This window comes from Panthera tigris, chromosome D3, assembly GCF_018350195.1.
Source record: "Panthera tigris isolate Pti1 chromosome D3, P.tigris_Pti1_mat1.1, whole genome shotgun sequence".
Taxonomy (NCBI): domain Eukaryota; kingdom Metazoa; phylum Chordata; class Mammalia; order Carnivora; family Felidae; genus Panthera; species Panthera tigris.
In genome coordinates, this window is record NC_056671.1 from 4,117,492 (window position 1) to 4,189,580 (window position 72,089).

Consider the following 72,089-nt stretch of genomic DNA (forward strand, 5'->3'; position numbering starts at 1 on the left):
AAGCAAATGTCAGTACTGCAGACTCAGAAAATATTGGCAACGAAAAAGCAAGTCACATTATAAAACTAAATGAAGTAAGGACAAATGCTTCTATTTGCAAGCAAAGGGATTAAGCAACAAGAAAGCACAAATTTGACTGAATTCCCACACAGGTGGCCGGAGTGCATGTTGACGAGCCAGTATTTCTGTATAAATCAGTGCAAAACGTACAGTAAGACATACAGTTGAAGAAACCCCAAGGTCATTCTCATACATGCAGGAAAAGCCAATATTTGTCTGGCTCTTCACACACAAACAAGTGCCCAGGGAGAAAAACGAATTCTTTTTTTTAAAGTTTATTTACTTGTTTTTGGAGAGAGGGAGAGAGAGGGAGAGAGAGAGAGCATGCGTGCGAGCAGGGGAGGGGCAGAGGGAGAGGGAGAGAGAGAATCCCAAGCAGGCTCCAAATCGTCAGCTACAGCCTGATGCGGGTCTCGAACTCAGAACCTTGAGATCATGATGTGAGCCGGAATCAAGAGGCAGACGCCTAATTGACTGAGCCCCCCAGGAGCCCCAGAAAAATGAATTCTAATAGAAACTAGTTTACGCTCTTCTTTCTAGAATTTCCTGGAAATTCCGTTCCTCTCTGAGCCGTAGCTTGTGGCAGTAAGAAATTTAAATCTACTAAGGAAACAACCCGGTCCAACTACCTCTCATCATTTGCTTGGTTAATGCCTTGTTACTTCTGCAGAAAAAGCATGCTGGGATGGGAATCTCCAATCCGTTCTGTAGTGTTTGATTTTCAGTTTTCTGCCACTAGGAGGGAAGGACATTAGCATAGTCTGTAAGTTCTCTCTCCTCCCCTGCTGGGTTTTCCACATGTTATCTCGGTGCACTGGACAAGGGGTAAATATGTCGCCTTGGGGTAAGGATGAGTCTTGCTTACTGTCAGATATGATAGCTGTTTAGAAAGTGAGCAGTAAATACACTATTAAAATGGCGATCGGAGACCGAGGATAAGTATGTTGGGCAATAGATTGTGGTAAACTAGCCCAAATTTCTTTGGGTCGGCCTTGGTTAAACATTAAAGATAATACTGGGGGCTCTTTCTTCTTCTTCTTCTTCTTCTTCTTCTTCTTCTTCTTCTTCTTCTTTTCTGATTGGTGAGCAGCAAACTTGACAGCAACTTGAAGAACCCAATGCCACAGATGGTTTCAAGAATGAGTTGACAATTAGCTGTTGATGTGCGTTTCCTGTTCCCAGGAAATTTATGTCATACTTATGTTGGTCTGTATTTTGGCATCATAACTTTGAGTTTTTCTCTATTAAGGAAAGGAAAGAGGGGCTCCCGGGTGGCTCAGTCATTTGAGTGTCCGACTTTGGCTCAGGTCATGATCTCACAGTTCGTGAGTTCAAGCCCCACGTCGGGCTCTGTGCTGACAGCTCGGAGCCTGGAGCCTGCTTCAGATTCTGTGTCTCCCTCTCTCTGCCCCTCCCCTGCTCATGCTCTGTCTCTCTCTGTCTCTCAAAGATGAATAAACTTTAAAAAAAAATTTTTTTTAATCTTTAAATCTTCTTTAAAAGAAAATCTTTAAATCTTCTTTAAAAGAAAAGATTCTCCATCATTTTGAAAAGCTTGTTATAATTGTTTAAATAAATGTGGGTCTTTATTATTGAGACTCTGAATGTGTGTTATAGGAATCCACTCTTGGAACTTTCCAACTGTAAAGTTGGAAACCAGGTTCATCATACTAGGTTGGTTTAAACCCAGCAACTATTTAGTTAAACCACTGACTCAGATCAGCTCAGATAACAGACATGGAACAGAATTATCTTCCTTGACCTACAGCCATGAGTGATCTGCACAGGTAGGAAGCAAAGGTCTTGTTCTAGAATGTAAATATTCAGTCTATCTCCCCCAGGAGCCTCAGTGACTTCAGAATACTTTGGACCTCCTCCTCACTCTTCAAGAAGAGATGATGAGGTTAACCTTCAATTTTTACCTGGTCTTCTGCTGTTCACCCTTTCAGCTGCTTCCCTGACGCTATTACTGGGAGGTTCTTATTGAACGGTAGAGGTAAGGAATCTGTTTCTACCTTGTGTTCCTATTATCCGTGTCTCATTTCCCCTTCTGTGTTCTGTTGGCACAGAATCCATGGCAAGGTCCTCTTGGCATGTTGGTCCTCTTCAACATTCTTAGGACAGTGTTCTAGACATAGTCAGTACCCAAACACCACAACTTAAATGAATGGATTTCCTGCTACAAATTACTCTCTAGCGCCCATCTTCTATGGAATATTCTGTGGAATATCTATTATTTAATGAAATATCAGGATGACTCATCATGTAAAATGGAACTCATCGTAAACCGTCCCCCCCCCCAAACCTACTCATTCTCTAGGGTCTTTTGTATCAATGAATGACTCTCCCCTATATCCAAGTGCTAAGAATCTAGAATTCTCCAGTGGGTGTGTGCTCTTCTCAGAACCAGGCAATCATGGCCTGCTCCTTCATGGCCTGCTCCCTAAAATCCAGCCCTTCTGTGTAATTCCCAGTCCAAGCTAACCAAAGTCCCAAACCCTGGGTTCCCTAATTGGTTTTCTTCACAGCACCCAGATCTTACCTGCCATTCTCCTGTAGCTCATGATTTACTTTAAGGAAAATGGCTCTCATTCCTCAAGTGGCCAAAAGTATGTCCTTCATTTGCTCTGGTCCCTGTTGACCCCCCCTAACCTCAGCTCAGGCCATACTCCTTCTTATGGTTCGCATGGCAACCACGTAAGCTATTTTTCAGTTCTCAAGAAGCACTTGACTGTTTATCTGAGGTCTCTGCATCTGCTACCCCTTCTTTCTGGAATGTTCTGAGTCCTCACTTATCCAGTTAATCCCACTCATCAAAAGCTCACCCCAAATGTCACTTGCTAAATGGAATCATCATGATTACATAAACTTGTTCAGGCTCTCTTGTCATATGTTTCCATCCTAATACCTCTCCTGCATATTCTTATGAGATCTGTGATTAAATAGTTACTTTTGCAGACAGTTTTGTTTTGTTTTGTTTTTGGTGATTTTCTTCCCCACAAGCCTCAATGCGGCTAGAACATCCATTAAAAAGCACAGTTAGACTTATTCGTTGCTGTTTGTATTCCCTTTGAGGTCCCCCCCCACCCCCACCCCCTCCAGATACACACACATCCCGGTTATTTATTTTTTATTTATTTCCTGGATATGTGAGACATTACCATGGTTTTACAGTCAGAACTGTACAAAAAGCTACCGTCAGAGAAGTGCCCTGCGCCTCCCTGCCCCCCTGGCCCCAGGCCCCCTCTCCCGCCACCACTTCCCCGCCACCCTGGGTTGTTAGCGGGTGACATTAGTTCCCGAGTTATCCTTCCTGTATGTCCTTTTACGCAGACGTATGGAAACACGTGCATTTTCTTAGGTCCTCTTTCTTCTTCTGTGAAAGGCAGCACACCACAGCTGGCTGCTGGGTGGACAGGGGCTGGAGGGGCCAAGCAGAGGTGGGGAAAATAGCCAGGATGCTGCCAGCTGGTCCCAGGGTGGGGGTGGGGCAGCAGGGGCACAGGTGCAGCCCTGGGGGGGGGCCTGAAAGGAAGAAAGGGGGACGGGCTTGAGGACATCTGGAGGTGACGGTGCCATGACTTGGTAACTAAGGAGGGGGCACGGGGTCTTGTCGTGGATGGTGTTCTGGTTTCTGCTTTATAGACTTAGGCAAATGCCAGCACCACTCACTGAGACAAAGAACACTGTAGAAAAAGAAAAATCCGATTTGCGGGGGGTGGGGGGGGCCAGATGGTCTGGTCTGGACAAGTTGAGTTTAAGGTGTTTTTGCGACGTGGCTCTGGAAGTGGATGGGAGAACAGGCAAGACAAGGCACAGAGGGGAGGTTGGAGGAGGAATTCCTAAGGCAGCAGATTCAGCCCTGGTCATCTGGACACTTCCAGCAGGAGAGGGGAGCATATACAACGTTTTATGTGCTATTGTTGAGAAGGAGACCACACATATATATGGTTTTTAATGTTTGTTTGTTTATTTGTTTTTGAGAGAGAGAGAGAGAAAACACAGACGAGGGAGGGGCAGACACACACACACACACACACACACACACACAGAATCGGAAACACGCTCCAGGCTCCACACTGTCAGCTCAGAGCCCAATGCGAGGCTTGAACCCATCAACCGTGAGATCATGACCTGAGCCGAAGTCAGATATTCAACCCACTGAGCCACCCAGACGTCCCGGAGGCCATATTTTTAACCTTGCTCGCTCTCGTTAAGTCAATACCCAACTCTGAGGTCCGAGGGCCGTGTGAACAGGATCCTTTGCCTGCCCTGCACATCTTTACTTCCAGGAAAGAATGAGGGTATATTCTATAATATAATTAGGGTGATTTTTTTGTCACTGAGTGATTAAAAAGAATCTACTGAAATTAGTGAATGGGAAAAAAAATGCCTGAATCTAGAATAATAGAACAAACATGAGTGAAGTTGGCTTTTTTGGAAATTAATTATGGTTTAGGACAGGAATAGCACACACATAGCTCTCGCTAAGCCACAGCCGCTCCATCCTTCTTACCCACAGAAGACTTTATTAGTGGAGCTTGATACTTTCCCTTCTCAGAAAAATCTCAGCACAGCCCTGGGCAGTGAGACCATTCTTCCCGATTTGATAAATGCACTAACATGCCATCATTCCTCATGGAAAGGGTTTGGACCTGAGAGTCGCAATCCTAAGTTCTACACCTGTCACTTGCTCTCCGGGTGAATGGACACAGGTGCAACTATCGTAAACCTTGAATTTTGTCGTTTGGAAAATAGGGAAAATAAACCGTATCTCTGAAGACCAGGTGAATATAAATAGCTAAGTTCATAACCCACACAGGGCAACTAAATACATGCTATTCTGAAAGGAGTCCTATGTGCCCTGAGTAGGACTCGCTTTGGGAAAGTACAGTCGAACCGACCCTTGCCCACGAGGCAACCTAAGTTTGAGGGTTTCAACACATCCAAATCTACTTACCCCAGACAAACAAGTCTTCAGACACGTGTTATTCTTGGAGGAGCCAATGTGGTTTGGGAGACTCAATCCACGACTGGAAAAGTGCTGGCCAACTCAGTCCAGAATAGCCACAGAATTGCAGTTGGAAATTCTAGACGTGCAATTTATGACTCTGCACGGTACTATCTCGGGAGCCAGCCCTGCCCCTGGTACATTTGCAGTGAATCAATTGCTCCTTGGTGAGTTTCTCTTTTAGAGCCTATTTGAACCTTTTACCTCTGAAGACATACAATCAATCAAACACGAGCGATTGCTGGAGCGCGAACTGGGTATTTGTTTCTCATACATCAGAAGTTTGGAGGAATAATTTCAGTTCCAAGAAGAGCTCTCCCTGGCTCGTTCGCTTAGAAGGTGTCCTTGGGTCAAAACGCAGGAGGCACTGGAATTCCGGAACGACGTTCGGTGTTGACGAGGAGTGCGAAATGACCTTTCTCGACTCATCCAGCTTTTAGGTGACAGGTGTTTTCTGAGGCCCAACTATTTTGTCAGGCCCTCCCTTACGTGTTTGGGGACCAGACACTTGGTTCCTGCCCCCTTGTGGAATCTCCTGTCAAGTCAGGAAGCAGATCTTAAACAACACATTTCCTAATGCATCCTTCCATCCCATTGGAGATAGACTTATCCAGTAGACGTGCGTGGTGTTTTTCTTACATGTAACCGGGGAATGTGTTTTAGTTTTAATGTGCATTTAAATTCTTTTTTTCATTGTGCTAAAATGTATGTTTTTGTTACAATAACGAACAAAGCTGCAGTTTGCAGAATATCTCCTCCTAAGATAACAAAACTCCGAAATAAAAACAACAGAGATGAGGGAGGGTGGAGAAGGCCAGCGCCCTGACTGTTCAGGGGCTGATGGTTCAGCCCCTCCCCTGCTCATGCTCTGTCTCTCTTTCTCTCGCGCTCTCTCAAGAATGGATAACATTAAAAAAACCGAGCAGACTGTTGGCCTTGATTTCCTCCCATAGGAACATCTTCAGGACCGTGGGTGCTAATGTGTAGTTCAAAGGCAGTCCCTCTTCCCTGCAGTGTCAAGGAGGAAAGCTTCAGTGTCAAGCTGAAGCCAGTGTCACTGCCCCTCACGGCCACACGGTGTCAGTGTTGAGGAGCCCGTCTGTGCAGATTCGCGAACGGAGCTTGTCAGCGGCTGCTTAGGTGTCAAAGTGCAGGATACGGTTGAGTGCCAAAACACGGTTCTTTATTCGTATTTATTTTTATTTTTTTCAATGTTTATTCATTTTTGAGAGAGAGAGAGACAGAGCATGAGCGGGGGAGGGGCAGAGAGAGAGGGAGACACAGAATCCGAAGCGGGCTCCAGGCTCTGAGATGTCAGCACAGAGCCCGACGCGGGGCTCGAACTCACGAACCGTGAGATCGTGACCTGAGCTGAACTGGTTTAACTGATGGAGCCACTCAGGCACCTCCAAATTACCGATCTTTAGAGTTCATGGACATTTTGGGCCATTTTCTCCAGATCACCACCTCAGTTCCATGGATACTGCCAGAGTCAACCTCACGTTGGTCTGAAAGGAGTCCTCGGACCTTGGATGACCTTTAGCTGAGCCAGGACACTAACCGGGTGTGCTTTTTCCAAAAGAGGTGATTTTGTTTCAGGTAAATGTTCCTCAGGGTAGAGGAAGGGGTGTATTCAGCTCTACCCCACCAGGAGGTCCTGGACTTTGTATGAAAATTGAGCCCTTTACTTTCCAGAGTTAATTCTGCATACCAAGGTTAGAGATTTTGCTAAGCCACTGGTGGGTACAAACTTTATGAGGGAGACACTCTATCCGTCCTTTTTTAGCCCAATCTTCTGATGACGTAAATGAAGGATGAGTGAAGCTAGACGTTTCTTATGTGAGTATTTTAAGAAAATAGACATTTACATCAATAACCAAGAGAGATGGCCGACTGACTCTTCTCTAAACACTGGTTAAGTCGGTGCCTTGCAAATGTGCATCTAAATCATCCTCGGCAATACTTTAAGCAACCCCAACCTCCACCCTCCATCCTTGTGTTTACAGCCTTAAGTAAAACTTATTACCTGGTTTCTCTCCCTGGATCTCAGGGGTCAAACTCCACTAGAGAAAGTCGCAGACGAGGGTACGTTGACATCGTGTTACATGAACAAGTCCTCAGTGAGGTGTAGAAACCCTGCCACATTTTCTTCTCTCTCTCTCTCTCTCTCTCAATTAAGCCCTTCAGAATGTTCTCCAGTTTCCTTCTACGGAACTTAGAGTTCTGCCTGTAGATGTTCCCAAACCCCGTCCCTCCTGGTAACGCAAAGGGACTGTCCTTTCTAAAGTCAGTCCCTCTGCCGTGACTGGCTCCCATCCCTCTCTGGAGCCTTCGACTGGGATCCAAATCTTCCTCTCCTGTGTCGCCAGCCTCTCAACCCTATTCTCCCCTCTGGGCGCACACACGAGCACACGCAGGTGTCTCTATTGCAACAAACTATCGAGGAAAACAAGGCTTCCTCAACTCTGTACTGCCCTCCCAGTGCCTGGTCGTCACTCTTCCCCTTCAAAGCAAGACTCCTTCGGATGACCATTCCCACCATCGGTCTGCATTGTCCGACCTGGCCCCCATTTTTTCAGCCCTCATTCAAACCTCCCCGCTGGACTTTGTACCCACTTCCTCAATCAAAGAGGCGCATTTCCAAAGCACAGCTCCCAACCTACCTGTTCCTCCTTGAAACACTCCCTCCACCGACTTTCTGGATTCCATACTTGGTTGGCTTTTCTACCTCCCTTTGGTTTATGACGTAGGTCTCAGCTGCAGACCGTGGGTTCCTGCCCTCAGCAATTCGACGTTGGAATCCAATTCAATGGAATAAATTCAATGCTGGAATTCTCTGCGTGGCCCCAGGATAACATCACCATAATTTCATGCTATATTCCCTGTTTCACCCCCTCGTGGGGCTCTCAGCACAGAGCCCGACGTGGGGCTCGAATCCACGAACCGTGAGATCATGACCTGAGCCGAAGTTGGACACTGAACCGGCTGAGCCACCCAGGTGCCCCTTAACACAGGACATCAGTAGCATGATTACTTTCTTTTTTAATTGGAGAAATTTGCTTTCTTGGGCAAAATATAAGCTTTTCCCAAAGACTGATTTCTACACTAGGATACAGAAGTTATCACTATTAAAAAATAGTTTTTGATCTTAATTATACCTTGAAAAGCTTTCTCTATCTTGAGATTATACACACACACACACACACACACATTTTTGTAGTATTTTGTTGCTGCTGCTGATGAAGGTAATTAGCATGAATCTCTCTCCCCATGTGTTAGATACAGTGGTTCACTGAGTTATCACAATATTGTCACCTCCTATGTAGGGTTACTGTCACTGCTATATAAAAAACAAATGAGGGGCACCTGGGTGGCTCAGTCGGTTAAGCATCTGACTTCAGCTCTGGTCATGATCTCACAGTCCGGGAGCTCAAGCCCCATGTCAGGCTCTATGCTGACAGCTCAGAGCCTGGAGTCTGCTTCCAATTCTGTGTCTCCCTCTCTCTCTACCCCTCCCACACTCATGCTCTCTCTCTCTCTCTCTCTCTCTCTCTCAAAACTAAATAAATATTCAAAAAAATTTTTTAAATAATGAAAAAAAGAAAACAAATGAAACATGAAAGCTTTGAAAATGTAAGGCCCGTTCTCAAGTTTACATGGTCACAAAAGCCGGGAGCCAGAATTCAGAGGCTATTTGACTCCAAAACTGGACTGGTTAATCCAGAGAGTACTCACTGGTCATTTGTCTGACCATCTCTCAAAAAATAAGATATAACATCCATAATGAAGGGGCTATGTCCCTGCGTTGCCTTGACCGCAGATCTTCTCCTGGGTCACTGTCCAAAGAGAAGATTCTCTGACAAGCACTCGCAATGACCCCAAGTGAGATCTGCAGAAGGTGGTCCCACAGAGCACAGAGCCCTAAACACTTCACTTGTGGCCACACGGTAATGAGTCCCACCGTTACAGGCTGAATTGTGCGTCCCAGACTTTGACATCCTTCTCTATGCTTTGAAGAGCCCTGTCCTTACTTCTATGCACTCTCATACATTCTTTGAGTAACCAATACGAAAACATTCAGCGAAGGCTTACCCCCTTCCTTTGGTTCTCACAGCCAAAACCCTGGACCGTGGATAGAGGCTTGGGCTGCATAGAGTCCCTGAAGATTGTGGCCGTGGCCATAACCACAGAGGAGAACCCACATTTTTGCCAGATGGATCCACCATTTCCAGAATCTTACCAACAGCTATATTATTAAAGTAAAGAGTTAAGGGGCACCTGGGTGGTTCAGTCGGTTAAGTGTCCGACTTTGGCTCAGGTCGTGATCTCACGGTTCGTGGGTTTGAGCCCCACCTCGGGCTCCGTGCTGACAGCTCAGGGCCTGGAGCCTGCTTCAGATTCTGTGTCTCCCTCTCTCTCTCTCTCTCTCTCTCTCTGCCCCTACCCTGCTCACACTCTGTCTTTCTCTCTCTCTCTCTCAAAAATAAATAAACATTAAAAAAAGTAAAGAGTGAGAATTAATGACAATGGAAGATATTGTAACAGAACGCAAAGCTGTTTTGTTATTCCTTTACGAAGGCTTCTGCAAACTATACCCATGGAAAAGACTCGTGCCCTTTGATGACCATAGACACACTGTATCTCCCACCTGCTGCCTCTCTCTCTCCCTCCCTCTCTCTCTCTCTCTCTCTCCCATTTATGTATTTGTTTATTTCTTTATTTTTGCAATGAGGCACCTGTCTGGTGTTGATTAGACTACATTCAAATGAGGGCTGTAATGAACACATTGCTGATACAAACAAGGATTTCTCAGGCAAGTCATGAAACATGCAAGCCTCGTACTGCTCATGCTGATAGGATTCTTCTCTTATTGATCATCTTGTAGGAAGGACCCAGGTTAATGAGGGATGGGGCTGAAGAGGGGGAATCGAGTAGAAGAGACAAGAGAAAAATGCGGAGCGTATATTACGGTCCTAACTGCCAACCAGGTCACACAGCTGGAGAGTCAGAGGACTGGGCTGCAGTGACTGCTTCGGGTCAAAGTCCCCAGTGTTCTTTCTGAACCCAAGTGCCAGGGAGTGGCCCTGGCAAGAATGAGCAGCCCTGTCTCCTCCGGCCCCTCTCCGTCTCCCTGAGCCCTGGAAGCATGCCGTGCTGGCATAGGCTTTGCTCTGCATCACACAGGTTAAAAATAGAGAGAGCTTCCCGCCTCCACAACTGCTCTCTGGCCTTCCATCTCCCAGAGTGCACCAAATTGTTTTATAATTTCTCACTAGACAACAGTGAAATAAAGACACACAATGAGGACCAGCTTTCATAAGAAGCTGTCCTCCCAAAGAAGGCTTAAATTACAGTTAAAACATACGCAATCGAATAAAACCTGGGGAAACAACAAGGAGCAAAGAGAAAAGAGAGCTGAAAGGTCTTGTACAGAGAGCAGTGGCTCCCTTCTAAGAAGCTGATGCTTATTTAAAAATGTGAGCCTGGGGATGCCCGGGTGGCTCAATCGGTTAAGTGTCGGCCTTCAGCTCAGGTCATGATCTCACGGTTTGTGGGTTCGAACCCCGCATCAGGCTCTGTGCTGATGGCTCAGAGCCTGGAGCCTGCTTTGGATTCTGTGTCTCCCTCTCTATCTGCCCCTCCCCTGCTCACGTTCTGTCTCTCTGTCTCTCTCAAAAATAAAATAAACTTAAAAAATATGTACGTCTGATTTTTTTAAAGAATCAATAAATCATATTAATGGGAAAACATTAAAATAATAACTTCTACTTAAATATCAGAAATGTAAAACATAGCCTCCGGCCGACAAAAAAGAACGTATGATAGTGACATTTACATGCAGGTATGAATCTTCCAGACCTGCTATCAAAAACCCTCCCTATCATAACAGAACTCCATTAATTTTAACGTTATGAAACAGGCAATATTATAATAATGTAAAAAAAAAAGAGGAAGAAAGGGAGCTCAGGAATCCAACATTTGCATATAGATAGAAAAGAACTCAGATTCAGATTACTACTGAAAAATAATGATTTTCAATATTTCCATCTAATTTTCACTAAATCATTTAGGAATGTCATTGTCATGTTATTTAAATATGTAGATTGATTCTTTTTTAACTTATCGTGTAAAAACTAAAACGGAAATTGCTTTTTCCAAGAAGTAGCAACACGGTACAGTTGAGCCCCAAGAGAACGTCTTGGGTTTACCAAGTTTCAGCCAAGCCCAGACAAAGTCTGTAAGCTATGTGTTTTCCTTCCATTTATTTCACTACTGTTGACCCAAGTTCATAGGCTTCTGCTCTGGTCCCCTTCAAAATCTCAACACGGGCTCAGGTGACGAAGAGTCCCACTCTGGGTTTCCACTCTGGTCATGATCCCAGGGTCGTGAGATTGAGCCCCACATCAGGCTCTGTGCTGACAGCGTGGAGCCTGCTTGGGAGTCTCTTTCTCCATTGCTCAAAATAAATGAATGAACTTAAAAAAAAAAAAACCTCAACCCAAAATGAAAGGTTCTAATGATAGACACGTCCTTCCTGGAGGGATGCTCATGGTCGGTGCTATTTTGAAAGCTCTCGGAGGTCAGGCCACCCCTCTTGTCTCCGTGTTCAGACACCATGTCAAGAAACGGTGCATCCTTGTTCATCAAACACCCTTTCGGGATGGCTTGCTCCTTTCTTCTCCTTTCCGGGACCACTGGTAGGGCTTGACTACACCCACTTGTGCAAATCCATGAAGGTACAAAGTAAAACCGTGAGTGCACAGAGCACTCGAGGTAAAGCAAAGCCCATTCCTCATGTTTCTACGTGTAATTCAGTCTGGCAAAGCGCCCAGCACCTGCAGTGGCTGGAAAGGTGGCCAGATAGTTTTGTTGGAAAATCCCCCTCACCGTCTGCCATTCCCAGGAACACAGAGACTTGCAGAATCTGGAAGAATCTAGGAAGCCTCCGGTCTCCAGTTCATCCTGGCTGCTGCCCTGGGGTCTCCTGCCCGGGGTCCACAGGGTCCCCTCAGAGACAGCAGGCTCCTGGTGCTTCTGCAGAAGGTCCTGATGCCTGGTTTCCTGAGCGGATTTGAAGCCTCCCCCGCTGGACGATCTTTCGTCTTCAACGTGCCGGGTATGTGAGCTGTCAGCACAGAGCCCGACATGGGGCTCAGGACCAGGGCTGAAGTCAGATGCTTAACCGACTGAGCCACCCGGACACCCCACTGGTTTTGAGAATGAAAGTCTCTATCCCATCCTCTGGAGAATGTGTCAGGAGTGTGGCTGTTATGCAGGTGAGGGGGCCACAGACGGAGAGGCCTCTGATTCTCTGTAGCAGTGAGCACAGTCACGGCTCTTTGCTCCCGGGCTGTGTGAGCTTTTGGAATCTTCTCCGGGGTCATGCCATCTCCTGGCTGCTGACGCTCGAGGTCCTATCGCCAAAATATCCCCCACCTCTTACACAGGTGCGTCAATGGGAAGACGTTGGGACTAATGAGCAGTGACACTTCTGGCAGGTGAGAGAGGGAGGGATGTCCTCATTGCTTACCAGCCTATTTCACATATTTTCTCTTATCGTGATGATGTATTGCTTACATAAAAACTTGGGAAACAAAAATCCTGTTGGCAGAGACATCTTAATGGTCACGCAAATGTTAACGGTGCTCTACTAAGGGGGAGCAAAGACACAAATTATGTTTATGGTCTCCCCTTATACATATGCATATGGAAATAATATTGGAACTTAATACTGCCTCTCAGTGGGAGGTGGGGCTACGGGGACTTCTCTTTTCTTCTCTACTTATAACGACAATTTTAAATTTAAACTCGGAAACCACAGTTCTTTGACGATGGGGTTCACGTGCTCTTTTCGTGACACGCTCCACGTTTTAAGCAAGAGGGCGTCACCGACGTCACTTACGGCTCAGACAGCTGGCACCGGCGTGAGGTCTGTGAGGTCAGAACCTGCTGAGAACTCCATGTAGCCCCAGAGCCGTCGGCCCCTTTCTTGCCTTCGATCACCGAGTTTCCTGTCCTTGACGTTCTCTGGACATTCTACCGCGCGTGCCGGCAAAAAAGCCCACAGAACTCCCGCTATTTTCTCCTCGAGAGAAGAGGTGAGAAGCGCAGCACCTGGGTGTTTTCCAAATGTCATCAATGGCACAGCTCAAGCTTTGCACACGAGCCTTCCAGGGATCCGCCCAGCGGGCCCCGGGGTGGGGGTGAGGGTGTTGGGACGCGTCTGATGTGGAGCCGTGTTTAACGTGTGTGTGTGTGTCTGGCTCTGGGCTGAGGGCTGGTGGCTGGCCGGGGCTCCCGCAAGGGTTGCTCGTGGTCAGACAGAAGGTTCGGGTGAGACCATGACTCTCGCACTCCCCTGTCCCTCTGTCCGTGATCCAAGCATGTGGCCACCGGGTGCGAGCCCCTGTCTTTAGACAGAGGCTAGCATTCCCCCCTAAAGCGATGCAGCGAGGAACGTGGGTGTTATTATGGTGCCCCCGGAATAAACCTGGCTCTTGCCCTCTGGCTTGTGGAACGTTCTTACCTCTCCTGAATCCCGCACGCAGGGCATTTCGCAGCCCTGTAAGCAGGCATTTCAATACAGCGAGAGAAGGGCAGACTGGGAACCGGAACGACCACCCGAAGGCAACGCGTGAGGGAGCTTGGCCACGTCACATCTCACCCGCTTCCCAGGCGCGCATCCCCACGGCCGGCGTGCGAACCCGAAGCGGCCCTAGGCGGATGGATTACATTTCTTTCCGCTGAGCGCATGACTTCTGTTCCACAGGATGCGCTAACTACCTGCAGAATCAACTAAGTCCAGGAATAAAATGACTGTGCCCCTGCCTCTTCCCGAAAGAGCACTTCTAGTTTGGATAGAAACAATATGACTATTTTTTTTTGTATTCCAAAGAAAGCAAAACACCTCTCTCCTCCCCACCCCTTCCTCCTCCTCTGCCTCCTTTTCCTCCTTCTCTACTCGTTTCGCCTAGACATTGGCCACGTTGTTGTGCCCCAATGTATTGGGAAAGAGACAGTTATCTTAAGTAGGTACCACATAAACTAGACCAGCAGATCCTTTAATCTCAGGATTATGGAGTGAGAAGGGGCTCCCCACCACCCTGCTCCCCAGAATCCATTTAGACTTCAATTATCACCATGTATATATTTTTTAAACTCGCCAATTTCCCCCAAGCCCTTGCTTCTCCAACAATGCTTGTCTTCTCTGAGGGATTCTCAGAATTGGATTTGGCTTCATCGACCGCAGGCAGCTCAGGGGACCGTGTATACTTAGCCATAAATTAATGTATTTACAACTGCTTTAGAGCGATCACTGTGGACTCAATCTCGAACGCCTCAAGTTAGATTGTTCTCACCCACTCGTAATTACCTGGAAAGGCTCTTTAGCTGGCTTGCACTTCCGATGGGCTGCAAAACCCTGATGCCGCCTAAATTTTATCTACCACATCTCATGCATTTCCATCGCGCATGCAAAATGTCAGAGTCTTCTCAGTTCTTAAGCAAAGAGGGAGAAAAGTAAAAGAAAAAAAAAAGGAGAATGGCCTGATTTCTGCCTTTTTTATTCTCGCTCAGTGACATCCACATAGCGAGCACACACCCCATAATCCCTGCAACGTGAGAAAAACACAAGAACGTTTATTGTTAAAGCCCGAAGCAGGGGAGTAAGAATGTAAACAGGGTTGCATTGATCTGGCTGGGATTACACGTGACCGCCGAGGAGGCCGGCCTCCAGGGAAGGCGGCTTTGGACACGCCAAGGGAGGCAGTTAGCGATCCGGCCGCTGGGAGTATAGACAATGCCCTCACAGCGCACCGCCTTCAGGACTCGGGAGAGCATCACCACCTCGGCTCCCGTGTGACCCCCCACACACCCTGCGGGGAGCTGTGGGGACTGGAGAGCTGACCTGTGGTCACACAGCTGGCTGGAGACCTCGCATTTCCACGTGGGACAAGTCAAAGACGTGAGGGGCTTGCCAGGAGGGCCAGCTAAGAGGTGATGGGAGGCTCTAACCTGCCTCTTCCATCGGGCTCTCCGGGGGCGGGGGGGGGGGGGGGAGGGCGTGAGAGGGATGTGGGGTTTGAGTCCCGCCCCTGCCTCTTCCCAGCTCTGTGACCTTGGCGACTGTGTTCCACTGCCCTGTGCCCGGGTCCCCTGAGTAAGAGCTCCTATAATTTAGGTGTGCGTGGACTCGGTGTAACGGCAGGACACAGACAAGGGGTCCCGCTCACCGTGGGCTCTCCATGCGGGGCGCGTGGAAGAAAGTTGTCCCAGCGGATCTGAGATCATTGTCCTTGGAATGGGATAACGGCCTGCAGGCGGGGCCTCCACGGGCGTCTGCTGACCTGCTGTGAGTGTCAGTAGCTCACTGACAAGAGGGGGTCTCTGTGTCTGCATTATCTGGGCAAAGGTTTCTCCCGAACGCCTGCTTGCCTTATGGTCCGTGCCAGGCAGAGGGTGCCCAAGTGGCCGGGCCCCAGTAAGAGCCCTGGGTGCGGAGTCACTAATGGGCATCGCTGGACAGAAACTGGCATGCGTGTGGCTGCATTTTCCTAGCTGGGGGAGAGTGTGCTCTGTGGGACCCTCACGGGGGGAGGGGACAGCATGGGGACCCTGCATGTGGACTCCCACAGCTCCGCCAGTGTCTTTGTTGAAAATCATACCTATGCCAATAATAATAAAAATGATAATAATAATAATAATAATAATAATAAATGTAATAGGGACAGCTCGGGGGCTCAGTTGGTTGAGCGTCTGATTCTTGATTTAGGCTCAGGTCATGATCTCACTGTTTGTGGGATCGAGCCCCCCATCAGGCTCTGCCCTCTTGGGACTCTTTGTCTCTCCCTCTCTCTCTGTTCCTCCCTCGCTCATGCTCTCCCCCCCCCTCTCTCTCTCTCTCTCTGTCTCACAAAATAAGTAAACTTAAAAAAATAATAAATGTAATATACCTTACCTGGGAGTACCTCTCCATGCTGATTCCTGTGAGTCTTTCTAGAGAATCTCTAAAGCTGGGGGTGGTCATGGGAACTCTTAAAACACCTGGGGATCAGTACTATTCCCCTGTGACCTTCATAAGGTTGTGACCTTACTTTATTCTTTTCTGGATCTCTCTGAGTTTTCTCTCACATGTGCATGTACAACGTTATCAGGAACGCAGCTTTCATGGCCAATGGTATATGTTCTAAAATACAAACCCAGGGGTTGGGGGGGGGAGCTGCCTCCTATTATAGGTTATGAGTTTGAGGCAACACACTTTGTGAGTCTGGTTCCTGCAAGCCTTCCGTGAGCTATGTCTTGTGGGGTTCCGAGTGGAGAAATTGAGATGCGTTATATTTATCCTTACGCACAGGACGTGTCTTTGAAACTTGTATACAGGTGGTGATATTTTCCCCCATCACGTTTATATACATACACTTGGGTTGAGCAGAACACAGGCTGTGTTTTGAAAGGGCGTCAGGAGGATCCAGGGTTACCAAACTCAGGGTAGGAGCCCTGGAGGAGAGACAGTCTTCTAGAAGCCGAGATCCTGGAGAGACACAACTGCGTCCAACGTCTTGGCCCCAACTCAAAGAAGAGGCGGGGAAGAGACGCCCTGTTTGTCTCTCCTCCTGCTCTCCAGGGACTGCTTGGTACTTCCCATTGGCAAATCCAGTTGGAAGCCAGAAGATAAAGGCTTTATAAGGCTCGGAACGGAGCCCAAAGGCCAGGAAATAGATCCCGCTGTCAGTGTCAGGCAAATGGGGATTGGACGTCCCCTGGGGGTCTGCCATTTGATGGTAGGGAGGCTGGTTCCGAAAACCTTCTCTCTCTTCTGCTTCCTGCTTTCTGCTGGCTGAGGGTCCCCACGGCTGTTCAGCTTCTTACAGCCCCGCCTTCCTTGCCCGAATCATGGGGACTCTGACCCCAGCTTTGCTCACGACTCAGTGAGTGTGAAGATGCCTTGGACAGTGTGCAGAGCTGTTGGTACTGAGAAAAAAGAACACCACCTTCACAGGGGCCATTTTTCCCCGGGTCCAAATCAGTCAGATGCAGAAATTTGCAAGTTGCTCCTAGCATGGATTGTACATTTCTGATCTCTTACATGTGGTTTAATGAGTTGATTTAACTTTAACTGGAAATTCATTAGGATGCATTTGCTCTAAGTAAATATTTAAATGAATACAACACACGCTAGGGAAAGGAAGGGGCTTGTTTAATTTTGTCTTCTCTCTGGGCACAATCTTGGTTTTCTCCATATAAGCTGATTCTTCCGGTGAGCACAGTATCTCCTGCTCTGAGGAAGCCACACAGCAAGTCAACCAAACCTTGCAGAGACCGGAGCATTTGTCAGGGGGCCATGAGACCTTGTGGTTGGAACTGGCTTCCTTCCAAACGCGTGTGGTCCTGCTGCAGTCACACAGCCACACCTGTGTCAGGCGACATAAGATATTAAGCCAGATGTTTGCCCCACATTCCCCGTCCTTTTGCTGACAACCAAGCAGCGAGGGCATTTCTGGCTTATTGTCCAAATGGCAACACTTACAGTAGAAAGGCAAAGGAAAATCAGACAGCTCTATGGTCAGCTTTTGAGACGCATAATAGAAATTTCAAAGTCAAAATAGAGCCAGAACTTTCCAGATGGAACGGAGGGGGGGGGGGGTTGGTAAAAAAAGAAAAAAAAAAAAAGGAAGAGGTGGACTTATAAGAATTTTGCTCTCTTGCATTTAAGATTTTAGGGTTTTTGTCTTTTTTTTAATGTTTATTTATTTATTTTTGAGAGAGAGAGTGAGCAAGGGAGGGACAGAGAGAGAGACACAGAAACTGAGGCAGGCTCCAGGCTCCAAGCTGTCAGCACAGAGCCCGATGCAGAGCTCGAACTCACAAACCGAGAGATCATGACCTGAGCCGAAATCAGACGCTTAGCCAACTGAGCCGCCCAGGCGCCTCAAGATTTTAGGTTTCGATCTATTTACAGGCAAAGAAGAAGATGTGATTGACAGAATGAGCTTCTCCTGTTCACCTAGAATAAAGATGTCCAGTGCTTGAGGACAGGTTAGAGAAAGTCTGAGAAGTAGCCAGCCAGCATATGAGGCGTTCTAAGTGGACAGTGCTTGGGTGACGAATCCCGCAAGGTGTCTGGGAGTCTGTAAATAGAGGCCCCCAGCACCCTCTCCCATTTGCCAGTCCCGCATGGAGCCGCCCTCCTGGGCACTGAGAGCAGAGTGGTAATGGCCACATGCGGGTCCCAGGCAAGGGACCCCTCTTGTTTCCCAACCAGAAGGAGGCACCGCATATCCTCCTGGGTGGCCGAGATTAGCCCCCACACACCAGCGACAGCCAGGGGAGAAGGCTGGGTCTCCTCACAGGGACTCAGCCGGGCACCGCATCCAGCAGCTGTCCTTGACGATTATCAGACGAGTAGGACTGAAAATAAAGGACTCAGTCCTGTTTGACATACAACCGGAATAGAAATTCTCCCTTAAGGGGACGTCCCTGGCAGCATCTACTCTCACACTGCATCATATATTTTTCTCTTCTTTGGTGAAAATCGCACAAAAGACACTTTATCAGAAAACGGGGAGCCTTGGACTTTGAATCCACTGGGCTCAGCTTCGACACATCACAGGGGTTGGGAGAGGTGGGCAGCCAGACGCCTATGCCTCAGTCTGTCTCTCGTGTTATCCGCTATGTGTCTGCCAACAAAAGTTCTTCGGTCAACCTTAGAGTCCCATCCTGACCCCAATATGGCCTTTGCATTCTTCCGTAGAAGACAGCAATTCTCCCAGGTAAGAATGGGGGAACTGGTGAGAAATCGCGTCCCCTAACTAGGGAAATTCACAGACCTCAGGCCCCTCTGCAGCTCAAACTCAATTCTTTATTTTTTTAAAGTTTATTCATTTTTCCTGAGAGAGAGGGGGAGGCAGGGGGTGGGGCGTGGCGGGGAAGGACAGAGAGAGAGGGAGAGAGAATCCCAGGCAGGCTCCAAGCTGTCAGCGCAGAGCCCAACGTGGGGCTCAAACTCGTGAACCTGTCAGATCACGACCTGAGCCGAATTCAGGAGTCGGATGCCTAACCCACGGAGCCACCCAGGCGCCCCTCAAACTCAATTCTCTATAAAAAGAGGCACTTGCTCATGAAATGGATCACCTTTGGGAGAGTACATGTCGCACGATGTGATGTCTACAGCTTTAGCAGCAATAATTATAACTCCTATTATCCGGGCTTCACTCGATTGTGGGGGCAGAACTCTTAAGGAAATAAAAAAAAAAAGATACGCAATCACTTAATAACAGAAAAGAAAAGTCAGACCGTTCTGCAATTCAGTTTTCAGGGCAAAGATCACTTCAGTAAGTGGCCTATGTATTTCTTTTTGACGAAGGAGAATTTTTTTGCTGCACAAGTTTGGGAAGAAGGAGTAGGATTCAAAGACCGAGTATATTTTAATAATGCTGCCAGCACACCGGGCGGTTAGATTTATTCAACCCACCGAACAAATGTGATGTTAAGTGGTAGTCACAGAGTGCACCGTGGGATAAAAACAAAGCCTGTCTTTTAGTCCCACGTGAGTTAACGAAATGCGCGCTATAAATTAAAGACGTAGTTTACGTATTTGTGTCGACTCAAGATACAAGTTGACAGCCAATGGATTAACTTGACAGATGCGAGGGCGAGATTATATTAGGTTCACCTGGGGGGCAGAACACAGATGGCTATTTTAAAAAATAATAAAATTCAAACCAGTGGCGTTCTCCCCCCCCAAAAAAAAACATCAGTCTGGCAGAAAAGCACCAACAGGAAGCCCACGGAACAGTCATCAAATAGCACCTGCTGGGAAGCCATCTTTTTACCCCGGGACACCCCCCGTCAGGCTCTGCGTCTGGAAAAACCACATGGGCTTGAGCGCAGCAAGAGTTTCTGTAACTGAGGAGACAAGGAGCAGTAACAGGCCATTTCGTGCCTCCCCTTTTCCTTTGGGGTTTCTCAAAGCCCAGTGCCTGGAGGGTTCCGGACCCATAATATAAGCAGGTGAAACCTATTGGTGATGAGTGTGTCAGGCAGGGAGCACGCACCGTCGAAGGGAAGGTTAAGACCAGTCCTGGCCAACTGTCATTACAGAATCCAGACACAGGGATCTAGAGCCTATGACCTCCACAGAATCTAGAATCTAGGTTTGCATCTAAAAATACTTCTGCTTGTACCTTGAATCCAGACTATGGGTAACCTCTCTCCACCATCTTATGGCAAAACACTTTTTCTAAGAGTTAGGGGGGCAAAAGGGGGCGCCTGGGTGGCTCAGTCGGTTGAGCGTCCGGCTTCGGCTCAGGTCACGATCTTGTGGCTCACAAGTTCGAGCCCCGCGTCGGGCTCTGTGCCGACAGCTCAGAGCCTGGAGTCCGTTTCGGATTCTGTGTCTCCTTCTCTCTCTGCCCCTCCCCTGCTCGTGATCTGTCTCTTTCTGCCTCTCAAAAGTAAGTGAACATTAAAAAATTTTAAAAAGGCAGTTAGGAAATAAAGAGATTGTGCTTTGTGGTTTCATGAGGAGGCTCAGGATGGCAGGCATCGTAATTCCCCCCATCTTAGACAGCTCTGCTGTTTGGCCCAGCTGATGGTGCTCGGCAGTGGCATTTTTTAAATATATTCATTTATTTCGTGTGGATGGGGGGTGGGGAGAGGGACAGAGAGAGAGAGAGGGAGAGAGAGAATTCCAAGCAGACTCCACTCTATCAGCTCAGAGGCCAATGCAAGGCTCAAACTCATGAACCGTGAGATCATGACCTGAGCTGAAATCAAGAGTCGGACGCTCAACCCACTGAGCCACCCGCGTGCCTCCAGCAGTGATATTCTTGCCCTCGGTCATCCGTGGGTTCTCTTCCGTGGGTGGACACAGGTTCTTGGGGTTTTTTTCTTTGTCCAGTCAGGTTGCCCTGTCTTCTAATTGTCGCCCTGTGTTCCCATCGAGTGTGACTTTGGGCCGGCCACCCAGCTTCTGTGTCTCATCAGCAGCCCCTGGGAACTTTGACAGAGATCTGTCTTAGGTAGATATTCGTGATATTTGTCTATCTGGCAAACATGACCGATATTTGCTTAAGCCGTCCAAAATAACCGGACTCCATTCAGCTTTGAGAAACCACAGGTAACGGGTGTCTGTAGACACCTTTGACGGATGCTTTGTCACATCCATCACCTCGTGTCTGGTGATCCCGCCTTATTGTTCAGCTCACGCCATTAAGGCTGGGACTAAAGCAACACCATACGTGGGAGACAATCATGGCTTGGGAAGACTCTGCCCTCAGCTGTCTTAAGGGCCATGTATTAAAGAAAGTGCATTTTCTACTGGGCTCTGACCAGGACTGTGGGGATGGTCCTTTCTATTTAAACAATTGCATAATGTCTTTAAGTGCCTGGCCAGGTAATAGGGTGTAGTAATTACAGATGATATTTGCAATCAGCTCTCAGTTTTGAACACCAGGAAAAAAGCTCTCCACAGAGTCTAGTAGAGGTTTATCAGCTTGTTTATTTTGTTAATGGATTTTTATCTCCAATCACCATCACTTGTAAGGAAGCTCACTCTTCATTAAGGGAAAAGCTGGTTGGGCAGTAATAGAAATATTGCTGTCCTTCTCTGTGAACAGCCTTGCCCAGAGAATTATCTATGGATTGCAGTATTTCCAGACCCAAGATCTTTGGTACCTAAGATTTGACGGGAGTTGGGGGGGTGGGGGGAATCATTTAAACATCCTTATGAGGTGAGGGGCACCTGGCTGGCCAAGCCGGTGAAGCATGTGACTCTTGATCTTGGGGTCATGAATTTGAGCCCCACATTGGGTATAGATATTCCTTTTTAAAGAACAAAATCCTTAAAATCTTTAAAAAATGATTACAACTCTTTTTTGTGTGTGTGTGGCATTGTGGGTCCCTTTACACATCCAGTCTGCTGGGCCCCGATTGTGTTGGTCCAAAACTGACAATTGATCATGAACAGACAGAAAATATTTAGGAATTACATCAGATTCCTCCCTTAGGTTCTTGTCTCTCCATAAACAACTCTTAATTCAAGTTTGAAAGATGATTTACCCTTTGATGCAACAGAGTTCCAGAAATTTCTCGTTCAAATAAACGTTGACACAATGGCCTGCATCAGATGACAGCAAAATCAGTGCCTGTGACGTTGATGAGGATAAACCACTGACATGAAGGACGTGGGATCTTGAGGCGACTGAGATGCATAATATCCATTTTGCAGGAATTAAAGCCAAGGGTATAAATGACCGTGGCACACAGCATGTGATCTCCACATGGGACACGTTTCTCCGAGCACATGCGAGTGTGTTCATTGTCTGGTCTTCCTCTGTAGCTGTACTTGGCAGTCGTTGCTGTAAATCGTCCCAGGGAAGTGAATTAGCACAGTCTAATAAAGGAAAAATGAGCTTTCTCAAGTATATTCTTAACAAAAGCCCCTCCCCCCTTCCCAACCATACAAGAGCATCCAGAAATGAGCGCTCTCTTTCGGTACTAGTCAACCCCACTCCTGAGGAACCAACTATCCCAGGACAAAAAGGATCAAAAGCTTATGCCTCGTGCCAGCCCCGTGTTTCAGGTCTGAAGAGGTTTCTCGTGTGGAATCCGAGGGTTTTAAGAGCTTCTACCGCTGCCTCTAAGCAGGACACACATGCTCGTTCCAAGGCTTTGTGGACAAAGGACCTCCCCCTCTGTCTGCATCCTCTGCAATCTCCCAATCACACAACACCCCTCACGTTCCTCCCAGCTCCCAACCTCCAGTGCATTAAGAGTCTGGAGACATTTCATGGGATCCTTCTGAGTACCGGGACTGAGCTACCCAGTGGTAGCTCCTGGGTTCTCCGAGGCAACAGGCCAGTGGTTTAGAAAATAAGAGGTATTTTCTCTAAAACACACACTGGGTTCTTCTCAACAGGAGGTTTGGGTGTGTGTTTTCACAAATGCTGTTCTGAATCGGAGAAGGCTCCCTCGCCCATGCGGGCACGTAGACCCACTCTGCCTCTCTCTAAAAAAATAAACATTAAAAAAGGTTGTAAAAAAAAAAAAAGAATCAATGATCAGCGGATCTCCTTCCTGCCTATGAAGCAAGACCACCACTAGGCAACCTTCGGATGGATTGATTTCCATTTAACGCCTCACACATTTCCTTCTCCCAAGTCCTAAGTAGCCTTGCTTCCCGCAGACTCTGCCTCCTTCCCCGGAGCTCATGTGTCTGCAACGGATTTGCTCTGTATGTTTGTATGGAGCACATTTAATACTCCTCACACCTCCTGGATGAAACACTAATTGAAGCCTTTGGATGATGGTAGACTTCTGATGAGGTTGGCCACTCTCTCAGCTGGCTGGCTTGGAATTAGTCAGACAAGTTCAACGTTCAACAGCTATCTTCAAAGCTGGTGGAGACATTTCCCAAAGTCGGTTCTTTTCCCCGGGTATCTTTTGAAAAGGAAACAGTGCAGCCAATAGCCTCGTCCTCCCATTTGGTGGAGCTTTCCCAAGACTTACAATATTATTTTAAAGAGGAAAGACTTCAGTAGTGGCGTCGGCTTATGGGTGAGTTGTGGGGAGCAGGAACTCAAAGTTTACGCATCAAAGAGGAATAAAAATAGAACAAACCACTTCTCAAAGTATATGAAGTCCCTGGAATCGGGAACGTTCTATCCACCCTGCTGTGCTCCCTCGTGAACTTTGGAGTCTGATTTAAAAGGTGAACAATCTAAACGAGCAGTTCCTTTGGAAGGGAATCTCGAACTTGATAAACAATTTCAAATCCCTGAAAAATGTGCTTCTGAGCCCCACACACGGAGGTATGAGGGCGCCAGGCCGGCCCTCCCTGCATTATTGAGTTGAAGGGCTAACAATTAATTTCCATTTTTTTTTTGTCTCAGAGAGGCTTTTTTATGGGTTTGGGGAGAAAATTGCATTATTTGGCAACCAGTTCTCTGCACCCTGTATCATTTAGCTGGATCTTAGCTTGTTAGAAGCTAATGGGAAAACCTGAGCATGAATTTGATATACTACGGGCGAACTTCGGGCATCTAATAAAAGCCACATCCATAGAGTCTGTAGATGTGAAAAATGTGTCATCGGCCTCAAATACCCTTCCATTTAATCTACTGCATATCCCTAAATAAAATTGCAAACTAATGGGATTCCACCTCACACATTCATCACTTGGAAGTCAAGAGGAGGCAAGAAAGGGCAACATCTCCTTGGTGCACATGGGCCAGAGGAAACACATCAGTGAGTCGCTGTGTAGAGAAGTTCCCATTAGGCTTTGCAGACACAAATCGCCGCGAGCCTGTAACGGGGTCTGAGAATATTCAGAATTGTCCTACAGGAGAAACCCCTGAAGGAAGGACCTGAGGCGAGGAGGTCATTCTTGCCACGTAAGGGCCTCCACTGGCCGTCACTGTCGCTTCTTGGTGACACACAGATGTTTTGTGGGATTTTACTTCTAAAGGTAACTTTTGAGTTTATTGCATTTTTTAAACATATTTTCCTTTTCTAAATTACAGAAGTCATACACCATTTATTCATGAGTATATAAGGAGAGAGCCACCCTACTAAGATCATCTGTCACAGGGCCCATACTCCAAGGAGAAGCACTGTTAACAATTTCTCACACATTTTTCCAAATCTCACTCACTCACACTAAAACCCACCCACCCAACCATTTTCAGTGAAACCTCCCTTCCCTTAAATATTCACATAAATGTAATTTGTTTTTTTCTTGTCCAGTTCCATAGCTCACCTGAATGACTATTTTTTTTAAAGGTTCATTTATTTTTTGGAGAGAGAGAGAGCATGAGCAGGGAAGGGGCAGAGAGAGAGGGAGACACAGAATCCAAAGCAGGCTCCAGGCTCTGAGCTGTCAGCACAGAGTCTGATGCGGGGCTCGAACCCATGAACCATGAGATCGTGACCTGAGCCGAAGTCGGACGCTTAACCGACTGAGCCACCCAGGTGCCCCTGAACGATACTTTTAAAGTGTGAATTAGGAATGACTCTTGATTTGGGCTCAGCTTGTAATCTCATATTTCGTGGGATAGAGCCTCATGTCAAGCTCTGTGCTGACAGTGTGGAGCCTGCTTGGAATTCTCTCTCTCTCCCCCTCTCTTGCTGCCCCTTCCCTGCTCTCATTCTCTCAAAATAAATAAGCTTAGGGGCGCCTGGGTGGCGCAGTCGGTTAAGCGTCCGACTTCAGCCAGGTCACGATCTCGCGGTCCGTGAGTTCGAGCCCCGCGTCAGGCTCTGGGCTGATGGCTCAGAGCCTGGAGCCTGTTTCCGATTCTGTGTCTCCCTCTCTCTCTGCCCCTCCCCTGTTAATGCTCTGTCTCTCTCTGTCCCAAAAATAAATAAAAAACGTTGAAAAAAAAATTAAAAAAAAAATAAATAAATAAGCTTAAAAAGTAAAAATAAAGTGTGAATTAGGGAAAAAAAATAAACAAAAGATATCTTTTTCAATAAAAAAGATACTTTGGTGCTACCTGCCAGAATATTGTCTTGAAGATTATAAAAATCTAAGGTGACTGTGAATATGAACCCCTCTACTAGGACCTGTGACTATCAGCGCCACTCTCCTGTCCCCCCCTACACACACACACACACACACACACACACATTGTCTGCAAATATCCGGGGGTCCTACCTCCTCTAGGTCAACTCTGTACATTTCTCTCCACATTTTCATTTTCCTTCTCCCTTTGTTAATCCAGACACCAAACTGAGCCCTTTCTTCTGTTTCTGTAATGTCCGATGCCAGCAAGAATCTCAGAGGTTTAGTTCCCAAACAGGGGAAACTTTGCACCCCGGCCCAGGATACATTCGGAAATGTCTGGAGACATTACTGCTTGTCGCGATGGGGAAGGAAGTGCCACTGACATGTAGTAGGTAGAGGTCAAGTGTGCTCTTAAACATCCTACGGTGCACAGGACAGCCCCCACCACAGGGAATGACCCAGCTTCAAATGTCAGTGGTCCCAAGGGGGATAAACCCGCATTCAGCCACCGTATGGGCACATCCGGGGTCGTGGGAAAGGGTCTTATCACTCAGTCTCCCTCCTGTCTTACGTCCTTCCCCGTCGTCCTCTCCACCCTTGTCTCCCTCTTCCCTTGACCTCGGGAGAGATGGGTCTTTGCTGTATCTCCTCAGTGAGGATCATCTGTCCCCTCCTGAAAACCTGGTGCCAGCCAGCACCACTGAGTACCCCCAGCCCGCGGGGACGGACCAACACCAGTCCCCACAAAAGGGGAAAACTTGCATTTCTGTGAATCCATAGTGAAGTTACATTTTATCCAAGTTTGAAGCATGGCACTTGAACCATTGTCGATATGAAATGCTAATTCAATATTACTGTATTTGAATAATTGGAAGTAATAGATACCGCCCAAATTAGTAATAACTCATCAGGAGCCACATTATTTCACAGCTGGTCGGCTGGATAGATTGTAAACTTAGATAATGATATTGCTCCACTGGTACTAATTCAGCCAGGAAAATAAAAATATTAGTGATCTTGAGCTAATTCACCCTGACATCGGGACTTGGGGTCTGAATCAAAGAGAAGGGGGGACAGTATATATGAGTCTTTTTAGCAAATATGATCTCGGTTCATCTTTATGGGATCTCCATGAGGTGGATACTATTTCGATCCTTATGGTACGATTTCACACAGGCTTGGAGTCGTAAGAATATAGCAGTTCCTGGGATCTCATCTATACAAAATTAAATATTTAAAAATAGACGAACATGGTGGGGAATATATTTTACACAAGAGATTCATTCCTGAAAAAAATGGCATGATTAAAAAGTTGAATAATTCCAAAATAATCCTGCAGTGACTGGTGTTTTTTATTCTTTTTCCTGGCTACACGGGCACTTCCCAGACACATTTTGTGGTCCTTCCGAGGCTCCTGGAAGAAGACAACGTTAGCCCCTGCTTCATGCCAGGTGGTGAGTTGGACATCCCAGGCTGGTGTGTCCCTGGACAGCCGGCGGAATCCTAATTGCTGATGGCGTCCAGATGGGATGCTTCCTCATTCTTCCATCTTGTTTTTCTGCTCTTGCTTTATATGTCTCCTTCCTCTCTCCCCCCAGACACTTAGTCCTTGGAGACGTTGAGGACTCAGACTCAGGTCAGGCTGCCTGAGTTCAAATCCCAGATCTACTGCTCTCCAGCTCGGTGTCTTGGGTCGTTAAATTATTTAGCTTCTCAACACCACACTTAGCTCATCCAATAACCAGCTGGTAAAGAGTGATACCCAAGGCCATAAGATTGGGCTGAGCATTGAATGCCCCAGCCTTTGATGATTCCAGCCACTATCTATTTAACAAACACATGGTGGGAACCTATATGTACCCTACTGATGTGGACAAAGGTCTCCATCATCAAATGAACTTCCTGACCTCGATTTGCTTAAAGACCCAATTAATAAAAATATTCTTAAAGTGTCTCTCCTTCAAACAGCCATCATGACTCCTCTATGGGTCTTCAAAGTCACCCTCCTTTTTGTTCTTCTGAACAAATACTAGGACTCTCCTTGTTTTCAAAGGTGTATTTGATCTCTTTAAAAAACATAGATTGACCTCGTTTCAAATGCATATTAAAGTTTTATTTCAAAGTCAGTTTAACTGAGGAATGAAAAGCTGTTCCTCCCGTGAAGGTCACAAGGAACGTTCATGGTGATCCCATTCCTTAATGGGAGAAATTTGGGGCAAATTGAAGGAGAAAAGAAAGCCTGCAGTTTTGATGTCCTGGAGATCTAGGACACCCTTCCTTCTTGCAGTGCAGCCTGTAGGAATTAAAAGGTATTGGTCTTTAATTCTGCACCCCAGGCATTTATTTTCCCACAAGAATATAAATACCCATTATACTATTGATGTGACTTTGTGAGTGACAGTCTTGACCACATCCCCTTGTCTGCTACTTTCCTTTCTCACCTCGGCTCTCCTCCAGCTTTCTCACATGCTCCCTTTTTGTTTGTTTTCCATCTAATATATTAGATTATTTATAATCTAATCTCACTGTGCAGCCAGCGCTGTAAGAAAAGGGCTAGCATTGATGTCAATAGTTCTGGACTCCCAGAACAGGAGCGCTCTGGCCCCCAACTACTGTCTCTGTGACATCACACTTTATACCTGTTTTTCTTCTTTATAGATGTTAGTCCCTCACCTCAGGGCGTTCCAGCACCAACTCAGCTGATCTCCACCAGACGTCTATGAAGTAGGTGCTGCTAGTAATCCCATTTGGCAGGTAAGGGAAAGGTGTTAGGATGCCCGCTCAAGATAGCACTGCTGGGAGGCGTCGTAGCCAGTATCTGAATCCAGGAACCCTGGGATTAGCGTCTGTGTCACAACCATTACCCCAAGCTGCTTCCATCAATAAGTTCATCAGAGACTTCTGGTTTCTCGTGGTGTCTGCTTGTTGTCCCTGGTGTAAATACCTCCTAATTCTTTCTAATTTTTCTAAATTTTTTAATGTTCTATTTATTTCTGAGACAGAGAGAGACAGAGCATGAGCAGGGAAGGGGCAGGGAGAGAAGGAGACACAGAATCCGAAGCAGGTTCCAGGCTCTGAGCTGTCAGCACAGAGCCTGATGCAGGGCTCGAATTCACAAACCGTGAGATCATGACCTGAGCTGAAGTCGGACGCTCAACCGACTGAGCCACTCAGGCGCCCCTCTAATTTTTTTAAAGTTCCTTTTACTCTATGCCTAGAGCTGCTACGAATGTTTTAAAACATGAACTCTGAGGCATGTACATGTATATTTATCTAGGGTAAATAATGAGGGGTAGACTTGTTACATCACAGGGAATGTGTGTCTTCAGATTAATCAGATATTGTCACAAAATTGTACCAATTTACTCTACTACTCACGGAATGTAATAGTTCTAACATTTTCATGAAAAAAATAAATAAAACAAAGGTAACATATAAACAAAAGTATCCTCTGTCCCCACAGAAATGGGCCCTCTAACTTCTAAATCTGGAAGAAAACATCAAGGCTATTGGAAGTAAATTAAGGGAAAAAAATGTATCTATTCCTCACACCTTTACTCCATCTTATCGAACATGGTAAATGTTTTTCCTGGAGCAAAAAAGAAAAGAAAAGTTGGGTTTGTCTGTTGCAACGTGTCAAACCACCCTAAAACCTATAGGCTGAAAAATAATGATTTATTTTGTTTACAAATCTGCAACTTGGTCAACACTGGGCAGGGGTAGTTCACGTCTGCGCCACACAGCATCGGCAGAGGTCCCTCAATGAGGAGCTAAAGGATCCACTTTCAACATGGCTTACTCAGGTAGCTGTCTGCCAGAAGCTCAGCCAGAGCTGTGAGAAGGTGGCCTCTCTCTTGTGTGTCCCCACGGGAGTCGCCAGGGGCTCCTCACAACATGGTGCTTGGGTTCCAAGAGCAGGTACGCCCAGAGAATTGGGAGGAAGCTTTGTATGACCTAGCCCTGAGCATCACATAGTATGACTTCTTCCATAATGACATGGTGCACTCAGATTCAAGGGGCGGGTACATAGACCGCACCTCTCGATGGCAGACATATCAACCCCACTTTGAAGAAGAGTGTGCGGGATAGAAGAAATCACAGAGGGCATTTTGGAAAACGTAATTTGCCAAGAGCAGCATGGGAGAGTAAAACAACCAAATACCCTCCCATTCACCACCCTCTAGACACAATAGATTGAAGATCATTTTTGCATAAATGCCGAGCAAATCTTATGAGGAAGATACAGAAATTTCCATGTGCTAAAAACTAAGAAAAACCCTGAAAACTAAAGCAGGAGAATATCCAGGGGAGAACCAGAATGGGATGGGAAAATGTTTCCAGGTGACTTTGCTTCTCAAAAAATGTATTCATAAACATGTGGCTAATGTGCGTTTGTGAGGTGGAGCCCATGCTATGGAACCCCCATTCCCTGATTCTCGGAGTCAAAGCCATGTGCTTTACTGTGAATCATTTAGCAGCAAGTCTTGGCCTGTCCATTTGGTCCATTTACAGCCTGCAGCCCACGACCTTACACAAAAGATCCCCATGCTTATCTCTGGCCTGGAGTAATAAATATGACAGAAAGCCAGGGCGCAGTAGGACACACAGGTTAGTCCCTCGCTGCCTAGAGGATTAAACTATAGCCTGGATACATTAATTCATGTCATCCAAGGTCAGAAAGTAAGTGGCAGGTCCAGAGATATTCCATCTCCCACATGATTTCCCAGTAAAATCTGTTTCTCATTTGCATCCTACCCATTTATCACTTTATCTGATTAATTACTTAATTCAATGAACATAAGTACGATGTCTATGCTCTGTGTCCACGACATCAAGATAAATGAGACATAGTCCCATCTGTGAGCTATGTAGAACCAGCCTGCCATTAGAACATCATTTCAATTTTTTTTCTTAAATTTCAAAACTTGTTTTTCCTTTTTAGAGGTGATACATACCCCACAACCTGTGGGTATGTACCAACCTCCTGTGGGAAAGGTGACTTCAAATTAATCTGAAGTTAATGTAGATTTATGGTTTTATGATTGGTTTCTCTTTGATCTGAATGACAAGTGATCACTTAAATTTGCATGTAAGATGGATGCTTGATTTCTAGCATTTGGAAAAATATAAACCACTCTCCTGTGCCTCAGAGGGCAGTTTCCCTCTGATTACAAGAGGCTGAATTCTTTCTAAAGGGCATTTTCAACGTGTGCCTACAAAAGTTGAAAAAGAGAAACCAAGAGAAGCCCCTGGTATGGCTGTTTCACCTCGTGTAGAACTTTATTTTTAAACTTTACATTTGATCTATGGGACTTTGAGCTTTGAAATTGGGTTAAATATTGTCTATGGCAACAAGTAAGTGGAAAGGTTTACTGACTGATGTTTCTTGATCAGAGAGAAACAAGAAAGGCTCTTTGGGTTACACGACCTCATGGTGGATCACGTGTAAGATCAATACCAGGAAAGCCATCGGCCAGATCTGTCAATGCAAGTCAAAGAGAAAGCAGAGAATCACTTATCTCCCCCTTTCTTCCTTTGCTCCTTCTTCCAACTGTGGAGCCGCTTGTTCCCATAATACTGAAGAAGTAAATAGAAAGGAGAGGAAGAAGGAGGAGGAGGAGGAGGAAGAGGAGGAGGAAAGGGAGGAGGAAGAAAGGAGAAGACAAGAAGAAAGGGAAGAGGGAGAAGGAGAAGGAGCAGGAGAAGGAGAAGGAGAAGAAGGAGGAGGAGGAGGAGGAGGAGGAGGAGGAAAAGGAGAAGGAGAAGAAGAAGGAGGAGGAGAAGAAGAAGAAAGGGAAGGAGAAGGAGGAGGAAAAGGAGGAGGAAAAGGAGGAAGAAGGCAGCTTTGCCTTTTGTGCAGCTCCTCTGCCTAAAGTAACTTTGGCTCTGACCCACGGAGTCACTGCAGGTGCAGTCAGCTCTCTTAGAACCCGTTCTCCTTTCGTGCAGGGATGGATGCTATGAAAAGGACGTTGCTTTGTTGTAGCAAGAGGGAAATCTGCCGCATCGTCCCCACTGAGCCTGGGACCGTCCCTGCATTGACTATGTTGGATTTTCTACCTGTAGATGGTCTACTGCATGGGCAGGGGTGGGTCATGGGGCTGGGTAGTTTCCGAGCAGGGCTTTGCTACAAAACAAGGGTTGGGGTGTGGTAGTGTAATCCCCACATATGCATGGACAGCCACAGGCCAAGATACAGAGGTGGCGCCCCCACCCCACCCCCAACCAGCGTCCTTTGTTTCAGAGCTCTTGGTTGCTTTCCATAACTGACTACTGGGGCCCTCGTTTTTTCCTCTTTTTGCAATTTAAATTTCCACTCTTATGTTTTAAATCCACCAACAAAGAGTGAGCCCATGAAATCCTAGGTCCCCATCCTTGACCCCCAATAAAAGGAGAACCACAGGCTCCTTGCCTGTCTCTCCCTCTACCTGTAATCTTGCTATGTGGCCCCGGCATGCCATGTAATTTCCTCATTTCCCAATGCTCATTGCTTTTTCTTCCTTGTTTCCCCCCAAGGTTTCCTGATGGTCATTGCTGAGACCATCTTATGGTCATTGCATAAGAAACACAGGGCTGGTCCAGCCACAATACTGGTTATTAACAGGCCGAGACCCGCATACAACAGGTGCCCCCCATACCGAGAAATATACCTGAAGCTTTGCTACAGTGTTCAGATAGCTCATCTGTCTCATCCCCAAACATATACATGAATATATTATTATCACTATTTGTTCACAAGAAGCTCCTTTATTGTATTTTAGGCTATTTTTTTTTTTCCTTTTCCTCCTTACCTCCACGTCCACTCCCTTTCTGTTCAGAGACACTAACATGTTTCGCAACTGCCCTGAAAAACACATCGAAAATACGTGGTACCTTTTTGGTGTGTTCCATATAAGTAATGATGCCCTAACTTTTGTTCTGCTTCTAAAATGTTTCCCTTAGCACGGATCTTGAGATCTAATCCCCTCTGTTCACACTCATCTGTGATGTCCCCAGGGTAAGCAGGTGTCCTTCAACCCAAAATGAAGTCTTGGTCCACTGGGGGACCATCATCACGTAACACCTTATGTTCCCGAGAACTGAGGGCCAGTAGTGGAACACCACCGGCCGGGGGGCAGGACTGGATGCTTCCCTTCCATCCTGTCAACACGCAACACATTGAAATCAGCTCAGAAAAACTCTGATTCCCCAGCTCCGAGAAGAACACACTTCCGTCCATAATGTCCTCTCTTGCAAAATGTAAATATTCCAGGTGGAACATATATCCATCCTAAAGTAGTGTTCAGACCTCTTTTTCATTGGGATTATGAATGCAAAAAAAAAAAAAGGAAGGCACGAGGAAGCCCTGACAAAGGCAGTGTGACTGAACCCGGGTCCTCGAAACATGTTGCCTTACGCCTGACAGCCACACTTGGGTCTGTGGCTAAGAACACAAAAGTGGGGCAAGCTATAGGAGATCGATTTAAATCATCTGAAGATGCAAAGAAGACATTTTCTGAAACTTCTTCTGAAATGGGATAAGGTGGGTTTCTGCCATGGTCTTTGAATGAAGGAAGCCCGAGGGCCATTAAACCAATTTTAACCAATTGCACTTACTTACATGAAGGCAAGAGAACTCTGTTACGAGTTGTCTGTTACGGAATAAGGTGCCTTAACTAATGTAAAACCATTTGAGAGTGATAGATTAGTCATTAGCTCACTCTGCCAGAGGAAAATCCATTCCATGTGCATAAGAACACATTGCTGGTGTTTTCATGTGTAAAATGGAATTCTGGTTTAGGTGAAACAGAAGAGGGGGATTAACCAGAAAGTGCGACACATTCACTCTTCACGATACGCACGGGATGCCGCAATCGATCCCCATTTTCCTGATGGGGAAAGGGAAGCCCATTCGGTCTAGCCAGGGTCTCTCAAAGGTCCGGACAGACTGCACAGCCTTCGTGTTTGAGATCCCTGGGATGTCAGAGACAAAGACGTATCAGAAAGTGCGACCCAAATGGGATTCTAGGTGTTTACATTTTAATAATTCATGCTTCCTGATAAATTCATAATAAAGCACAGCATATGCATGCTCTTAAGGACATAAACTCAAGTTGCATACTTAACAAGCTGACAGAGACCCTCCCACCTTCTGACTTTGAGCTGAGGTCTGGCTTCCTTCCTCCGCACCGTCACAGCCGACTTCTCTCCGCTCGGGCATCCTGGAACGCACAGCTGGGGGTGTGAGCCCCCGTTTCAGCCCAGAGTCTTGCTCACAAATGACTTCAGCACGCCTGACCCCTCTTTGGGCCTCAGTTTTCCAGTCTGTAACAAAAGGACACCAGAACATCCTTCTCCCATGAATTTAAGAAAACGCTCGAAACTTGTCAAATCTCCGACCACATTGGGCCTGGAGACGTGGAACACGTTTTGTCTGGTTCAACCAGGATCGTGGTAATTGCTAAGGCAACATTTTACAATCAGGCAAGTTCACATAATAGTCTGCATTTCTATTGTGTCTCAGAAGTTGGATCCTGGACCCGCCTCCACGGTGAGAGCCGAGCTCGGCTGCCTCTTTTCATCAGGATCTTCTGGTTTGCAAACTCCCTGCCATGCACTGTTTCTCCCTCACACAGGAACCAACGTCTGACGCCCTTTATCCCCATGCCTGGGCTGTCGTTTTCCTCATAGACAAAGGGAAAGAGAAACAGGTCTCAAACTCATGTCTCTATTACACTGCTTTGAGAGAAGATAAGGTTGCCGGAGCTCCTGTGACATTTGATTTCCCAAACTTAGGAGACAGGGAAATCGAAGGGACCCCATGAGAGAAAAAGCTTTTTTTTCTCTTTTGTTTCTTCCCTGGCTTCTATTCCTGTAGGACCTGCCCCCCCACCCCCGCCACTCTACACAAGCCTTGCAGTACAAATAGTGTGTCCTCTTGGTAAGGGACAAGGGTTAATGATTTCTCTAGAATGGACAGTGTCTAAGGAAGGACCAGGTGAGGACGATTAGATGAATCTATCATATGCATCTTCCAGACCAGCTGAGCTAAGTATCTCAACGCCAGGACCCACCCCCTGGCTCAAAGGAATAACACCTGGGTCTTTCTTCTAACCTGGATGCTTAAGGGGACAGGACAACCACCATCCTCAATAAAAATCCCAGGCCCCCAAATAAAGACGAGACTCTCTCCTTTCCTTTCTGAATCTCCTGGACACAGACTCAGTCCGTATATGCTCTTTCTGTATCTTCGATAAAGTCTGCTGTCACCTCCTGCTGGCTCACACCTGATTGCCAACCTTGCAAAGCCAAGGACCCTCTCTAGGCTGGTCCTGCGGGACCCCCTCTGGATCCTCAGACTGGCCTGCCTGCATCCGTTAGATCTAAGGATAGGATAATACTCGCTGCTGTCTGATAATCTTTCCACGTGCAAGCCCGAGAACCCACAGCTCCGGCCCTTAGCTGGGACCTGGGGGTCCGCATGCCCTTTCTTTCCTTGTCTTCGTCTCTCTCACCAAAATGTGTTCTTCTCACTCATTTACAATTAAACATGCAAATGTGTTTTTTGAGAGCTGCAGATTGGGGAGAGGCAGAAATGAGATTAAAACACATCTGTTTTTCTCCCAAGACGTGATTTTGGAAATTCCATTAAAAATCCAAATAAACAGAGTGCCGCATAATTATAATTTCAAACATTCACCAAGACCTAATTATCTGTCAAGCCCTGTGGTAGGAGATTTCCATGTATTATCTCATTTAATTGTCACCCACACTAAGAAGTAGGTATTATTATTTCCCTTCACAGGGGAGGAAACAGAAGCCCAGCGCCCAAGGTCACCTGGAAAGCAGGTGGTAGGATGAGATTTGGATTCCAGTGTAACTCACTACAAGTTTGTCAATTCCTATGTGAGTCCCAGATCCACTGGGAGAACCACGGTCATCGTCTGGACCCTCAGAGTTCCCCGCAAGGATGCTTTAAAATGTCTATTTCCTTTCATTTCACCAAGACTTTCTTCCTCTTCTCCGTCTTTCTCTGTCTCTGTCCCTGTCTCTGTCTCTGTCTCTCTCTCTCTCTTTTTTTTTACTTCCAGTGCAGAGATGTGATTTTTCACACCTCTCACTGTGTGGCACGTAGACTTGGTCTGTGCAAAGCATCACTTCTGTTTTATTTCATTTTCTTCATTCACCCAGATTCTTTCCTACCTCGTGTCCAACCACACACATAGCAACACATTTCCTTTGGAACTGTAGCATTACTAAGCATGTCCCGTGTTACTGGCGTGTGTGTGTGTGTGTGTGTGTGCGTTCATGGAAATAAATGCAATTTGTCTTGAAATGTATGTTTTGTCTTAGTTTTATCGAGGTCATATTTTCTCACTGAGTCAGATAATTCTCAAAGGCTTACCACAAAAACAGCCATCGCTTGCCCATTCGTCTTTGACTACAGTCAAGCATTTATGTCTCATTCCTTTGGGATCGCCTCCCGACCTCTACGTTACATACTTCCATTGGCATCGTACGATCTCACTTGGCTGTGGATGTTACCGATCCCTTCCCGCTGGAAGATGTGCATGAATCTCTTTCCCGTTTCCACCCTCACCACACACATGTCCTTCCCGGGCCCCCTCCTCTCCACAGAGGTAGACCATGGCCTCTGCCAGATCAGTATTCTGTGGTGGGAACAGATAGATCCCACCACGCGGAGAGCATACAGGGGCACCACTCAGAGCTGGCTCCAGCAAGGGAGTCGGTGACCATCACCCGTGTTCAGCCAAGAGGCAGAGAGAAGCAGGGCTGGGGGGAGGGGCTGCAGGTGCTCAAACCGGACATCTTTGGGTAACTAACTGGAAGCGGGACATCTTACGTGAGAGCTCGGGGAGCAAACCCTGGTTAGTCTTGAACTGGAAATGGGGATACAAAATTAGGGAGGCTGGAAGTCACTGACCAAGTCCTGACTTCTCCGGGCCAGTTGCTTCGGACATTCTGATGGCTTCTGGATGGGCTACTGCAGAGGCTGTGGTTTGGGTACAAGTTCTACTGTCGTTTATGGTCTGGCCATTGCCTGGCCATTTTGTTCAAATGCGTGATTATCTGAACCTTATTCAAACTGAGACTTGTAGTAGTCTAGGAATATTTTGCTTTACGATGTTTAATTTTTCTCTCTTGAGTTGATAATTATCTGTGTGTGTGTTTGTGATTCTCTCCACACCGATCACGATCATTAATTTCCTTCAAACTCTCTGCCAGGTGTCTAACGCCTCTTTGTGTAGAAGAATCTCTTATACCTTTCATCTTCCTGAAAAATCCAATCCTGCTTTCTGCCGCTATCTGCCTGTGAGGCAGTGCTTTCCAAATTTTGAAAGAAATCGATTTATGTATTAAAGTGTGATAGGCAGTGACCAGGAATAGGGTAGAATAAAGACATTTTCCAGCGATTCAAGATCTCAAAAAATTGTCTACTATAATTTCAGTGCTTTGCCAAAATGAGGGAATAAACCATGCAACAGAAATTCACAGGGTCTGATATAAAGGAGACTGGTGCACGAGAAGAAGAAGGGAGCCCCAGAAAGACGGTGAAGGCAATTCCAAAGTGGCCACTGTGACCAAAACGCACTTCTATTCTATTGTATAAACAACTACGTACTGTGTCCACATTTTCACAGTAAACTGAGAACAGAATTCTGTATGATTTCAAACCAAATCCTTGATTGATTTTTTTTAATTTTATTTGAGAGAGAGTTGGGGGAGGGGCAGAGGGAGACAGAGAGAGAGAGAGAGAGAGAGAGAGAGAGAGAGAGAGAATGTTAAGCAGGCTCCACACTCAGTACAGAGCTTGACTTGGGCTCAAACTCACGACTGTGAGATCATGACCTAAGCCAAAATCAAGAGGCAGACACCCAACCTACTGAGCCACCCAGGAGCGCCTCCTTGATGAACCTTTTTATGACACAGATTGCCTGGATGTCTCAATAATCGCATATACTAATTAGAAAAGAGGACTATAGATATCTTTGATTTTTAATATTCCACTTTATCTGCCCAAGATAAACTGTGAAATTTCATGTTCTCAAGACCTCATTCTGACCCGTTTAGAGCCATTTGTTTAAAAATCCCAATCTGGATTATCTAGGAAAACATGAAAATGAAATTAATTTTCGACTTGATTCTCTCCATTTCACTTGTTTTTCTGTTAGCAAAGGTTTGACAAATCCACAGCAACATTTATTTCCTTGCCCTTCCCCTTTGACAGCTCTGTTACCCACTCTGTGAGAATAATTTGCAGCTCGAGTTTTGCCAGAGCAAACACTCTGCTGTAGGATTTCAAGCGTCTGTGCATCGATTGTGGGGTTTGGGAAGGATGACCACAATGTGGGGGAGAGTTGGGGGATGTGAGTGAAAGGGAAGTTCTGATTTCTGGTCCCCATGAAGCCTCCAGGTTGAGAATCCGTGGGTTTCCCCACAGCTTATCAATGACCAAAAGAATGCATGCTGTGAGTTTAACACCAGATTTTCATCTCATTTGCATGGGAGCTGAGGTCCCAAACAACTTCTTCTGTCTTTTATCTTTATCAGGACTTGAAAAGGATCCCAAACCCACATGTCTTCACTACCTGGCAGGTGACCTACCCCCGCCTTGGTGTGGTGCCAGTTGATAAATTACTGAAAATGGATGATGTGTATATGGAGAATGTTATATCCTTCTCTCTACTTATGGATAAGTTTGCAAATGTCCATAATATAAAAGGTTTTTTTAATGTTTTAGGAATCAAACAAAATATACTCCTCGCCTCTCTGTGGGTTGCACCCACCATTTTGTGGCCCCTGGAAATGGGTCTTCTTCAGTGGCTTAGTGGCTGGAGAAGCAAGGGGACCTCAGACCCATTCCAGAGCGTAAGGAGGATTTATTTCCAAGAAGCCTTGAGTAAGATCTCCACTTTGTCCACTTCCTTCTATAATCATATGAGTGTGAGCTACTTGGGCCGGGCACCCAGGACCCGTGTCTCTTGAAGAGACAACATGATGTGAAGGGAAGGTCATGGGCCTGGGGACAGAAGAATGGGTATAAGTTCTTCCACCTTTACTACAGGTTGTGTGGTTTGAGAAGGTCGTTTAGTTCCAAACTCAAGTGTGTGTTTGTCTGCAAAAATGTCGTGACAGACAACCTATCGATGAAATAACCAAATGCTTGCAAATGGGCCTCACATTACAAATGCTGGTTATTGTCATTCCATAAAATAACAACACATTGGTATGTGCCCGGCCTCGAGCTTGAAATCTGTGCAGACAGGACCACAGTCCTTCCTCACAGCGGGACCGGGAAGAAGCAAGTTGCACCCATATTTGTCAAAGAGAAAACTGGTGACCAGGATGGGGAAGCACCTTAATCAAAGACATTAAACCGTGCTCACCAAGGCCAAGTATGAATCTTGTGTCCACTCCTTGCCAAAGACCAGGCTTGAAAATTTGACTCTGGGCCAGTGATCAGGGAAGTGGGGACAGCAGAAAAGCTCAAGTGTCAAACTTTATCTACAGCATGTTGAGGATACAGGATGTGTGTGTATTTCAGCGACGTTCAGGGCAAAGAAATTTCACCACGTCTATCAGCCCTGACAACTCAGGTCTACGGGGCTCCCACTTTGCCAGAACGAAGGAGAGACCAGTGGGCCAGTGTCCGCACAGGGTCCTACTGACTACTGTAGGCAGGGCTGGGGTGGGGCGGGGGGAGGGGGAGGCTGGAAACAGAACCCACAAAGCATGGAGTGGTGATTCACATCACAAGGACTGGACTTTTCATGGTTACAAATCTGGATAAACTTGATTTTCCATTTTTAAAAATTTTGTTACATTCTCTAGTATTTAATTAATTCTCTTAGCTATTCTCTTACATTTTCTATATATGCTTTAAGCACTCAGGCCCTAAATCTGTAGATTTCTATAAATGTGTTTATCTGCACACTCAAACATCACTTGCTTTCTTCACAAAGGCCAATTATATCCTGGAAGACGGCATTTTATAAGAACTTTGAAAATGAACAGAGAAACTTCGCATGTGGATTTCGTTGAGGTCTGATATGGTATGTCTGAATTTATGCCAGTTGAATATACTAGGTACAAAAAAAATCACATTTCTTTGAAGTACAATACCTTTTATCTCTGAGGTTTACTTGAAAGCCTATTAGAATATAACACGCCAAATGTGGAGCTCATTAAATTGAAAACTGGAAATTTATTGACTGCATTAAATAATTCACCTTCATCAAGAGGAGAAGGGAAAACATCAGAAAAGGCTACGGATCTTTTCACTCTTGAAATGCGTGTGTTTGATTGTCTTTTCCAGATAAGCATTTGTATTTATGCACTTCTCTGTTGCCTCTGCAAAAAACTTTCTACGAATCTTTTCGTTTCTTTTCATTGTTTTCAAGTGAACAGATGACAAAAAAGCAAATGAATTATCTCCAGCCTTCTGAGAGGGGACCCATGGGCCCCAGATCCTCCTTACTCTGGCGATGGTTAGCCGTTCTCCAAGACCCACACAGACAGCATCTCCAGAATGTGACCTTCCTAACTGTCTGCCCTAACAATCTGCAGGATTGTCTCCCACATTTGTGTCCCTGCAAAGTGTTTGCAGAGTCAACATTTACAAATGTATCATATTTAAGTGCTACCTGGTAAAACCACTTCTTCTAAGAATCCCCTACAACTCCGTAACAGAAACACAAAGTACACCGTAAAACATAACTTGACTTAAAAATGGACAAAGGACCTGAACAGACGTTTCTTTGAAAAAGGTATACAAATGGCCATGAGGAAATCCAGAGCTGGAGACCCCACGCTGAGTCCTGGCCACCGCAGGGAGCAGACGTCCGAGTCCTGGGTTGGGGCTCAGTTCTCACTCTAGTGTTCAGGATCTCGGCGACCTCATGTGGGATTGGTGCCTGCCTGGACCACTCACCCATTCACTAAAGCACATGTGCTGAGTATGTGCTGAATATTTCCAGAAGCTGCCTCAACAAGCCCACTGTTTACTAGGAGAGAGACTCAGAACACGTACAGCAGGTGGAATTGTTATCAGTGTGCAGACATTCCCGGGCTCCTCCTTCTTCGAAGGGCCACCCTCAGGACTGCAGTGGCTCCTTTCTCCCCTCCGCACTACCCCAGACTCAGAGTCCAGGTCCGAGTCGGTCCGTCCTTCCCTGGGCACAGAGAGTAGCAGCTGCCTTCCGTGTGGGATCCACCGTGAGCCCCATGTTTTCCAAGAACCTCTGTCCCAGGCTGGCGAGGCTGTTGGAAATGGCTAACCCTATTCATGAAATAAACTTTTTATTCCACCAGAAGAAATTGGAGTCTAAGTAGAAAGTAATGAGCTCAAAATTTAATGTCTAAGCACTTTATTTTACAGTATTTTATGGCAGAAAGGATTATAGTCTCTGAAATACGTCCCTACCTGTTACTTGCACTCAAGACTGAACTCTAAGAAAATAAGGAATTATACCAGAAGGGTATGACAGTTTCCACTGAAAAAAAAAAAAAACAAAAGAAAACACCAAAATCCTAAAACCATGACTTGTAAGCCTGTTTGTGACAGTAAAGGTTATTCAGCCATCCTTAATTCCAGACACGGTAATAAAAAAAAGGCTGTGCATTGGCAATCAGTGGGGATGCCTCTGTGTAATTAGATTCATCCATTCATATATGCATCCCGGTAACGCCTGTCTAGGGGAAGCATGACTGTTTTCCAATTCTTCTGCTTTAAGCCAGTTTCGTTTAGGTACAAACTCTTAAAAAGCATCTCGCTATTTGTAATATTAAAACTAAATACGCAAGATAAGTAATTTTAGACACAGCTTTCCAGAAAGCCCTTCACACCCAACCTGACGGTAACCATGATTGCAAAATAGCATTTTACAATCTTATCAGCTGAATGAACAGAACAGATTGGAAAACATGCACAATTCTTTTACACGGCACACATTGTACCTCTGATGCCTCACACTGGGCTCACTTCATTTTCTAACACCAAGTGTGGTTTCTGACATAAATCATATTTCCCCATATAACTGTTAACTCTGGCCATACCAACATTTTAAAAAGTTGAATGCAAAGTGTGTCGGGGTTGCTATATCAACTTCAAGGACTAGAAGGGGTGTCAATATGATGACGCCACACACTGTAAGGGAACGAATGCAAAGGATGGCCTTTGAAGGAATAGACGTAGGTGGGAGATGAAAACCCAACAAGTTGCAGCCCAACAGCCCAATAGTGCTGACCCCTTCGAGGTGCTCTGTGTTTAAATTTAATCTTAATTCGTTGCCAACATTTTTTTAAATAGCAGGATTACAGATAAGCATCAGTATTTCAGCTTTATTAGATTTTTAATCTGTTATATACTTATATAAAATGTACATGTTTATATAAAATGTATATATATTTACATAAAATTTATACTTATATATTTTTTTGTATAAAATTTATATTTATATATTTACACAAAATTTATATATATTTATATAAAATTTGTATTTATACATTATAGATTTATATAGATTTATTAGATCAAATAAATATCTATATTTATGTAGATAAATATTATCTATAATATTATATATATTATATTACCTAATATATATTATCTGTAATATATAATCTAAAATATATTATCTGAAAATATAATCTATAAACAGATTATATATATTATCTCTATATACTCTAATATGTATCATCTATAATATATATATTTAATGTATATTATCTATTATATATAATCTAATATAGATGATCTATAATATATAATCTAAGCTATAGTATTTATAATTTATAATCGAACATATACTATCTAACAAATATAGGTATTTATTAAATTTGCTTATCCTTGACCTGAGTGCTGATTTAGCAACAATCAGCTGGACCTGAGTGGGCACTGTTCTTCCTACAGGGACGTCGGGTCCACCCCTGTCCCATGGTCTCCTAGATCTAGCTTCTCACTCAGGTATGGAAATTCACTGTCCCCGTAAGAGTTTAAATTGATATCACGAGTCTAGGATGTAAGCTCATTTAGAACCAAATCCAATACAGAATTTGCCTACAAATTAGCATCTATTATTAATCCACAGCATAGAATGTTTAAAGCATGTGAAAGTCTATTATCAGTTGTCATTACCTTGGAAACAAATAAAACCAGAGGCAAAACATACTGTCCAATCGCCCAGGAAGAAACAGCCATACAGCAGGGGATTTCTCAGGCTGGGAACATACGCCCTCACACAGTGAGGTGTAGAACTGAACTCCAGACCTATGTCCCCCGGGGACGACAGAGGAAGTAAACCTGAGGATCAGGAAGAAGGAGGGTGTGTGAGGACCAGGGGTTCACAAAACATCATCAAAGCCCCACAGAACTGATGATTGCCCAGTGTTATTTTAAAACCTGGTGATTGCAACGGATGTGCCCAACCAAGGGTCCCTCCGAGTGTCCCGCGTGCAGTGTGTATCTGTCATACTATGGACACCCAACATAGCTTGAATACTGTTCGAATGCCTGGGTGACCTCCTGCTTTGTGAGCACTTCTGATCCCTGAGGGAGAAGCCAGAAAGTGTCAGCCTCCCCTGCAGTTAACCTGAAGCCCTGACCAGGCTCAACCGCTCTCCAAGGTGCTGACCGGAGCCTGGTAAATACAACACACAGAAACACAGCTCCATCAGGGAGCAGACCCTGGCTTGATGTCCAAGATCAACGCATAGTTTTAAATAGATAACTGAGCATAGTCCCGGACATCGATTAATTGGAAAGCTAAGGAGAGACACCATCACTGAACAGATGAACAGGCACACTGATAAACTAAGAACACCCTGAAAACCTTTATGGAGACATACATTGTGTGACATGGTCACTCGGCACTGGTGTTGAAAATACCTGCTCTTATGATCTTATCATGTCCCAAGCTTGCATTTTCCTTTCAGTGTGAACCTCCTTCTCTCCTTGACCAAGAAAGATTAAGGCAACAGGGACAGAAGAGTCCAGGAACCCTTCAAGAGGGTTTGCTACACGAGCATGGAACACCTGCTGTTTTAAGCTTCAACCCAGGAGCTTGGTTTGCCGTGCATTTGAGTAAAAGGTCTTCTTTTAGAAGCATAGGGGTGTCTGGGGCTCCTGGGTGGCTCAGTCGGTTGAGTGCCGACTTCGGCTCAGGTCACAATCTCATGGTTCATGGGTTCGGGCCCAGCATTGGGCTCTGTGCTGATGGCTCAGAGCCTGCAGCCTGCTTTGGATTCTGTGTCTCCCTCTCTCTCTGCCCCTCCCTTGCTAGCACTCTCTCTCTCTCTCTCTCTCTCTCTCCTAAAAATAAATAAAGTAAAAAAAAATTTAGAAGAATAACTGCATCAGGCAGCTTTTCCAGAATCTCCCATGCAATTCACCCCATCATCTTAATTACCAACCCTTCCACTGTTATCCTGAGGACAAAAGTACTTCCACAAAATGAGCAGATTGTTGCCCTTCAGAAGCAAAACAGAAGCATGCGTGTTGTCATGTGATTGCACTGACATGTAAAATAAGTAGAGTCAATGGTAAAGAAACTTCCAGTCATGTCAGGGTGAATGGCGGCCTCTCACAGAAAACGGATTTAATTAAAGGCTGTAACAGAGCTCAGGTTTACGTTGGATAGCGAACCATTGCCCCGGTATTAGCTGCATTAACTCCCCATTTATTTTTGAGTGAAGCTAAACTGTCACACACCTAATAACTGATGCCAACAATTCCTTTTTGCTGTTTCTCTTTGGGCAGCAAAGTCACATTTAACACTGATGCTGCACTCTGTCTACAGATTGTACCTCCCCCCAGGCACCCATTTGAGTAGAAGTGCGTGCCCCCAAACAATTATGGTCCTTTTTGTTAATGGAATGTTTGTAGACTGTCAAAATCATGTTTAATCAGTATGAAACATGGTAATTTTTTTAAGATTAGAAGAAAGCCAATTCACTGCAAGTACAAACTAGAAATGTTTGTTCACACTTTAGGGTGTCCTGGGTACCCTTCTTATTTTACTGAAGGACTCAGTTTTCTATGGTAAATACTTTGAGTTGGCCACCCTACAGCCACCCTACTTTCCTGTCTTCCTTTACTCCGGGCACTGGAAGCAAAAACACTTTTCCAGACTTCCTTGCAACAAAGCGTCATGTTTGAACCAATGCCACAGAAGTGAAATCTTTTAGAGAAGGCAGACCTATCCAAGTAAAAAACAAAGCCTTGGGTGAGTCACCTGGGTGACTCAGTCAGCTAAGCATCCAACTCTTGATTTCGGCTCAGGTCATGATCCCAGGGTTGTGGGATTGAGCCCCACATTGGGCTCCATGCTGTCAGCACACAAAGCCTGCTTAGGATTCTCTCTCTCCCTCTCTCCCCTTCTTTCTTCTCCCCCCGCAACTCCAGCTTCTCTAAAAATAAATAAATAAACTTTAAAAAAAAGCAAAGTGTCTGCTGACAGTAACCCCTTTTACCTCCTTGAAATTTATGCATAAAACATGGAGGTGGGGCGCCATTTTGTGGCTGCGTGACCAGATTACCTGCTGAATTAGGGGGACAGAAGAGAGAGGAATAGGGCTTTCAGTGGCATCACGAGCCATTGCATCATCTATAAGCTGCCCATATCCAGATCTTGTCCTGTAGGAACATAACTCCTCTACAGGTTTACAGCCTGTAGGGGATTTATGTTACTTGGCACTGAAAACAAACTCTTCCAACACCTGCTCCCCTCATTGAAAGCCTTTGGTTTAAATCTTTACATAGGCTCAATAAAGAATTGCTTAAAATCATGCCTTTCTTATTATCCTTCTCCATGGCTACAAGAAAACTCCATTTCCTACCTACATAGGCAGTGGTAGATCCTGGACAGAAAATGAATTTCACACTCTGGGAAGCATAGGTGGAAACTTGGCTCCAACTGTCTTATCTGTGGCTCCCCTGAAGCATCTGCCAAGCGGATAGGAACTGCTGAGTTTCTCTGTGAAAGACTGTGAAGCCATCCGCAGGCAGGGATCAAGGATCATTAAAGTAGCTAAGTCTGCTAAGTACTTAGTCTTGCTCTTCTGAGCTTTGGGCATCCAAGTAAGAGAAGCTTTCCTTCATGTGATTTAGCTCAGAAGGTAGGAGCTTACATGTTGGGGGACACACTCCCCTCCCAAGCCCTGTGGTCAGAGCCCAGTGCTACAGACCTGTGTTCTCCTCCGACCCAGGGCACCCTGGGGGAAATCAGAGAGGATTAGGCGAGAGCTGGTGACACTCCATGACTGCATGTGAACCACTGGCTGTGGCTACTGTCTCACAGACAGTGTCTGATTTAAAATTTTTTTTAATCTTTTTATTTATTTTTGAGAGAGAGACAGAGACAGAGTGTGAGCGGGGGAGGGGCAGAGAAAGAGGGAGACACAGAATCCAAAGCAGGCTCCAGGCTCTGAGCTGTCGGCACAGAGTCCGATGCGGGCCTCAGACTTGTGAACCACCCGAGCCAAAGTCAGATGCTTGACTAACTGAGCCACCCAGGCGCCCCAGACAGTCTCCGGTTTAGAAACTGAGGAAATACTCATGTGAACTTGGTTTCTCCCAGCCCCTGCAAAATGAGAGTTTTGGAAAACAGCTTTCTGCTCTCATGGACCAACTGTTCCCACAATTTTGTAAAATAATGTTTTTTTTTTTATTAGCCTGAGCTAGTAAAAATAGTCTCCTTATGAAAAATGTATGTGATCAATAAAAGATGAACATTTTTAATTCAGTTCTTCTAGCTCTTCTCAATCCTAATTACAATTACTTTTTGTATTCATGTAACGATTTTTATTTTCAGAAAAGTAATCATGGTTTAGTTAGTTCAACATTGTTGAACAGCGATGCTGATCTTCCCCCCCCCACCCCCCACCCTGTTCTGGTTTGCAAAGCATTTCATTAAAATGAGTTTTGCTCTGAGTTTTACCCAATGAATTGTATCTGTGGAGACAGAATAAATACACCACCTCCTCATTACCTATTTGAAAAAGTCTCTTGGCATATCAGTTTTTTTCTGGAAAACATAAGTGTTTCCCCACTGATAGCGAAGGAGGTCTGGATCATGATGAACACAAAAAGCAGCCAGGAAATCCTTCTGTCATCTCTACTAAACTCTTCTTTATGATAAAAACACAAAGAAAGCATTGGCGTGCATAGAATACATAGTTCAAGTTTAATAAAGTGCCTTCTGAATCATTATTTGATAATTTTTTAAACATTGCAATAGTGTCACCAGATGCAATGGTACTTTTCCTTAGCTTATTTTTTATTGAGATATTGTACACCGAGCCACCCCTTCAAGATGCGACCATTCAACAATTTTTAGCATATTCACGGTGACAGAACCATCACTGAAATCAGTTTTCAAATATTTTCGTTAACCCATATCCATTAGCAGTCATTCCCCATGACCACCCAACCCCATTACCACCTCCTTACCAGCACATGGCATTTTTGTTCAGGCTCGTCTTCCAGCCCGTTGATCTCACGTCTGTCCCCATGCTGACGTTTCACCTGCTTTGCTAGTGTTGTTTTGTATTCAGCTTGGAGACTGAGAACTGTGAGTCTCTTAACTTTGTTTTCCTTTTTCCAAGATGGTTTGGCTATTCTGGGTCCTTTCATTTTCATGTCAATCTCCCAGTCAACCCATCAACTCCCACAAAAGTCAGCGGGGCTTCTGACGGGGATTGTGTGTAATCTTTAGATCAATTTGGGAGCCACATCATCGTAACATTATTAAGTCCTTCAATCCAGGAGTATGGAATCTCTTTCCAATTACTTAGGTCTTTTTAAATTTCTTTCAACAACGTTTTTTTGACTTCCGAGTATAATTTGCATCTCTTTTAAAACAATATTCCAAATTTTTTTTGCTGTTGTTATAAATATATTTTCTTGATTTCACTCACAGTTTTCTCATCGCTACTGTCTAAAAATACAACTGGCTTTTTAAAGTTTATTTATTTTCTAGTAATCGCTACACCCAATGTGGGGCTCGAACTCACAACCTCAAAATCAAGAGTCGCCCCAAGAAATACAGTTGATTTTTGTGTATTAATCTTTTATTCTGAAACATCACTGAATTAGTTTACTTTTTAGGCAGCTTCCACAGGATTTTCTGTGTGCAAGATTATAACATCCGCATGCAGAAACAGTTTTACTTTTCTCTTTCCCATCCTGATGTCTTTTGTTTTATTCCCTTGACAAATTGCCTTAGGTGGAAAATTAAGTTCTTTCAACACTGTCTTGTGGTTTTTAAACTACAAGTTTTGTGTTTCTTTGGTTACATTTTTCTTTAGTATTTGTTCTTTTTGGTGCTACTGCAAGTTGAATTGTTCGCTTAATTTAGTTTCTGTATTACTCTTTCCTTGCAAACAGAAATACAATTGATTTTCCTACATTAATCTTATCTCTTGCAAGCTTGCTGCATTACTGAATTATTTTATTAGTTTAAGACTTTTTAAAATGAATTTCTTAGCCTTTTCTAAATTCAAGATCGTGTCATTTGGAAACAGCATAGTTTCACTACTTCCTTTTCAACCTGGATGCATTACATTTCATTTTCTTGCCTAATTGCCTTGGCTGAAACCTCCAGTACAATGTTGAAAGGAAGTTGTAAAAGCAGACATCTGTGTTTCCCAACATTAGGTGGAAACATTCAGTTTTTTACCATTAGGTTTGTTATGAACTGCGGGATGTTTGTAGATGATATTTTTAGGTCAAAGAAACTCATGTTCTTATTTTGTCAAGCTTTTAAGTATGATAGAGTTTCGAATTTCACAAAATATTTTCTGACTCCATTGAGATGATTGTGTGGTTATTGACCTTTATTCTTTTCATAAAGTGTCCCACATCAGTTGGTTCCCAGATGTTAAAACATCTTTTTCTTTTTCTTTCTTTCTTTCTTTCTTTCTTTCTTTCTTTCTTTCTTTCTTTCTTTCTTTTCTTTCTCTTTCTTTCTTTTCTTTCTTTCTTTCTTTCTTTCTTTCCCTCTTTCTTTCTTTCCTTTCCTTTCCTGTCCTTTCTTTTAGAGATTTTATCTTTAAATAATCTCTTCACCCAAAGTGGGGCTCAAACTCATGTCTTGGAGATCAGGGGTCACAAGCTCTACTGACTAAGCCAGATAGATGCTCCCAAAACAGCTTTCTATTGCTGAGATAAATCCCATGTGACCCTGGTTTCCATACATTGCCTTTATTTCTTTATTCTTCTGGTGAGGGTTTTTGCATCTATATTGATAAGAGATACCGGTCTATAGATTTCTTTTTCAGGTGAGGTCTTTACAGGTTCTGGTATCAGTGTAACCCTGGGCATCACAGAATGAGCTGGGAGGTGTTCCTTCCTATTCAGGTTTAGATTGTGGTTTAGAGTCTTTAGGGGATTTTGCTCTTCCCTAACCTGCCCTTGCCTCTCAAGCTACGTGTCCTGGTGAATCTCGGTCATTGCCTCTTTGGGTGCAGTGTGTGAAGATCACTTCTGACACAGAGAATATATTCTTATGACACCACAGCACCACTGAGCCCCTGAATCAACCTGCTATGTAGCTGACTGCCTATTGTACACAAGCCATACTATTGCATGAAAAGAGCAATTTCCTTGTTCTTTCTAAGGTAGTTTGGAGTCGGATTTCTGTTATCTCAGTTTTTTTTAATTTGACATCACCTAAACTAATCAAAGTTGGTATTGTTTCCTCTTTTATAGAAAAAAAAAATTGCCTATTATAACCAAGGCTGGAAGTAGCATAAGTAGGAACTGACTGAGGTTCTGCAATGAAATCAGAAGGAATCTCCTGTATAAATGGTGACCAGCATGGAGTCAAATGCATGTTATGTGCTGATGGAACTTCTGGGAAGAAACAGCCAATTCAAGCTCACATCTCTCCATGGCAACCATTGCCTGGAGCTTCACCCAGCCCCCTTGTAGAAGGACCTGATGTCTTTGGTTCTGCAAACTTTCCACTGTTCCCTATATATGCACAATAATCATTTCCTTCCTTGAGTTGCCTTACCTGGAACCTTCTAGCATTTGAGTTACCAAATGTATGAGCTATCTCAAGTCAGCATCCTATCTGCTTTCTCTACTTGGTTCCCACACCCCGATATCCTATCTGGGCTCTTCCTCATGGTAGGCATGAGATGCTCAGACAAGGCCAAGGTGAAGGCCAGATGGATTCCACCCAGAGAGACACAATAAACCTCTTGTAGATTCAGTTTGTGACCTATGTGGATAGAGAACAGTGCTAGCTCCTGATGTTCCTTGTCCCACACCAGAAAGGATGACACCAAAAGGGACCAAAAGGTGACTGCCTCCTTGGGCCTTAGTCCTAGACTGCAGCTAAGTGTGTTTATGGTCCCTGTTCCATGCTTAGGGATATATGAAGCAAAAAGCCTCCTACCTCCTCAGAACCCAGGAGGCCAGGCCTCACGACAGCCTGGGGGGGGGGGGGGCAGGGTCTCAGCCCCTGCAGGCCTCTAACACTGTCGTGCTGTGGGAGAATTACAAGGAGTCCTTCTGAGCTCAGATGAGGTGTGGTCAAGGTTTTGTTTGTGGAGCCTCTGTGGATTCGTTCATGGATACTCACCTTGGTGGGGCTGTTCCCCTATGGTACACCTGTTTGAAAATATGGTCAAAATATTTGTGAATCTCACATTAAATTATGATAGAGAAAAGGGTCACAATTTTTCTTTCATGTTTCTAATCTAATTAGAAAGTTCACAGGAAATATATCATATATAGGTTGAATAATTGCCTATCACTTCTGTGAACTGACCTTTTTGCCCAAGATTATCTCATGGCTGGAAAAAAAAATACTGACATTTGGGCAGGATTGTAATATTTGAAAAATTGCAAAATTTGTCAAGGGCCGTGTATAGATTCTTTCCCCCTCCTTAATCTATTAATTTGTGGAAGAAAAGAACAAAGAACATTGATTTGCAATCTAGAGCTATTAGTGAAAGCCATCAATTATTGAACCTTTTCTATTACCCAGAATAATCTTAAACATCCAATCTGGATGCCTTCTACACTGTCATTTGGAGCTTTGTATTCTGAGTCAATGCAGGCCTGGTCACTCACCACTACTCCCCGTTGCCAAGAAGTTGCTGGGAATTCGAACCATCTACAGAGAAGCGCTCCGGCTTTCTCTCCGGTGATGAACAGGAATCGATCTATGTCTCCAGAGAATCAGTGCGGGGCTTGGTGCAGTGATGACCACTGACACGAACATGTTATAAAAATAGTCTGCACCTCGCTGAAAGAGCGTGGCTTCTCAATTCTGACATAATCACTTCTCCCTCAAGTGAGAACTCTTTCTAAATTTCAGACCATTTGGTTTAAAGCAGCGTTTTCCAACCTGAGCAGTGCGGACACAGAGCCAGAACGTTCTCTGGTGTGGGCTGTCCTGGGAACTGTGAGACACTCACCAGCATCCCTGGGCTCTGTGCGCTGGTTGCCAGTAGCAACGCCTCGTCTCCAGCACCTGCACGGTCACAACCAAGATGTCTTCACGCTGCCGAGTTTCCCCAAGAGGACTGACTTGGTCCCAGTCGAGAGCCTCTGGTTTAGATGCTCACTGCTGATCTCGGGTTTGGAGAGTAGTCATTTCAGGATTATCACAAAGTTGAGGAACCATAGGCGATGTTTATCTTTCATTAAGGCAGGAAGCTCTTTGGCTTAGAAGCTGGGTTGTCAGAAGAAAGTTGCCAGAGTTTTTCTGCAAATAAATAATATTTCGCACTGAATCGTGAAGAAAGGGGGTGGAATCAAAGTGACCGGTATTACTTCCAAGTAGAAGGTTAGGAGGTGAATTGAAAAGGCAGAATGCAATCGTACCAGACAGACTACACGTGCTAACCATTTGGAAACGGACACCAGCTTGTACTGTAGCAGAGCCCCACCCTTCAGTGCTGGGAGACGCTGATCTGAGCCAACAGAAGGAAAGGAAACCCAGATGGCGTGAGGCTCATCCAAGACCTGGGCAGAGGAAGAGCACATATCCCTAATTTCTAGACTTTCTAGATCTCTGAAATCTCCAAATCCACAGTCTTCCTGTATAGATCATACAGAATGCCATGACATTTGGGCACCCGTGATTCTCAGACCCTACGACACACGCTGGGGGGCTGCATGCAACCACAGCAGGTGTGTTTGAAAAAACCCACGGCATTCCCAGCGCCCTGGAAGGTCACTTGTATTTGACGTTGGTTTTTCGGACGGTTTTCAGTACCTGCCCCTGTGGAATATAAAACCTAAGGATTTGGTTTGTTTAAAATGCAAAACAAGACTGGGGCACCTGGCTGGCTCAGTCTGGTTTCCACTCAGGTCATGATCTCACGGTTCATGACTTTGATCCCTGCATTGGGCTCTGTACTGACAGTGCAGAGCCTGCTTGGGACTCTCTCCCTCTCTCTCTCTGCCCCTTCCCGGCTCACCCGCTCAAAAAAAAAAAAAAAAAAAAAAAAAGTAAAATAAAACCGATATACAACAACAATAACAACACAAGAACAATCCTTATTCCACATCAAAGAAAAAGCATGGAGTTTACTTTGAATTAAAAAAAAAAATGCACTTTTTTTTTCTTATGGGTGTATTTATTGATAGGTTTTATCCACTAAAAAGCCTTGATCCTCAACTTGACTCAGTATTTCACTAAGATACAGAACCATTTCTTCCTTGGACATTTAACTGGCAGAGAATACTAACTGTTGAAGTTCGAAAAACACTGACTTATTTTATTTCTGTCCATAGGGGGGAAAAAGAAATCAGTGGGCTTTCAATTCAAACTTGATTTTATTTTCATTGTGTTGGCAAACAGTATGTCCAGGGTTCTATTTAGGACTTCGGGAGGTTGAGTGGAGGCAACATTAGACTGGCTGGCCTCATTTGCGTATGTAAATCTAATTAGTTAGTGGGACCGGTGCCCACTCAGCAGCAAGAGGGCACAACTTCTAACTTGGGAGAAAGTTGTACACTTACTTCAACTTACTTTTTCTCCCGCTATTGGTTTTCTAACTAAATCTGTAATTCAAAGCCGTGGTTTAAATGCCTCACAGGGCAGAGACCAGTGGAGGGTAGAAAACATCCAGTAATTTGGGCTTATAACGCCCTTAATACGCCTGGAGGCTTTGCACGCCGTGCCTTATGATCGATTACGCAAGCTCATTCTTCCGTGCCTCTGGGCTCAGACGTGCAGCCCATGTCTTGGGTAGCAGGAGCTGGTCCCACGGCCTTGAGTCAGGAGGATTGCTGGAAACACTCGGCCACTGGAGCCACCAGGCCCATGGGGCTGTGCTCACGGCACACAGACCACTCACTCGCCTGCGACAATTCAGTGCAGCTCAAATCCCAGACCAGAAATCGAATCTTGAGGTTTTAAACTGACCTCTGCAGGCAGTGATTTCTCTAAGGGCATGTTTCCCATCTGCTGTCGCCGGTTCAGTCTTAACCTGTACAATGTTCAAGACAAAAATAGAGTTGATTGTCTGAATCTGAAGCCTGGGATGTGTTTCCCATTCGATGCCAGGTCTCTGAGAGCCCTTGGGAAAACCGTGATATCTGGAAACGTTGGGACTCCCCATCTGCAGAGCCGCAGACCCCAGGCGCAAAGGGACAGCGTCTGCGTCTGCTTGGCCGTGTGTAGTCCACCGTCCCCGAAACCTTTCCACTGCGTGTTTTGGGGTCTGGACAACTTGGTTTTACCCCTCTGGTCCCAGCAAGCACGCATGGTCACAATCCTTAATTCTGCCTACGTCTCCCAGGCACGTAGCTTCATATCCACCTGTCTTGTTGAGCTCATCACCTATTCAGGGACAGTGTGTGTGCAACCCACCCTTTCGAAACATTACCTGAGACTGCTGGTACCACCTGAGCTGCCGCCCTGCGTGGCCCGGAGCACGCGGTGTGAACCCAGGCGCCCGGTTTCGCGTCCCAGCCCTAGCGCTGCAAGCCGCTTGAACGCTGGCAAGGCCCTGCGTTCCTCTGAGCCTCAGTCTCCTCCTCTGCGCAGTGAAGGGGTTAGTATTCCTCTCCTCCTGGAGTGGTGCTGAGGAGTAACTGAGACATTGCAGCCCGAGCACTTAGGATGGGGCTCAGAGTCTCGAGATATCTCTGTGCCTCTCGATGCTGGTCCCGCTGCTGGAGCCACCGCGCTGATGCCACTGGCTCTTTCGTTTAGCAGCTGCGTGCACGGCGGGACCCCCGCCCTGTCCACGCCACCCTGATCTCCCCGCCGCTGCTGGAGTGGCGCTTTAAGCACAAATCGGATGACACCTCTTCGCTGTTCAAGAAGAACTTCCCTGTCTTCCTCCAAATCGCTGGAGCCCTCTGGCCCCCACTTCTCCCTCCTCCCCACCCCCCTCATGTCCATCTCGTTTTCCAGCTCTAGCCACGTGGACCTTCCCTGAGCTCCTGGTATTTGTCATGGTCCCTCCTGCCCGGGGGGCTGTGATACGTACCAACCCCTCCACCCGGGACTCCTGTCTCTCTCCTCTGCTTCTTCTCAGCTTCCACATTTGCCACGAATGAGACCAACAGTCAACTGCTCGGGGAAGAAATCCCCCACCTCGCGGGGGAAATTCACATTTGACAGTGTGATTATTTAGTCCCAGTATCCCCCCCACCCCCCCTGTAGACTGTGCGCACCAGGAGGGAAAGCCTGTTTACACCTGCTGTCTAGCTGGTACCCAGCTCACCGACATCAATCAATAGTATTTGAGTGAGTGAATGAATGAATGAATGAATGAATGAAAACTACAACTAACTCATTTAAATACCCTCCCCGAACTCACCATAGTAGAATCCTATGACAAATCCCATGCAAAACAAATTGCCTACCTTGAAATTCAGGGTAATTCAGGTAAATTCAGCGAGGTTTCCTTTGAGATGCTGATATTTTGAGAGACAGAGAAAAGTTCTCCTAGTCATTGCTGGGGTTCATCGGCTCAGAATGACTTCCCGTTTCTTGGGGTCCGGATGTGTTGACACTCACGAGTCATTTCTTTTGCATCCAGAAGGTCAATCTTACTCAGCATCGGTGCCTCTGGGAAACCCAAGACCCCAGTTTTCTCCCTGATGCACCTGCTCCCACCCTGCGTGGCTTAGAAGCCCCAGCGAAAGCCTGAAATCCCAGCGATGGAAAAAGAGACTTTGCAATTCATAGCGTGAAATTCTGGCTAAGAGCTTCTTCTCAGATAAAATTGATTTCTCCGTCTTTTACAGGGTCTTCATAGCACTAACTTTGATGGGTACTTGAGAATCTCTCTCAGCTTCCTTCTCTACAGCCAGAATTCTGCCTTCCTTCCCTAACCTCAACAACCTATGTTTTGTTGGGAGCAACAGTTTTGTTCTTTTCTCTTCCTTTTACTTGGCGGCTGTGGGTGGCTATTTCTGAATTAATATCATCAACTAGATTTTTCTTTCTTTTTAAAAAAACTGCTTATTTATTTATTTTGAAGGGGGGGGTGGCAGAGAGAGAGAGAAAGAGGGAGAGAGAGAGAATCCCAAGCAGTCTGCACCATCTTCCTCCCATGAACCAAGAGATCATGACCTGAGCTGAAACCAAGAGTCAAATGCTTAACCAACTGAGCCACCCAGGTGCTCCCATGGACTAGATTTTTCTATAGGAAAAATATAACCTTTCATTATTGAATCACTGCAGTGAATCCCTATTACTTAGGGCAAATGTAATCTCAGTTAATAGGCGATCACACAATTCATCGCAGTTTGCCATGGATTACACCTCCTGATTCACATCTGTTTCTTCTAGACTGAAAGTTCTTGGTGGTGAGGGATCGTGTTTTATTCACCTCTCTATTCTCATGGTGCCTTGGCTGCAGTGCACTCTTTCATATTACTATGAAATACGTAATTTTCATGTTTCATATTTCATATTACATATTATGTCTCATCAGCTTTATGGAGGTATAATTTACATTCAGTACAGTTCAAGTGGTAAGTGTGTGCGTTCCAGAAGTGTTGACAAATATAATCAGCCAGGTAGCAGGCACCACACAGAACGTTGTCACCACCCTCAAATGTCCCCTCCTGTGCCTCTGAAGTCACTGTCCGTGCCCTCCACAAACACTGATTTTTCTTCCTATCCCTACGTGTGGAATTTTACTAGAGTTCCATACAAAGGAATCCACACGTCACGCAGCCTTCAGTATTTGATCTCTTCCCTTGGCGCGCTGCGTTGAGATCATACAGGCATTTCTGTTTCGGGGGGATTTGCTCTTTTCAGCGATGGTGTGGTGTTCTGTTGTATGGGTACATCACAGTTTGTTTATCCTGTTTCCACAGATGGGTGGTGGGCTCTTTTCAGTTTGGGGCTATTTTAAACAAAACAGTTTTGTACATTGGAATCTCGGTGCAAACGTAAGTTTTTATTCCTTTCGCGTAAACCCCTCGGAGTGGAATTGCTGAGACATATGGTAAGTGTTTGCGTCACGTTCAAAGGAACCGCCATACTTTTCCAAAGGGGCCATAACATTTTGCATTCCCTCCGGAAGCAGATGGATCTGGGTAGTTCCGCATCCTCGCCGGCTTTTGGTAATTTTGGTCTTGAATCTTGGGAGCTTCGGTGACTGTGGAATAATAGCCTACCGTGAATCAAATTTACATTCGCCAAATTGCTAATGGCATTGGGTATCTCTTCTTGAGCTCATTTACCATTTATATATATTTTCTGCAGGTGTCTGCTAGGATCGTTTGCAAATTTCCTTTTTTAATTGGGATATCTGTATGCTTAACATCGAGTTGTAAGTGACCTTTCTGCATTCTGGGTAAAAGTCTTTTATCAGATAGGTATCTTTCAAACCATTTCTCCCAATCCATTGATTGGATTTATAGTTTCTTAAAAATATCTTTTGCAGATAAGAAGTTTTTAATTTTTAATTTGTCAAAATGAACATTTTTAACCGTTTATGTTCTTTTCGTCCTATTTTGAAAAATATTGGCCCAACTCAAAGCCACTTACATTTTCTCCTCTGGGTCTCTCCAGAAGAGGTACAGCTTTAACTCTTAAATGTGATCTATGGTTCAGTTTTGAATTAATTTTTGGAAATGCAGTGACTGAAGGATCCAGGTTCTTTTATTTTTTTTAATGTGTTTTTACTGTGTTGTTTTTGACAGTCTTTGTTGAAAATTTGCCACTGAATTGTCAGAACACCACTGTTAACTATCAGTGGGGTAGGTAGGTATAACTCAGTTCCGTTGATCTGCCTGTCAATCTGTATGCCAATCTGTATGTCATGAGTACAGTAGCTCTATGTTATACTGTGAAATGAAATAATGGAAGTTCTCCAACTCTGCTTCTTTTTATTCAATTGTTTTGGTTGAAGGGGAGTAGATATGTCACCCCAAAATATGCCACTGTGGCAGGTGGATTATTTCAAACTGAGACTCAGGAAGAACTTTTAACCTTATCCTCCTTAACCGCCTAAAAGGATTTAGATAGGAAACTTGGATCAGGAAAAGAGCTATTACCAGGGGGTGCCTGGCTGGCTCAGCAGGACGAACATGTGATTCTTGGTCTCAGGGTGGTGAGTTTGAACCCCATGTTGGGTGTAGAGCTTGAGAGGCTAAGAGAAAAATTACCAGGTGTACTCACAACTGCAAAGAAAAGATCTTTCCCCTCCCCCGCCGTTCCCGAAACCAGCCAGGGCGCGCCCGGTCGTAGTCTGACATAAAGGCGGGAACCAATCAAGTTCTACTGAGTGGTTTGAAATAAAGGCAGGAACCAAACAAGTTCTGTTGAGCGTTCAAATTTAAATGCCAACCAATAACAGCTCTGTAACCTAAAAAAATCCCTAACTTGTTTGTGCCTGTCTATAAAAGAAGCTGTAAGATCCTTGCTCGGGGCCTCTTAGGGTCACCGGCAACGAGTGCACGGAGGACCGGGTTCGAACCTGCAATAAATGACCCTTGCCGCTTGGCTTTGACTCTGGACTCTGGTGGTTTGTTTTCGGGGGATCTCTCGAATCGGGGCATATCAAGCTTACTAAAAATAAATAAATAAATAAATAAACTTAAAAAAGAGAGAGAGCTATGACCAGAGATAACTTTTTTTTTTTTTGTAAGGAATCTCCATACCCGATGTGGGACTTCAACTCACAACCCCGAGATCAAGAGTCACATGTCCCCACCCACTGAGCCAGAGATAACTTTTTATATCAGAAAGACTCATCTGCAAATATTTGTTTACAAAACTCTTCCCAGCTTCCTGTGAATGGCCTCCCCTTTGAAGCCCCGTTGCTTAGACCCTTACCCCTAGCTCAGGATAGTATAAAATCCCCAATTACCTGATGCAGGGGAGTCTCATGTTTTTAAGGGATTCCTGTATGTACGGAATTGGTTTCTCTCCTGTTAATCTGTTTCTCGAATTTAACTGTTAGACCAGCCAAAGAAATCTTTCTGCCCCTCCATGGTCATTCTAGGCCCTTTGCATTTCTGTACGAATTTTAGACTCAGTGTATTTATTTACTCAGAGTTACAATATTCTGTTACCAGAAACATGCAGCTGGAAACAACACGTTTATTATTTGACCGATTCTGTGGCTCAGGAATCCGGGCACGGCTTTACCAGATCCCCTGCTTGAGGTCTCACCGGACCACAATGAAGGCAGCTGTCAGGGCTGGGGCCTCATCCGAAAGCCTGACCAGGAACGGATCCACTTCCAAAAACACTCGGTTGTTGGCAGATTTCGTTTCCTTGCAGCTGTAGAATTCACAGAAACTCCCTATTTCAAGCCAGCAAATGAGCCAGAGCCAGAGAGAGACATTAGAACAAACCTACCAACAAGACAGTCTTTTTTTTTTTTTTAACATTTATTTATTTTTGAGAGACAGAGAGAGACAGAGCCAGAGCAGGGAGGAGCAGAGAGAGGGAGACACAGAACTCGAAGAAGGCTCCAGGCTCTGAGCTGTCAGCACAGAGCCCAATGTGGGGCTTGAACTCACCAACCGTGAGATCATGACCTGAGCAGAAGTCAGATGCTTACCCGACTGAGCCACCCAGGCGCCCCAAGACAGTCTTATCTTATATGTAATTCCAGGAGCAGTATCCATCATCTTGCCATAATCTGTATGTTAGAATCAAGCCACAGATTCTGTCCCCACTCAAGGGGAGGAGATTACACAGAGGCGTAAATACCCGGAGTGGGGTGGGGGTGGGGGGGGCGCTTAAAATCTTCCCCCACATTCAGCTTGTCAAAAAGCTTGCCAGGATTGCAACAGGATTTTATTGAATCTATAGATCAATTTGGGGGGAAATGGGCATCTCAACAACACTGAGTGTTCTGGCCCCTGAGCATGGTATATTTCTACATCACTACGTTTACAGTTTCTCTAAGCATTATTCCTTAGTGTTCCTTTGGGACCTTAAGCCATGAAGATGTCAGTAATGACGGTCTGTAACCAACCGCACAGGACTTTTTGAGTTTAAAAGTATGTTCTTGATACGATTCTTTTTTTTCCTTTTGGATCAGAAGGTATAAAGATGACGTTTAAAATTCCCTGCAGACATCTCTGCTACCAGTTTGAAGGAACTTCATAAATGTGAAGCCACCGCAGAGAAGGCGGATGTGATGATAATGTTTTTACTGTCCTTCCCCACCCCCACCCCTGAGTCTAACTTTGCCCGAAGCCTGTATTATACCCGGATTTTTCAGTTACCTAAGACAATTTACCTTTTGGGCTTTAACACATAAAGATATTGTTTCAGCACTGAACAGGACCTTTGCTACTTCTCAGGTCGTGTAAAAAGAAACTGATGTCCGGCAAGGTGAATCCTTGAATACCTAGAAACTCCCTCAGCCTGCCCACAATGCTCTGTCCCATGTGATTTCTAGTACCTCAGAATGTTCCTGAACTGTCCTCAGCAGAGATGGAGAAATTCAGGGGCAGTTGATTTAGCACTCCCTGCTTTGCGGTTTTTGGCACTCCACTCAAAATTTAAATTCAGGGTCTCTGACAATAATTTGCTTCCCATAGCACCTGAGCCATGCTGAGGACGAGAGAGAAGAAATTTTGCAAGTAGCTTCCGAAGCAAATTGCATTGTTAACATCATCATATTCTGCCTCCTCCTCCCAATGCTGAATTTTGATGGGCTCAGATTTCACTGTTTTAACCTAGGGTCTTTCTGGAACACAGGAACCATATAATGCATGTGAATTTTCATGGAATTTGAGGAAGGGCATAATAAGGCAAAAAGAACCAAGTTAAATCACTCTAGCTAAGAGTGAAAATACATTATTTTAGGTGCTGAATCTCTCTGATGCCCGGAGTTTATGTTCTCACAGTGGTGATGAGAGACCATAAGGCAAGCTATGGGCCAAGCACAAACTAGTACAACCACCCCGCAACCCCCCGCCCCCCAAGGTGGGATGTGTGTGACATTCCTCAGGCCTTCCTGGCTGCCCAAGAACAAAGGAAAGGACAGAAAACAAATGGTTAAACTGATAGTTTCCTTCAATTTACAAATATCTCAACAATAGCCTGATCAGGAACTCCCTACTACTTTAATGATAACGCTTTGCTGGAGGGAAAACAACCTTAGCTTGACAATAGTTAGGCCTCCAGTAATCTGTGAGTCTTCTTTAGCATATGGAAATCCCTTTAAGAAACTTCTTGTTGACTTTACCTCCCCCAAAACTCCACAGTCTATAAGCAGTCACACTGCACAACCCCAGTGCCGCTCTTCCTGCCCACGGGTCTTGTCCCTATGCTTTAATAAAATCTCCGAAGATGTCTTCTTTTCACCAAAGATGTCTTTAAGAATTCGTTCTTGGCCATCGGCTCCAAACCCCCACGAACACCCCAAAACCCCATCATTGGGAGGATCGGAAGAAAGAAAGAAAGAAAGAAAGAAAGAAAGAAAGAAAGAAAGAAGATAGGAAGAAGGGAAGGGAAGGGAGAAAGAAAATAGTTCATTTATATCAAGATTTGCCAAAAAAGACATGAACTAGGCAAATATTGAGGTTGTCTCCATTCATTTTGCTTAAATGCACATGCAGATTTCATTTGCTTGTGTCCTGGGGTCTGTGGAGGCGGCCATATTGCCACCAGGCTTGGAAATGCTGGTTGGAGAACTGCTCATCCCAGATTTAAACATGGCTAGTTCAAGAGTTCTTCCTCCTCTACCTGCCTAAATCACCACCCTGTCCAACAGTCCATCTGCTCCTGTCCGCCATTCTCTTCGATACCATATTCAAACATACTCCGATCTCTACGATAACTATGCAGTGAGTGCAAAGTCTCCAAAACCAAGGTGTTCTCGTTCCATTTAAACCCATGACTACAGCCTCAGCGTGAGTCCTGCCTGAGAACACACAGTAAAAAATATCTTTCCATCACGACCCATTTCATTTGTGTTTCCGTGGAACTTGAGTGTTTTCTATATTTCAAGTGACAACACCTGTGTGCGTGTGTACATAGACGTGCACATACATGTGTGTGTGCTCACAATACATACATGCACACACATACGTACACACACATATAGAAAAAGCTTGGAGAGGCAGGAACACACTAGAAGGATTTGAGCATGCTTACACTGTGCCTTTCTTTCATTATCTAGCTGTGAATGGCACGAGTTGCCTGCATATTAAAGAACATTCTCAGGGTACCTGGGTGGCCCAGGAGGTTAAGCATCCTGCTCTTGGTTTCACTCAGGTTGTGATCTCACGGTTCATGGAATCGAGCTCTGTGTCAGGCTTTGTGCTGACGGTGTGGAGCCTGCTTGGGAATCTCTCTGTCCTCTCTCTGCCCTTCCCTCACTCTCCCTCTCTCTCTCAAATAAATAAACATTAAAAAAAAGCATTCTCTGTCAGTCACCTCCTCATATCCTTTCCCTCCCCCAACAACCTGGAGGCACAATGGAGACCCTGGAGTCTTTACTTATTGCTCAATTTTTCAAAACAATTAGATTGAAAAAGCACAGTCTTTTCATAAGTGTGTGGCTATAAACACACAGTTTAAGGATTTAAGAAAACATTATAAATCTGCCCAAAGTGAAACTCCATGGTTGATTGCTTTCATTGTTTAAAAAATTAAAACCATGTGTTTTTAAAAGTGTTTCAAGCGTTTCCAACCTGTGTAGCAGTAGCCAAGCGGTACCTGGTGTCCCACTTTCTCTAATTTTAGGCAGAGTGAAGATAAGGCAGAATGAGGGATTAAAATATGTTGAATGTTTATTTCATGCCAAAGTACTCACATGTATTACTTTATTAAATTTTGAAAATAGTCTCAAGAGATGGAGTTTTATCTGTATTTTTTAAATTGCGAAAATTTTTTAAATGTTTATTTCTTTCTGAGCTAGAGAGAGTCCAAACAGGGGAGGGGCAGAGAGAGGGGGACAGAGGACCCAAAGTGAGCTCTGAGCTTAAGGCAGTGAGCCCAATGCAGGGCCCGAATTCACAAACCTGGAGATTATGATCTGAGCAGAAGCCAGACACTCAACTGACTGAGCCACCCAGGTGCCCTTACATCAGGAATTTTTTAAATTTTTTTAATGTTTATTTATTTTTGAGAAACAGACAAAGAGCATGAGCAGGACAAGGGCAGAGAGAGAGGGAGACACAGAATGCGAAGCAGGCTCCAGGCTCCGAGCTGTCAGCACAGAACCGACTTGGGGCTCGAACTCATGAACTGGGAGATCATGACCTGAGCTGAAGTCAGACGCTCAACCGACTGAGCCACCCAGGCACCCCTAAATCAGGAATTTTTAAAACCTAATTTTAAATGACTAAGACGTACTATCCGGGTGGGTAAGTGCTGTTACATGTTATAAAATTCTGCTACTGCTTCTGATGACCTAAAATTGGCAAGTCTAACTAATTGTCCCATTGGTACCTTCATTTGGAAACTTCTTACGGCTTTGACATTGATTTTTACGTAGCATGTTTTTAAAGAGCATATGATGTAAATATCATAAGAACTAATGACCTATGTGTTCATATCCAATAGAATAGCAGGTTAAATTTACACACAAAATGCAAGAATGACCCCTGTTTTCCATGCACCTTCTTTTTCAATTGGGTTCATTGAAGTTTTTCAGTCTCCTACATCTTGAAGTTCAGGGACAGAATTGAAAAATTCTAATTACATAGTGTATGTCAGAAATTCTATACAATTTTTTATCATTTGATCTCAACAACTGTGCAAAATAGGTACATGCAAACTCTTTATTAAAAGAAAACTTTAGGGGCACCTGGGTGGCTCAGTTGGTTAAGCACCTGACTTTGGCTCAGGTCATGATCTCGTGGTTTGTGAGTTTAAGCCCCGTGTCAGGTTCTGTGCTGACATCTCAGAGCCTGGAGCCTGCTTCAGATTCTGTGTTTCCCTCTCTGCATCTCCCCCACTCATGCTCTGTGTCTCTCTCTCTCTCTCTCAAAACTAAATAAACATTAAAAAAATTTTTTTAAGTAAACTTTAGGGGCACCTGGGTGGCTCAGTTACTGAAGCGTCAGACTTCGGCTCAGGTCGTGATCTCACAGTTCATGAGTTCAAGCCCTGCATTGGGATCTGTGCTGACAGTTCAGAGCCTGGAGCCTGCTTCAGATTCTGTGCCTTCCCCTCTCTCTGCTCCTCCCCTGCTTGTGGTCTCTCTCTCTCTCAAAAATAAATACACATTAAAAAATAAACTATATTGCTGTATAACATGCATACCCAAAAGTACTGAAAATGTAAGTATTCAAGTACATTAAATGTAAAGGATTAAGCCAAAGATATCAGATGGGATTTTAAAAATTATATGTCATTAACAGGAGATACATATGTAAAATTAGAACACAAAAAAGTTTAATGTCACAGGATGAAAAAAGATATCCCACATAATTAAATCTATAGCTATATTAATATCTGATCCAGTAGAATTTAAACTAAGAAATATTATAGCTAGAAAATGACTCAGAAAGAGTTAGTCCTCCAGGAAAGCAAAGCTATTTGATATTTGTATGTGCCAGCCGTGTAGATTTTAACATAGGAAAAATTAATGGGAGTAAACAAGAAACTGGCAAAAACAAATCCTCCAGGAACTGAAACCCATTGTAAAATTGTAAGAACACAGTAACATAGCTTTAAAATACATAAAGCAAAATTTAGCAGAACTAAAGGAAAATATAAGCTGTTGTACGCCTGATGAAGACTTAAGCACTCCTTTCCCGGCTAGTAACTGAAGTCCCTCCCCTCAAAGGTGACTGGTTTGGGATCTCAGATGAGTTTGACCAGAACCCAGACATGCGTTCTGGCCGCCTTTTGCCTCCATATGCCCAGTCCACCATCCCTGACTTTTTAATATTATGCCTTACTCTCACTTAGATTCTGTTCTCTCAAGTTCACTTTATTTTTTTTCAGGGTACAATCATTGGTGCCTTATCTTTATAATTCCAGAAGCAAATGCATAATACCTGGCACTTAATAGGTATTCAGTAAATATTTGATGCATAAACTAGTGTTCCATGCTAATCAGCTGCTGTAGTGGAGGGGTCACAGTATTATAGTGGGAAGGATTCGGGTATGTTCATTTGGTGAGGATCTTCAGCCATTTTACCACACTTGGGGAGAAATGGTTAGTCATTCTGGGCTATACTCAATACAAAGACTTGCGTGTTGGCTATTCCCTCTTTACTCATTATTTTTCCAATTAAATACGCTTTTAACTTCAATGTCCCCTGGTTCTCCTTTATTTTCCCATAGCCTACGTTAATAGCATCTTGAATGATTTTCAATGTCCATATAGAAAAAAAGGAAAATTACTTATTTCAGAGCCAAATTATGATCCAAATGCCTTCTTTGATGAAGCTGTGGGGGGGGGGGTGTACGTGTGTGTGTGTGTGTGTGTGTGTGCAAGAAATATAACCAGTTTCATAGTCTGAGTATTGGCATTCCTCTCTATTCAGATGGTTGGTCAATTCATAAATTACCAAATAACTTTGAACCAGTTAAATCATTTCCCATAATCAACAGTTGCTTTATAAGGAAACAATGGACCACAAACTATTTGTGCCGACCAACATGTTCTCCTATGTATCTTATTTGGTTGCCTGTGTTACACAAATAGGTACTTACATGGTCAGCCTGTAGCATTTTGCCATACTGAGAAGCATACAGTAATCATTCATGTTGAGATCATTTTCAGTCGTTGCATAGAACTGAATGATACATCGAAGGAAAAGCATAATTACTTTGAGAGTTGCTTGCCATTAACACATTCAGAAATCCTTCAAAGGGAATAACAGATACGCTATTTTAAGCAACACAACCCATACATACACCAAAGCTGTTTTCGCACAAGTTGAAAGGACTTGCATTTGTATCAACAAAGAAACACATAAAACAAGGGCTCATGGAAGGATTATATGCTCTCATTCTGCACTGACAAAACGTATGACAATATCAGAGGAAATATGATACCGTTCCTTTTATTCATTTCAGATTTAAGAAAACATTTAGAAAGACAGGGATCTTCAGAAGATGTAACTAAGCAGTTATCAAAAATGGTTTCACTTTTTTCCATATGGACTTCCAGAATGGGCCAGGAGGACATTTACGATGGTGAGTTATATTCAGATTTCATCTAAATGTGAAATTCTGGAAACAAATAAGATACATGAGTATTACAATGAAAAGATTTGTCACGGGGCGCCTGGGTGGCTCAATCAGTTAAGCATCCAACTCTTGATCTTGGCTCAGGTCATGATCTCATGGTTCACGAATTCAAGTCCTATGCCAGGTTGCACATTATCAGTGCAGAGCCTGCTTGGGATTCTCTCTCTCCTTCTCTCTCTCTCTCTCAAAATAAATAAATAAACTTAAAAAAAAAAAAGATTTATGGGGCACCTGGGTGGCTCAGTCGGTTAAGCATCGGACATCAGCTCAGGTCATGATCTCACAGTCCGTGAGTTCGAGCCTCATGTCGGGCTCTGTGCTGACAGCTCAGAGCCTGGAGCCTGCTTGGGATTCTGTGTCTCCCCCTCTCTCTCCCCCTCCCCTGCTCATGCTCTGTCTCTCTCTGTCTCAAAAATAAATAAGAACATTAACAACAATTTAAAAAAAAGATTTATCACAACATATAATATCATACAAGATGACACTTTGGGGGAATAATTATATAATTGAGTACAATTCTATAGTATGCAAAAGGCAAATACTTTGAGCCTCTGAGCATTGATAAGAGTGTCTATTCTCATTTATTGAATGGGTGTGATGTGCTATCATTATTTAGATAGTTTCATGGAAGGTGTTAAGTCTTGGCAGTAACTTTACACGAGAGGTATATTTTAATCGCCGATTGAGGTGAAAATTGAGTCTCAGAGAGACTGCCGCTTACCCAACGTTATGCAGGTAGTACTTGAAAGGTGTGGCTATTGACTAGGGTCTGACTTGATCTGAAACAATTTTCCCCTCAAAACGCCCATCTGTCTTGCTTCCTTCAGTTCCCTACTGAACTATCACTTTATGGGGGAAGACACTATAAACGCTCCGGAGAAATCTGCAACTGCGTCCCCACCCCTTCGCACCCAGCACTCCTGGCAGAGTGGGGCGGTTACGGGTCCTGTGCTTTGTCGTCTGTGGTCCAAACTCAATAGCTCCGTAGAAGACAAGGCTTTGTTTTGTTGACAGCGGTGTGGCCAGCAGGCACAAGAGAAATAGACCAGCATACAATCTCACCCTTAATGCTGTCTGCACCTGCTCAAGGAGTCTGTGTTTCTCTGATGACCCTTTTGAGGGGGACATAGGGTCCCTTTGAGGTCCTCTGAGGATCCTTGCTGATACATTCTGTGTATGATGGTAATTACAGCTGGCACGTACGTATGGCTTACTTTATGCCACGCTGTTCTAAGTACGGGAACTGTGAACTCACACCCATTGTATAGATGAGGACACTAAGGGACTCAGATAGCAATTAATATGCCTAAAGCCACACAGCAGGTGAGTAGCGTATCTGGGATTTGATCCGAGAAAACTTGGCGTCAGGAAATAACAGCTTTCTGTTTCCAAAATCTGAAATGAGAACTTCTCGGGCCAGTGGTTTTTCTAATCGCAATGTCAGTGCTGGAATTTATTACACAATTTACTTGTCATTAATCACCACTCAGTCTGAGAATTGCCTGCTCAAAGTCATTTGATGAGTTCTCCAATTGCTCACTGATACTTTCAACGAATCCATTAGAAAAGCCTTTTCTGTGCCTCGACTAATCCGCACTTATTAATGAATGATTAGTGAGCGGTGTCTAACTTTCTTTCATCCCCACAATGCCAAACCAGGCAGAAGCAGGGACAACATACATGGGACAGAAGAGGTTATGGAAACCCCTTGACACATTAATGGAGGTAATGAAAAGATCTCACGGCCTTTTTTTCTACCTTACATCTCCCCACACTTCACCATACAAAGGCAGCGGGGAAAGGTTGGGAGTGATGTGCCGAGGGCAGGTCCCACCGACTTGCAGGAGCCGATCCCCGAAGACTTTGTGAGCTTGTTGTAAATACGACCATTTTTCACCCCTTTAAAACCAAACAGTGTTCCAATCCCTGCAACTCTTCCCTAAGTGAAAGAGATCATTACCACGATTTCGATGAGCCGTGCCTGAGACGGAAAGAGGTTTCAACTGCATAAATATAAATCACATGGCGGGGAAAAATAATTTAAAAGCAGATCATGCATCGATAGAATAACAATCAACTCGACGGGAAGGACGGACTGAGTTATCCAATGGGTGAGATCACGGAATAAATACATCCTTTTGCTTGTTTCTAACACGTATAGGTTTGGGGATGTCACACAAGTGCCCGGCTTGCTGAATTTTATTAAGACATTGGACGTTTGGGAAATGCTGGTGCTGTTTCCCAATGAATGAGCTCACACCTTTGCCGGGGAGGCTGGCTGTGGCCCTCACCTGGCCTGTTTCACGTATCTATTTGCCCCAGGGAGAGGTTTTAGCAGCCTCTGCGTTAGTAACTGCTTTTTCTTACTATGGTGTTGAAGCTGCTTCAGCCAGCGTCCAGTGCAGGGACCGCCCGTGTCAGTAGCCTCACAGTGGAAGCATCCCACCCAGCCCAGCCGGGAGCAGGGAGAAATGGATCTAGAAAAGTTGCATCAGAGCGATGCAAACGTTGATCCGGGACAACCCCGGTTCACAGACCGGCACGCGGGAAACTTCATCACCCCGTGATGTTCTTCTGAAACAACGCACGGCATTAATCGGCAGTTACAGTGTGCTGGGCGCTGTGCTAAATGACGCTTTACCATCATTTCCTGTATTCCTCTCAATACAGCACATGGAACTAGGTGCTATACTATCGTGTGTTTAAACACAAGAAAGAAAGGGCAACCCGTCGTACAGAAAACAAATCGAGTGGAGACACAATTTCTCTCGGTATATTATTTCTTGAACTTAGTCGCATAAGAACCCTGTGTCACACGGTATCTGATTTCGCACAGAACACTCACGTGGTGATGTTGTTGTTGTTGTTGTTGTGAATATCACAGATCTTCGTTTCATTTTTCTGCAGCGAAAATTGTGGTTTCCCGAGCGGGTTTTGTGATGGAGAGAGTGGGATCGCATTTTTTTAAACCTGAACATTCAAGGAAATGCACGTTAGCGAACAGAGGCCAAGCCTTTGATAAGATAGCAGGAAGAAAACAAAGTCCCTCCGGTCATAAAGATTCCAGCACTCACTGTTGCTTAGAGATGGGCTTCTTCGAAGCAAAGAGGCTCCTCTGGTCTGCTTTCTGCCCTGAGCAGTGTGGCCCGAGGTGCATGTAATGATCTCGTCAGGAACATCAACCAGCCTGCCAGGCATCGGGCAGAGAGGAGCCGGCAGCCCGTCGTGTGGGCGCGTGTGCGGAGGGAAGGCAGGGGTGCCGAGAGGGGAGACTGAAGCAACCACCTTTGATTTTCCCCCTCTGATTAGCCTCGGATCCCGCGTGACTATCCGATTGATTCTCTGATCAGGAAGACATTTTCCTGCCTGCGATCATTTCCCTAAGGGGGCATTTAAAGAGTGAAACAGTCCAATTTTACCTTTTTAAAAATTTTTTTTCAATGTTTATTTATTTTTGAGAGACAGAGACAGAGACAGAGTGCAAGCAGGGGAGGGGCAGAGACGGAGACACAGAATCCAAAGCGGGCTCCAGGCTCTGAGCTGTCAGCACAGAGCCCGACTTGGGGCTGGAACTCACGAACCACAAGATCATGACCTGAGCTGAAGCCGGACGCTTAACCGACTGAGCCACCCGGGCGCCCCTAATTTCATTGTAAACACTGACTCTGTGTCCCATGGTCTCACTCCATGCATGTCACTTTATTAAATTCCCACAGTGGGTCCATGAAGACAGGTCTATTGTTACAGCAGGAAATTAAAAATATATATATTCTTCTGCATTTGATAGCATGTTATGTATTTTCCACATGTTATCTCCTGGGACTTTACAACAGCCCTTGCATTTAGGCAGAGAGGAAAATCCCTTCTGTGTGCACAGCCTCGCTATTTTCAGAGACAAAGAATCAGGCTCCAGGAGGGCTTAGGGGAGGGAATCAGGCTCAAGCCCCCAGCAATCTGCTCCTAGTCAAGTGTCCTGTCAACCCTCTGTCCCAGCACATGGTACCCCGTGTCTCTGGGATGGGGGGAGTTTCCCATCATGCACCTGCCTCTGCTCCGGGTGCGGCCGGGCCATGAGATCCACTGGCCTGGGGCTGGGACGTGTCTTCCTTGTTCCACGGGGAACCGCACTTCCTCTGAGACACTCAGCTGTCTCCGACATTCGCTGTCCCCCAGTAACAGGACTTCTGGTTTCAACTTGACAGCTAAGGATCCACTATATCAACATAAAGAGTGCGTTACGCAGCCTCCCCTATAACCACCCCCAGCCGGGGGACCAGGTCACAGACGTGATAAAGCAGAAGTGTCATGCAGCACTCCAAGGACAAAGCTGGCCCATGACATCGACTTACTCGCCTTGCTGTCCTTTCCTCCTTTTGCACACCGTGCCTCACAGGTGATTCCGGGAGCTGACGCCTGTCACCACGAGGTGACCTTGGCCAGAGAGGCCACACACAGCTGAGCAACCAGCTGGAAGAAGCCCGGACTCCCAAAGCCTTCATGAAACACAAGCTCCCGTAACAGCCCCAGGCCGCTCACCATTGGACTTGTGATATGAGAGACAAATAAAATTCTCTCTTATTTGAGCAACGATTATCTTGAGTCTTTTGCTTGCAGCTAAACCCGTCACAAACAGATGCATTTGGTAGCCAAACTTGACATATGGCCATAAAGTACTAGGTGTTTTAAGTAGAAGAATGTAGAACACGTAATCCCCGCCCAGCAGCAAGGTGCAGCACCTTAACGTAGGCGTGTGCCTGAAAGCATGCTTTTAATCTCTTTTTCCAACCCTTCTTATAAGTCTGTTATTTACCATTGAATTATCAAAGCTTGAAACTAATTGAAAAAAAAAATTTTTAGGAGCCAGATTCGTATCAAAACTATCATCTCCAGGGGCACCTGGGTGGCTCAGTCGGTTGGGCGTTCGACTCTTGGTTTCCGCTCAGGTCATGATCTCACAGTTCATGGGTTTGAGCCCTGCGTCCAGCTCCACGCTGACAGTGTGGAGCTTGCTTGGGATTCTCTCTCTCCCTGACTCTCTGACTCTCTCTCTCTCTCTCTCTCTCAAAGTAAATAAATAAAAACTTTTAAAAAATTAAATAATACGTATATCACCTCCACGGCTGTTAATGCTGTGCTGCTACACTCATTATATCGGGGGTAAAAGTGGCTTCTTAATACTTTATCCTACAAGTCTAGACCTTGGGGTTCACTGGCCAAGGACACAGAGCCCAGGAAGCCGCAAAGTGGCTTACCACAGACAACAGCCTTTCACATATTAACACTGGTCCCTAGATTAAAGGAGACAAAGGATATCAGCATCCTGACATCTCCCCAGTTGGACACATGCTTCACCCTCCCACGGGACGGGAAATGTGCGCGCGCGCGCGTGTGTGTGTGTGTGTGTGTGTGTGTGTGTCTAAAGGGAGCACTATATGCCTGCACTCCCGATGGGTGGGGGAGACGAGCCCTCTCTGCCCTTCAGGAGATGTTGCTCAAAACGAAAGAAGAGCCAGAGACCATTTAGAGAAAGATAAGCAGGGGTGCCTGGCTGGGGCAGCCGGGAGAGCATGGGACTCTTGATCTCAGGGTGGTGAGTTCGAGCCCCACGTTGGGAGTAGAGATTATTGAAATAAATAAAACCTTGAAAAGAAAGACAGGCAATGAGAGGGATCAAACATTTTAATTTGGTGGAGTATGAAATCCCTGATTCTGAGTATCGTTAACTTTAAACCAATTCGCGGACAGACTTCCTTGTGCCATTTGCATGGAGGGTAGGATAGTTGGTTATCTACTTCTCGCATGTTTATATTTTCTTGTTCTTGTTATTTCCACTGGGGACGATTTTACTTTATTTACTTTAAGGGTCTCTGCCATCTCAACACTGACTCAAATGCAAGTGTTACCACCACGGTCCTACACTCCCTGCCTCTCTTTGATGTGATGTGACCATGCCCTTGTGCCACAGCCCTGCCCCCATCCGCTGCCTTCAGGACGATTCGAAGCCCCGTTCTGATCGCGGATCTGCACTCCCAAGCATCTTTCTCTTTATAGGGCTGTCGATAACTCAAAGAAACTTCTATCAAAGAAACGGAGGAGCTTGGCTAAGGATGCGGATAAAAACCAGACCACGATGAGTAACTCCACCATAATTCACCTCCATCACATGGTCCGTGGTCTTTAACGTTTTACATCACACAGCACCTTTCTGTTTCGTCTGTTAGTCCTGGCAGAAGATGTTTCTTTAAGAAAGTCTTAGTAGGGCCAAAAAAAAAGCTCATCCCAAAGGCTTTTTGCACCCGGGATTTTGAACCAGCTGTGAGGTGATCTCCATGGCTCGTGCAAACACAAGGCTCTGAACTAAATGCTGGCTTTGCTCCCGAGGAAGGGACGGTCAAAGTTTTCACGATGATGCAAAATCCCTCTGTGCTCATAATACTGGCATATTTTGAGAGCTCCAATATCAGAATGGTCAGGCCATCCTTCTAATCTGAAGGAAGAAGCTTGAAAGGAAAATGTGACCAGAAGATTTTTTGCAAGGTTTGAAAACCCCTTCTGGTTTATTTGCTGTTGTCCGTATCATCCACAAATATTTAGTGCGCATCTCCAAAAGAACTATTTTTAACTAATCAAAATATTATTGTCACTCCCTCGGGTAATTAACAATTGTTTGTTATTATCAAGGATATGCAGCGAGCATTCAGATCCTTCCATTCATCAAAGGTCGTTTTGAAACCATGGCTCTATCAGGGCCGGATTTAATTTCTGTTGTAGAGAAGCATGTCAGTCTTTCGTTCCGCATTGTCTCCACTGTAAAATAAATCCTATTACTAGGTATATCTTCAACTTAGTTTCCACGCCTGCCTTTTCTGATAGAGCTTGTTTTCTTGCAGAACACAAACTATGTAGC